Source organism: Oncorhynchus gorbuscha, linkage group LG16 (assembly GCF_021184085.1).
Source record: "Oncorhynchus gorbuscha isolate QuinsamMale2020 ecotype Even-year linkage group LG16, OgorEven_v1.0, whole genome shotgun sequence".
In the NCBI taxonomy this organism is placed as follows: domain Eukaryota; kingdom Metazoa; phylum Chordata; class Actinopteri; order Salmoniformes; family Salmonidae; genus Oncorhynchus; species Oncorhynchus gorbuscha.
The window spans coordinates 82,672,177-82,744,265 of record NC_060188.1 but is presented as its reverse complement, the minus strand read 5'-3'; the positions used below and the strand labels follow the sequence as shown (position 1 = coordinate 82,744,265).

General features: G+C 42.9%; 3 protein-coding genes across 3 annotated transcripts; 1 reads left to right on the top strand and 2 right to left on the bottom strand.

Moving 5' to 3' along the window:
• The first annotated feature begins 11,706 nt into the window (after positions 1–11,706).
• On the top strand, positions 11,707–15,573 carry LOC123999588 (procathepsin L-like). Its single transcript, XM_046305499.1, is given in 9 exon segments — positions 11,707–11,725; positions 12,573–12,711; positions 12,919–13,041; positions 13,480–13,632; positions 13,863–13,899; positions 13,902–14,086; positions 14,408–14,576; positions 14,805–14,922; positions 15,157–15,573. Coding segments are annotated over 8 exon segments (1,014 nt in total). The 5' UTR covers positions 11,707–11,725; positions 12,573–12,582; the 3' UTR covers positions 15,257–15,573.
• A 12,560-nt stretch (positions 15,574–28,133) lies between these two features.
• Positions 28,134–44,634, bottom strand: LOC124000479 (fructose-1,6-bisphosphatase 1-like). Its single transcript, XM_046306854.1, has 7 exons — positions 44,289–44,634; positions 42,578–42,740; positions 42,407–42,499; positions 30,064–30,204; positions 29,518–29,655; positions 29,225–29,344; positions 28,134–29,016 (listed from the first exon to the last, which is right to left on the bottom strand). Exons 1-7 carry the CDS (start codon positions 44,456–44,458, stop codon positions 28,828–28,830), a joined length of 1,014 nt encoding a protein of 337 aa, XP_046162810.1. The 5' UTR covers positions 44,459–44,634; the 3' UTR covers positions 28,134–28,827.
• Positions 44,635–46,486: 1,852 nt separating this feature from the next.
• On the bottom strand, positions 46,487–70,600 carry LOC124000210 (thrombospondin-4-B-like). Its single transcript, XM_046306419.1, has 22 exons — positions 70,313–70,600; positions 62,345–62,542; positions 61,624–61,871; positions 61,008–61,107; positions 60,629–60,711; positions 60,474–60,525; positions 60,083–60,234; positions 59,822–59,959; positions 54,006–54,083; positions 53,041–53,193; positions 52,756–52,860; positions 52,499–52,606; positions 51,848–52,007; positions 50,559–50,677; positions 50,350–50,402; positions 49,810–50,003; positions 49,084–49,262; positions 48,933–48,981; positions 48,623–48,819; positions 47,790–47,962; positions 47,538–47,677; positions 46,487–47,341 (listed from the first exon to the last, which is right to left on the bottom strand). The coding sequence occupies exons 1-22, from the start codon at positions 70,389–70,391 to the stop codon at positions 47,280–47,282; spliced, it is 2,820 nt and encodes a 939-aa protein (XP_046162375.1). The 5' UTR covers positions 70,392–70,600; the 3' UTR covers positions 46,487–47,279.
• Positions 70,601–72,089: the final 1,489 nt, after the last annotated feature.

Here is a 72,089-nt window from a genome sequence, read left to right as displayed (position 1 = left end):
AAACTTGCAAATATCTAGGAGCTGAGGACTGTAACTGATAGACCCATGTCCCCAGAAGAATAATTTCTTCAGTTCGCTGTCATTAGTTTGCTGTCAGGCTCTGGGTCAGCAGAAGGCATTGAAGGCCACTGATCTTCTGAGTGTTGGAGGAACTCGAGGCCTTGGTGCCATCAATGTGGTTGGGCCAGCTCTTTCAGGGACTTGCCCGAGTGATGTCATCCTCTGTTTTTTTTTTGCAGTGTCCACATGCCACCAGTTGGTTACATCTGTAAGGTTCTAAATCTTTGCAACACAATTTCCTACGAAGACCTTGTATCTATAAAATTGACTTGAGCCAATGAAGGACTCTGGTGGAATCGGAACAGAGGGTGACTTGTCCGATGGGCAGCGTGAGTTCTGCTTGGAGGACACTGACCAGCTGAGCCCCCGTGAGTACAGCACTCAGCTTCAAGCGAAGCATCGTCAGCTGCTGCTTTGGTGCAACGCGAGACCTGGCCAGAACGAAGGATATGTGCACCTGCTTCTGGTCGTCCGCATGTAGACAACAGAGCCATATGCTCTCTCTGATGCATCACAGAATATTTGGAGGTCTCTGGTTAATTTTGGATTGTCAGTATATGGTGGTGCGTAAGTTCTGGGGAGTTCCATCTGGGCAAGGTCAGGAATCTCTAGTTTCCAGCCAAGCCATTTGTCCAGCAGGCTCTGAGGCTGATGGGGTTGTCCCAACCTAACTCTTCTTTCCACAGGTCCTGGATGAGTACCTTCGCTCGGGTTGTGAAAGGCGTGATGTAGCCTATTGATGAGCGAGCATGCTGTAGATATTCCTCATTGTAGGTTTGGAGCGCTCCACAGTGCAGTGCTTGTATCGTAAGGAGTCTGAGGCAGTTCCAATGTAGCCCCAGGGTTGGCTCCTGAGATCCATGGTACTTTGGGAAACACACAGTTCGCTGCTTTCCGATCTGGCCTCGGGTGGTAGGTGATTGATGACAGCTGGTACATTGCTAGCCCACTGGCATATTTCAAAGCCTCCAGCATGGAGGTCCATTAACAAAGTTTCTAGCTTCCTCGGCAGAGGGGATGCTTCATAGGCAGTAGTCCACGTAGAATGACTCCTTCACAAGCTCTTGGTTGACTCCTACATTGTCCTGAACGTGTCGCTGCAGATCGTAGATGGCACAAGAGGGACGACAAGTCATGCCGAATGGCAAGACCTGCCACTCATAGGTGCTCGGTTTTTCAGTTCTACGCATGTTCTGTCAAATGAAGCATAGCACCGGTTTGTCAGCTGGTAAGAGGCAAATCCGATAAACATGCCTTTGATGTCACCACTTACAGTTACGGCATGTTGACGGAATCTGAGAAGGACACCGAGCAGGGATGGTCCCAAGGTTGGTCCAGGAAGGAGAAGGTCATTGAGCAACTGTCCTTTATGCTGGAATGAACAGTTAAACACAATCCTATCCTTTCCCTTGTGATGCACAATATGGTTGGGTATAAACTCAGTAGATTGTTCAGCTACCTCGGGTGGCACCAGTGACACTTAACCTGCCATCTGCAGATTCTTGATATCCTGGCAGTAAACATCTGCGTGTTTTGAATCTGGCGAGTCTTCACTCCATGGAGGCTTGGCAGTACAGCTTCCTTTGGAGCATGGAGAGTTGCATCGACTCGACAAAGCAGGGATGTAGCGTAGGGCTGAACGCCATCAACTTCTATCCTAGAGGTGGACGTTATGGCTTGCTGGTCTTGTTTCGACCGAGTCACCAGCTTCTCACTCATGTAGGAAAGGTTATCGATCTGCCAAAGACGCTCAACATTTTTAAGAGCGGTAGTGGTGAGCAGGCACTATTGTTCAGCGGGTGATGTGTGGACAAAGCTAGTAGAGCCTTGCAGGCACCAGCCATGTTCAGTGTGGATGGTAATGGGTCCACCAGGCAGGCCTGTACACTCTGGCTGTATGGGTATCAGGAAGTGAGGCATGTCTGAACCAATCAGCTTGGTCCACTGGTGGCATGCAGCTTACGGAGGTGGTCGTATTGCCTTTGGAGAGCTGCTACTGGTCAGGAGTGTTCGGAAAGGCCTAGGTTGTCTGCGGTGAATGCCTGACGTATCTGATGTTTCTTGAAAGGTTTGAGCAGGGGCGACACCTCAAAGGAAACCGAGGCACCTTGAAGTTGCACAACGCCTTGTCGAACTGTCCTAAAGGTGAGGGTCTCAGGCTCAGAATTGGGGTTAAGTTGTTGAACAGCCTGTGGCATGACAATGCTACGTTCAGGGCCATCATCGAGCACGGCGTGTGTCTCCAGGGCTCGGTCTCCATTGTAAAGTAAGACCTTCACAACCTACAGCATTACTTTCGCCGATTGGTTGGGTCTGTCCGTGTACACCTTGGTCGTAGGGACACGCATCATGAGCACGCTTTTGTGGTTTTCCTGTATGGCATCATAAAATATCGTTAGGAGCTGCTCTTTACATGTCTTGCAAGGTCGTTGGAGGGTGCAAGCATCAGCTTTGTGGGATCGTCTGCACTTCCAGCACCTTTTCCAATCCTTTATCCACTTGACCATCTGTCCTGTGATCAGCTTCTTGAACTCTTCACGAGAAGAGAAAGTGTTCTTTATTGTCACAGTGGGGACAGTATACCTCTGGGTTGGATTTCTCCTTGGATTGAGCAGGCTCCTTTGGGTTTGGGTCTTCCTTGCGTTGAAAAGGATTGAAGCAGATTTCTCCTTCTGTCTTGTTAAGGCACGGTGGTCTTGAATGGCTTAGGCATGTCACATTGACAGAGGGCTGCAGCTCTGTTTGACCTGGGTGTACGTCTGGTCCGTGCCAGACCTGAGGGTGCAGTGATTGAAGCAGTACTCAACTAATTTATCCCGGTAGCTCTGTGGCATGTTGCTCAAGAGCTGGTCGACGTGCGATCCACATCTGAGCTCATAGCCGTTCTGCCCCTCAAGGGTCCAGAGCATGCCTACCAGTGAGTGGATAGACAGGGCAAAGGTGTCGAAAGCTTCTGCATCTCGGGACCAGAAGGCGGGAGAGTTTAGGATGGTGGCTAGCTCACACTGGACAAGTTGGCTGACCGTACTTGTCCTGCAGGGCTTGTAAGGCAGCAGTGTAAAGTCTCGGGTCGTGCATGTAGGCCTTAGCGAGCTGTACTGCACTCTGTAGTTTCAGGTGGGCTAGGAGCACTTGATACTTATACTGCTCATTTAGGTGTCTGTGACTGCTCATCAGGTCATCTAGGAACATCTTGAGGAGGGCAAAATCCCTCTCTCTACCGCTCTCAAAGTAGGGCAACGACGGCTTCAGCATGCTGTCTGATGAGGCAATCAGCTGTATGATGAGGCAATCAACTGATCCATGCCAGATGGCGGAGCAGGCTCCAGGTAGGGTGCCATCTGTCCCGGGGCAGGATGTAGTGCTGCTGGATTGGGATAGGGCATGCCTAAACCTGGATGGAAGCCCGGTGCTGATGGGACTGGATAAGGCATGTTTTGTTCCGCATGTAAGTAGGGTTCACCTGGAAAAGGGTATGGTGTAAAACCTGGTGCAGGATGTGGAGCTGCGGATGCTGGTCCAGGGTATGGAGCCACAGGTGCTGATCTGGGTTATTGCGCCACAGGTGCAGAACCACGGGAGCTAAAGCTGGGTGTGGAACCACGGGAGCTGGGTGCGGAACCACAGGAGTTGGGGCTGGGTAAGGAACCACGGGATCTGGGTACGGAACCACGGGAGCTGGGTGTGGAACCACAGGAGTTGGAGCAGGGTGCGGAACCAAGAGAGCTGCTGTTGAGTGCCTCAGGTAGGCAGGGAGAAGATGATGTGAGTCTTCATAGGCTCCACCTTGTTCTCATAGGTTGGCGTGGTTGTTTCAGTGATATAGTCGCAACGCTGTCACATGATTCATCAGACGGTGCTGGTGAGGGGCACCTCTGCTCTGGCTGAGTCATCTGGGTTCTGGCTGCATCAACACCTTCATCTTTTACTTTAAGACAGCATGTGACAAGCTTGGCTAGCTCTAGATCATTAGCTACCTTCTGTAGATGCCGCTGCCTGTTCAGTTGTGTAGACTAAGTGAGGCGCAGAGTACTACATAGAGCCATGGCTACTTATTCAAGCAGTAGAATCCAATTTTTTTTTCAACAGATTAAAAAATAAACCCTATGGAAAAGCAGGGACTGAAGAGACACACACACAGACACACATGATAAGACATGCACTCTACACATACACATGGATGATGTATTGTAAATATGTGATAGGAGTAGTGGTTTGAAGGAACACACTAAATGTATTGGGTAAAATGTTATGAAATATAATGTCATGTAATATTTGAAATCGTATATAACTGCCTTAATGTTGCTGGACCCTAGGAAGAGTAGCTACTGCCAAGGATCCTTAATGAATACAAATACTTCCATACCTCGTTCAAAGCACTTAAATATTTTGTCTTGCCCATTCACCCTCTGAATGGCACACATACGCAATCCATGTCTCAAGGCTCAATTGTCTCTTTAACCTGTCTCCTCCCCTTCATCTACACTGATTGAAGTGGATTTAACAGGTGACATCAATAAGGGATCATAGCTTTCACCTGGATTCACCTGGTGGGTCTATGTCATTGAAAGAGCAGGGGTCCTTAATGTTTTGTACACTCAGTGTAGGTGGATCAAATAATGAAATGCTAAGATGATTGGACAATGAACAACTAAAATGTTAATGTTGCTTTCAGACCCTATTGTTATTAGGTCCTGTTTAGAGGAGCAAACACAAGTCAATGATAGGCAATATTTCCATTCTAAGGTCATGACTGTTACATTGACTTCAGTACTCTTGATGGCTGGCAGGTAGCGTAAGTGCATCTGTTTACGTCAGACTGTAATCAGTGTCAGCAAAATTTTGAAGTTGCATGGATGAGGTACTCCATTGTTATCAAATAATTTATTTTGGTAAGATGAATCCATTTTAATCATTTTCAATCAACACCACTTTCTCGACTACCTCATTATACTGCAAATGATAATTGTGATAATGCTTCACTGATTGTATTAAGAGAGAGAAACTCCTCAGGAATGGGAATGTGATTTCCCTCTGTTTCTGTACACACCATTACCAATCAAGTAGTCCTATTAACCTCCACATATCTACCGGGTGTCCGTCCTCTTAGTAACCACATATCTACCGTGTGTCCGTTCTCTCAGTAACCACATATCTACCGTGTGTCCGTCCTCTTAGTAACCACATATCTACCGTGTGTCCGTCCTCTCAGTAACCACATATCTACCGTGTGTGTCCGTCCTCTCAGTAACCACATATCTACCATGTGTCCGTCCTCTCAGTAACCACATATCTACCATATGTCCGTCCTCTCAGTAACCACATATCTACCGTGTGTCCGTCCTCTTAGTAACCATATATCTACCGTGTGTCCGTCCTCTCAGTAACCACATATCTACCGTGTGTCCGTCCTCTCAGTAACCACATATCTACCGTGTGTATCCGTCCTCTCAGTAACCACATATCTACCGTGTGTCCGTCCTCTTAGTAACCACATATCTACCGCGTGTGTCCGTCCTCTTAGTAACCACATATCTACCGTGTGTGTCCGTCCTCTCAGTAACCACATATCTACCGTGTGTCCATCCTCTTAGTAACCACATATCTACCGTGTGTGTCCGTCCTCTTAGTAACCACATATCTACCGTGTGTGTCCGTCCTCTCAGCAACCACATATCTACCGTGTGTCCGTCCTCTTAGTAACCACATATCTACCATGTGTGTCCGTCCTCTTAGTAACCACATATCTACCATGTGTCCGTCCTCTCAGTAACCACATATCTACCGTGTGTGTCCGTCCTCTTAGTAACCACATATCTACCGTGTGTCCGTCCTCTCAGTAACCACATATCTACCGTGTGTCCGTCCTCTCAGTAACCACATATCTACCGTGTGTGTCCGTCCTCTTAGTAACCACATATCTACCGTGTGTCCGTCCTCTCAGTAACCACATTCAGTGGGGAGAACAAATATTTGATACACTGCTGATTTTGCAGGTTTTCCTACTTACAAAGCATGTAGAGGTCTGTCATTTTTTATCATAGGTACACTTCAACTGTGAAAGACGGAATCTAAAAAAAAAATCCAGAAAATCACATTGTATGATTTTTAAGTAATTAATTAGCATTTTATTGGATGACATAAGTATTTGATCACCTACCAACCAGTAAAAATTCCGTCTCTCACAGACCTGTTAGTTTTTCTTTAAGAATCCCTCCTGTTCTCCACTCATTACCTGTATTAACCGCACCTGTTTCAACTCGTTACCTGTATAAAGGACTACTGTCCACACACTCAATCAAACAGACGCCAACCTCTCCACAAAGGCCAAGACCAGAGAGCTGTGTAAGGACATCAGGGTAAAATTGTCGACCTGCACAAGGCTGGGATGGGCTACAGGACAATAGGCAAGCAGCTTGGTGAGAGGGCAACAACTGTTGGCGCAATTATTAGAAAATGGAAGAAGTTCAAGATGACGGTCATCAATCACCCTCGGTCTGGGGCTCCATGCATAATCTCACCTCGTGGGGCATCAATGATCACGAGGAAGGTGAGGGATCAGCTCAGAACTATACGGCAGGACCTGAAGAGAGCTGGGACCACAGTCTCAAAGAAAACCATTAGTAACACACTATGTCATCATGGATTAAAATCCTGCAGCGCATGCAAGGTCCCCCTGCTCAAGCCAGTGCATGTCCAGGCCCGTCTGAAGTTTGCCAATGACCATCTGGATGATCCAGAGGAGGAATGGGAGAAGGTCATGTGGTCTGATGAGACAAAAATAGAGCTTTTTGGTCTAAACTCCACTCGCCGTGTTTGGAGGAAGAAGAAGGATGAGTACAACCCCAAAGAACACCATCCCAACCGTGAAGCATGGAGGTGGAAACATCATTCTTTGGGAATGCTTTTCTGCACAGAGGACAGGACGACTGCACCATATTGAGGGGAGGATGGATGGGGCCATGTATCGCGAAATCTTGGCCAACAACCTCCTTCCCTCAGTAAGAGTATTGAAGATGGGTCGTGGCTGGGTCTTCCAGCATGACAAAGACCTGAAACACACAGCCAGGGCAACTAAGGAGTGGCTCCGTAAGAAGCAACTCAAGCTCCTGGAGTGGCCTATTCAGTCTCCAGACCTGAACCCAATAGAAAATCTTTGGAGGGAGCTGAAAGTCCATATTGCCCAGCGACAGCCCTGAAACCTGAAGGATCTGGAGAAGGTCTGTATGGAGGAGTGGGCCAAAATCCCTGCTGCAGTGTGTGCAAACCTGGTCAAGAACTACAGGAAACGTATGATCTCTGTAATTGCAAACAAAGGTTTCTGTACCAAATATTAAGTTCTGCCTTTCTGATGTATGAAATACTTATGTCATGCAATAAAATGCAAAGTGTATCAAATACTTATTCTCCCCATTGTAAGTGCTCATCAATCTTCATTTTTTTCACACAAGAAAATACATAATAGGGAAAATAAAGAGCATGGAAAGGGAAAGGTAGAAAAAAGGTAGAAAAACCAAGAGAGGCTTGTAAAGACATCCGCCTTTCAATTGAAATTGGAATGATTATTTCCACAAATAAATGATTTATGAGCCCATAAGAACTTTCTTGACACAGCAAGCTATCTGAAGTATGCAGACAATTAAAGGGGGGGCTATCTGCATTTGCTATGTCCAGTTTGGACTCTTTCATGATGCAACCTTTCCAATACTGCAAAATGTTTGAAGTTGCATGGATGAGGTTATCGTCAGTACTGCATTGTAATCAAAACATCTATTCAGAAAGAGAAACTCCTCAGAAGTGTGTGTGCTTTCCCTGTGTTTCTGTAGACAGAACATTAGCAATGAAGTAGTCCTGTTAACCACTACATATCTACAGAGTGGTGTGTCCTATCATTAACCAGCTATCTACAGATATCAGCAGCTGCCAAATAAGAATATCAATCCGTTTCATTCTTCCTGTGTCTTCCTAGTCGGCTCAGAGACCAGTGTGTCCTATCCAATGTCAGAGACAAACAATCCTTAAGAATCAGTCAATTCAGATCAAATGTGCTTCTGCTTCGACTGTAACTGTTGGAGGGTTTTGGTAACAATTCTCTCTTTCACTTCGTTTCTCTTTCATGAGGTAACCGTTCCAATACTGGTCATTTACTGTAATTATCCCTTCGCACTAAATCCTTCTGAAATTGTCAAACAATTGGGGAATTAACATAGCGGGTTAGGATAATGAGGTTAAGGTCAGGAAAAGGGGGAGCTACAAATCTATAGTTGTCCGACTACTCCATCTAGCCACAACGGTAGAAACGTAAAACCATCTGTGGTGACAAATCGTCAGTATCATGACACAGGAAAGGTAGAAAACCCCTGAAAGACTTGTAAGACACCTCCCCCTTTCAAATGAAATATGAATTATTAGTAACACAAATCAATTTATAATCCCATCAGAACTTTCTCGACACAGCAGGCTATCACACAATAATTCATCCGTATATTATGAATGCAGACACTAATTTCTTATCATTTCTAGTTATCTATGTGGTTCTCTCAATTTTAGGCAACTATCTATCAATAAAAGGTTAAATAAACATATACAGTTGAAGTCGGAAGTTCACATACACTTAGGTTGGTCATTAAAACTCGTTTTTCAACAACTCACAAATTTCTTGTTAACAAACTATAGTTTTGGCCAGTCGGTCAGGACATCTACTTTGTGCATGACACAAGTAATTTGTTCAACAATTGTTTACAGACAGATTATTTCACTGTATCACAATTCAAGTGGGTCAGAAGTTTACATACACTAAGTTGACTGCGTTTAAACAGCTTGGAAAATTCCAGAAAATGATGTCATAGCTTTAGAAGCGTCTGATAGGCTAATTGACATCATTTGAGTCAATTGGAGGTGTACCTGTGGATGTATTTCAAGGCCTACCTTCAAACCCAGTGCCTCTTTGCTTGACATCATGGGAAAATCAAAAGAAATCAGCCAAGACCTCAGAAAATAAATTGGAACCTCCACAAGTCTGGTTCATCCTTGGGAGCAATTTCCAAATGCCCTAGGGTACCACGTTTATCTGTACAAACAATAGTACGCAAGTATAAATACCATAGCAGCCATCATACTGCTCAGGAAGGAGACACGTTCTGTCTCCGAGAGATGAGCATACTTTGGTGCAAAAAGTGCTAATCAATCCCAGAACAACAGCAAAGGACCTTGTGAAGATGCTGGAGAAAACAGGTATAAAAGTATCTATATCCACAGTAAAACGAGTCCTATATCGACATAACCTGAAAGACTGCTCCTCAAGGAAGAAACTACTGCTCCATAACTGCCATAAAAAAATCCAGACTACGGTTTGCAACTGCACACGGGGACAAAGATCGTACTTTTTGGAGAAATGTCCTCTGGTCTGATGAAACAAAAATAGAACTGTTTGGATATAATGACCATCGTTATGTTTGTAGGAAAAAGGGGGATGCTTGCAATCCGAAGAACACCATCCCAACCGTGAAGCACGGGGGTGGCAGCCTCATGTTGTGGGGGTGTTTTGCTGCAGGAGGGACTGGTGCACTTCACAAAATAGATGGCATCATGAGGGGGGAAAATTATGTGGATATATTGAAGAAACATCTCAAGACATCTGTCAGGAAGTTAAAGCTTGGTTGCAAATGGGTCTTCCAAATGGACAATGACCCCAAGCATACTTCCAAAGTTGTGGCAAAATGGCTTAAGGACAACAAAGTCAAGGTATTGGAGTGGCCATCACAAAGCCCTGACCTCAATCCTATAGAACATTTGTGGGCAGAACTGAAAATGCGTGTGCGAGCAAGGAGGCCTACTAACCTGACTCGGTTACACCAGCTGTGTCGGGAGGAATGGGCCAAAATTCACCCAACTTATTGTGGGAAGCTTGTGGAAGGATACCTGAAACGTTTGACCCAAGTTAAACAATTTAAATGCAATGCTACCAAATACTAATTGAGTGTATGTAAACTTCTGACCCACTGGGAATGTGATGAAAGAAATAAAAGGTGAAATATATAATTCTCTACTATTATTCCGACATTTCACATTCTTAAAATAAAGTGGTGATCCTAACTGACCTAAGACAGGGAATTTTTACTTGGATTAAATGTCAGGAATTGTGAATAACTGAGTTTAAATGTATTTGGCAAATGTGTATGTAAACTTCTGACTTCAACTATACATTTTTTAAATCATATCAGCCCACAGTTGATCAAACACTGAATCTACTTCACAGAGAAGAAAAATATCATTTTCACCATGTGTGAGCTTTGTCTGAAAAAAAAGTAGAAGACTGGCTTTGACGTCCAATTAGCGGTGTGGTGTTTGTTGCTGCCCACTAAGTTTTAGGTAGTAGGCCTAGTCTCGGCCAATTGCGCATAGGCAGAAGTGTCTGGTGAACGAGATTGCGGTACAAATATTTTCAAGCCTACCTGTTTTTTTGCAGTGGTGTAACATACTTAAGTAAAAAATACTTTAAAGTACTACTTAAGTTGTTTTTGGGGGGTTATCTGTACTTTACTAGTCATATTTTTGCCAACTTTTACTTCATTACATTCCTAAAGAAAATAATATACATTTACTCCATACATTTTCTCTGACACACAAAAGTACTCCTCACATTTTGACAGGAAAATTATCCAATTCATATAATTATCAAGAGTAAGTCGCTCTGGATAAGAGCGTCTGCTAAATGACTTAAATGTAAATGTAAGAGAACATCCCTGGTCATCACTACTGCCTCTGATCAAGCGGACTCACTTAACACAAATACTTTGTTTGTAAATTATGTCTGAGTGTTGGAGTGTGCCCCTGCTATTCGTCAATAAAAAAAGACATTTGAAATGATTTAAACTTTTACTTTTGATACTTAAGTACATTTTAGCAATTCCATTTACTTTTGATACATAAGTATATTTAAATCCAAATACTTTTAGACTTTTACTCAAGTAGTATTTTACTGGTTGGCTCACTTTTTACTAGTCTTTTTCTATTAAGGTATCTTTACTTTTACTCAGGTATGACAATTGAGTACTTTTTCCACACAAAAAAAATGTTACAAAACATTTGTCTAGGGCCCAAGACTAACATTAAGGTGTGTCTCACGTGAGTGCGGTGTTATTGATCACATGACTACCATTTTCCTTAATGCATGTCCTCCTTGTGCTGTGAACATGGCTTTACTTTTTTTCTGACAATTTCTTTGTAATTTCTGTATCCATGGGAACTGTTACAAAGTAGCCTATCTGAAAAGTAAAGAAAGGTGAGGGAAAACGACTAACTGTTACTTTGTAACATGCCAGCAGTTCCGCAACCGGATAAGACGGTCACGTGGGCAGGAATCACATGCTGGGATATTTACTCGGGGCGGGACCTGCGCGTTATAAAGTCCAATTTCAGGCAATCATATACCCTCCTGTGTGACACAAGGTCCCCATTCAACCAATCACAGGCCCCTCCTACTGTACAAAAAAAACTGTCTGTATAAAGTGGTGTGTCTACACTATTTATTTATTGATCGACACGCAACAGCAGGGACCTTCACACTTTTACTGCAAATTGACAATACATTAAGTAGGTATTTCTCTAGGGCTTGCTTTGTTTGTACAATATTACTCCTGTCTATTTACGCCTGCTACGTTAGGTAAGTCTACTTGGGTTATGGCCTTTACCCCGGGCATTTGCTCTGGTTTCTTATGTTTTTGATACTTGCTGTTACCTAACATTCCCTCGACTAGTTTCGTGGATATCAACATTACAGCACTTGAGATAATTTGAAAAGGTATAGCAGTAAACCGGTCCTTTTTATAAAACGTTATTTTTTTCTCCCCTGCATGAGTCGAGTGCTTTTGGGTAGCGCTAGAGGGCTTTGTTTTGTTCTAACAAAGGGAACATAGTGTTCAAATGTATGTCGCGAACGTTATCGTTTATAGGTTGCTATATATTATAGCGAACCGTTACATGTTTGGAAATGGTGATGTGGGAGATTCGATTTATTTTTCTATTTTCCTTGGGCTTTGTCCATGTTCAGAGAATGATTCAGCGGCTTTGGATCCGCCCGCATCTTGTGATCAGGATTCAAGCCAAACTAGGAAAAACAGGAATGATGCAACCAACCAAGTCCCACTTTGCGCAGACTCCCTTTGTGTTTGCATACCCAGCATTCTAACCAGAACGTCGGCTCAGACGGCTGCAGTCTGCCATTTGCATAGACTTCAATTAAGGAAATTAGCTAGTTGGTTTATTATGAGTTCTGATTCAGGCATTATGCTCCAATGTCTTCCTCACAGAGCAGAATCTATAGCCCTTGATATTCATGTTCTGTTGGTTCTAGATAAACGTAACACACACACTTAATATGCCACTTAACATGTCAGTCAACCAAACTGCCTGTGGAAATATTCTGAAGGCAATAACAATCTATATATACATGTAGCTTCTTCACACTGAAATACAAGGCTGACTGATGGCTCTTCTCGCTCCCTTCACAGCTGTTTGGCCATGACAGCACTGCACTTGGCAGTGTTGGTGCTCTGTGTGAGTGCTGTGTGTGCGGCTCCAAGGTTTGACTCTCAGTTGGAGGACCATTGGCACCTGTGGAAAAACTGGCACAGCAAGAACTACCATGCGGTGGGTGTTATTGAAATACAAGTAGGGCACCATATCGCCTCGGTCTTAGTGAGTCTCTAATTATTTGGTGCCTTGACAAGTGTACATTCCATGTAGGCCTGTATTATTGCAAAATGTAGTGACTTATTTTTCCTTGGATTTTGTTTGTAGTTCTGGGACTGTATGATTTGTATGTCCATTCTCTGACCAAGTACACTAATTTCTCAGAGCGAGGAGGGCTGGAGGAGGATGGTTTGGGAGAAAAACCTGAAGAAGATTGAGATTCACAACCTCGAACACACCATGGGAAAACACTCCCACCGTCTGGGCATGAACCACTTTGGTGACATGGTAAGAACAAGCTCCTTGCTGAGACATTTTACTGTGGGGCAGGAGATGCATGTCAGCAGCCTTGTCCCATAGTGTTTGCTGTAACTGAATCATTTTGTGGTCTATGACACATTACGGAATGAGGAAATATTTCACAGGCACTATGAAAACATAGCCACAGGTGTCCACAGGTGTCAGCGTTGAATACATTCCTGCTTTCATTGCCAGACTCGCAGGTTGGGTTTCTTCCACTAGCACGTACTGAAGAAACAGGAACAGAATAGTGATCCTGAGAAGGGAACTGAAACTTACTCATCTTTATGCATACGTTTAAAAAATAAATAGACCTTAGACATTGGAAACCCCTCAATGTTCAATTCAGATAGGAACTTTAAAAAGCACACCTGGCCAGGAATGACATGCATTTCAACATGCCCTTACTGATTCCTTCCTCCCTAGACCAATGAAGAGTTCAGGCAGACAATGAACGGCTACAAGCAGACGACTGAGAGGAAGTTCAAGGGCTCTCTGTTCATGGAACCCAACTACCTGCAGGCACCTAAAGCTGTTGACTGGAGGGAGAAGGGCTACGTCACTCCCGTTAAGGACCAGGTGAGACCTCAGTCACTCATGAGCCATGACTCATTCTTAACCATAAACGGCTGTGTCACTGAATTAAACATGACTGAGGTTTGCAGTTAACCCATTCCAAGTTGCCACAAGTTGTGTACACAGGATATTTATAGTTGCAGTAAATGCATTGCTTACACTCCTACTTCGCAATTATTGTTACTTTATTTGTTATACACATGCTAGCTATTCACAATTTCTGCCTCCTTCAGGGATCATGTGGGTCTTGCTGGGCGTTTAGCACCACCGGGCCATGGAGGGCCAGCAGTTTAGGAAGACTGGCAAGCTGGTGTCTCTGAGTGAACAGAACCTGGTGGACTGCTCCAGACCGGAGGGCAACGAGGGCTGTAACGGTGGGCTCATGGACCAGGCCTTCCAGTACATCCAGGACAACGCCGGCCTGGACACAGAGGAGTCCTACCCCTACGTCGGCACTGTAAGACCCATTTCTGTTATTTTAGCCTGGTCTCAGATCTGTTCAAGCTGTACAACAAACTCCTATGGTTGTAGTCATGTTTGGCATGACAATAGAAATCTGTTTAGAAATCTGGATTTGTTGTGTGAGGTGCTGACAGAATTCCGTAAAATAAATGAATGTTTCTGGTCTTTATTGCACTGAGATTTAGGCCATTTCAACCAGAATGGCTTGATTCATTGGATAAATATTCACAAGTTATTTTAACATTTGTTTTTATATATATATATATATTTTTTTTTTTTTAAATTATTTTTACTATTGATCCTCTTATTCGCCCAGGATGAGGACCCTTGCCACTACAAGCCAGAGTTCAGTGCTGCCAACGAGACTGGCTTTGTGGACATCCCCAGTGGCAAGGAGCATGCTATGATGAAGGCTGTGGCTGCAGTCGGTCCGGTCTCTGTTGCCATCGATGCCGGCCACGAGTCCTTTCAGTTCTATGAGTCTGGTGAGTAGCAAGAAGGCAATGCAACATATGTTACATCAACTTCAACTTTATTTGAGCTTCACTGGTCCACTGTCCTGTTCACACTAGCTAATAATGGTTCTCTTTCAAAGCTATTAAGTAAAGTGTTGTCACTTTGCCCGCTAGCAGCTTTAGCATATATCAGATGGTTGTACAGCTGAGGTAAACCCTTTTTTGCCCAACTAATGTAACTATATGCCCTCCCTCTAGGGATCTACTATGAGAAGGAGTGCAGCAGTGAGGAGTTGGACCATGGTGTTCTAGTGGTGGGATATGGTTTTGAAGGAGAGGATGTGGATGGCAAGAAATACTGGATTGTCAAGAACAGGTACAGAGGTTCTTCCTGGGATCTTTTTGTTTGACCGTTTCCACCACAGGAATGGTTCACTTATTTGTCAGGGAATATACCTCTACAATACCATTGCCTTCATTTGAATATGGTGTTGGTCTGGTACTATGGTTTAATTAATGAATTTCTCTAAAGTGGCAGTAATTCACATTTTGTATAATTTCCCAACTAACTCCTCCAGAGAAGCTAACAGATTGTTTGTATTTTCCTCAGCTGGAGTGAGAAATGGGGAGACAAAGGCTATATCTACATGGCCAAAGACAGGAAGAACCACTGTGGTATCGCCACGGCATCCAGCTACCCACTGGTCTAGTGTTTTAGAACCTGGATGTGTTCTAGACTTTTTTTGATTTTTGGAAAAATGTTCATAAAGGGCAACGATGACTACAGTGCTGCCTTATTAAGTCTGTGAAAGGCACTAATGAATCCTGCTGCATGGGTTTTAAAGACCGTTTTAGGGAATCTATGAAATTTTACCTAGTTTGTTTTTATCCTTCATTTGATATATATAGTTGAGTCAAGTAAATGTTACAGGTGTGACCTCTGTGTACATTCCTAGTTTACTGCTTTTACACCTGTTCTGTAAAAATGTTGTACATATGAGCGAAATAAACCTCTTTCTAAAATGGATTTGGTTACATCTTATCCAAACTGTGTAAAACTTTTGCCAAGTGTTTTTGTGCCCTTTGGTCAATGCTGTCACTGTTTGCGTTAGTCATTTAACTTGGCTTACTGCACACAGCTGTTCCGTATTGCCAGTATTAGAAGCCATATTGCCCCCACCCTTTGGGTACACCCACAAAACAGTTTGTTCCAGATAGATCAGGGAAAAACCCTGACTCACACAAACTGCTGTATTGTAGGTATCTCAGAGCAGATAAGATGGGGCGCAAGGTCCTCATGGCTCATAAAACTCATTTTAGCCTGGTGGGTTCCAAAACAACTGCTTAAGTCTGGCCACAGATCCAGTAACTTTTATAGAAAAAGAACACTGGGGCTTGACTGGTAGTTTGTGACATTTGTGTGTACTGTATTGGGTATGTGTAGCTGCTCCCAATGAAAGGGAATGCAGTTATTTCCCAGCTAAAATGGTCCTAACAAAAATATAATTTGTACTAACCCCATGTCATCTGACAATCTGAGGCTGTACTCTTTGCTTAGTGTGAGGAGCAATATTGCACTTAGATTTGGCTATAAGCAAACAAAATGCAGGAAAACGAATCAGTTTTACCTAATTTCTACGAGCATGTCACCTGTGCAAATCACTTTCTCTCACAGAAGCAACTCTGACCATAACTATTTTCCTGCTTACTAGCAAAAACTCAAACAGGAAGTACCAGTGAAGCAGATGCTAAACTACAGGACTTGTTACGCTAGCACAGGAATATGTTCCAGGATTCATCCGATAGGATTGAGATCACCAGCATCAATAAGCACATCGACAACGTCGTCCCCACAGTGACCGTACGTACATATTCCAACCAGAAGCCATGAATTACAGGCAACAGCCACACTGAACTTAAGGCTTGAGCTGACGCTTTCAAGGAATGGGACACTAATCAATCCTGCTACGCCCTCCAACAAACCATCAAATAGGTAAAGAATCGATACAGGACTAAGATCGATTCCTACTACACCGGCTCTGACGCTTGACAGATGTGGCAGGGCTTGCAAACTATCACAAAGGGAAACGCAGCCGCGAGCTGTCCAGTAACACAAGCCTACCAGAGAAGTTAAATGCCTTCTATGCTCGCTTTGAGGCAAGCACCACTGAACCATGCATGAGAGCAACAACTGTTCCGACGACTGTGTGATCACGCTCTCCGTAGCCGATGTAAGATCTTTAAATAGGTCAACATTCATAAGACAAATGACCAGAACGCGTACACAGAGCATGTGCTGACCAGCTGGCAAGTGCCTTCTTTGACATTTTCAACCTCTCCCTGACCCAGTCTGTAATATCTACAGGTTTCAAGCAGACCACCATAGCTCTTTGCCCAAGAACGCCAAGCAGCTGCAGTATAGAACCATCACTAGACCAGCAGTTAGAAGGCACATTCCTCACTCATTAGATGCACAATTAAAGGGCCAGATGCGCAATTAAAAGGGAATTACACTCAAAAATCTAAATGTGTTAGTTTTCTTCCAGTCCTAAAACAAATGTGATTTAAGCATTGACATGGCCTCAGAACATCCAATTTCCTTGTTTCTCTTTGCATGAAAGAAAATTCTCTGGACTGATGAAACCAAGATTGACCTCTTCGGCCTGAATGCCAAGTGTCACGTCTGGAGGAAACCTGGCACCATTCCTACGGTGATGCATGGTGGTGGCACCATAATGCTGTGGGGATGTTTTTCAGCGGCTGGGACTGGGAGACTAGTCAGGGTTGAGGAAAAGGTGAACGGAGCAAAGTACAAAGAGATCCTTGATGAAAACCTGCTCCAAAGTGCTCAGGACCTCAGACTTGGGTGAAGGTTCACCTTCCAACAGGACAACGACCCTAAGCACACAGCCAAGACAACGCAGGAGTGTCTTCAGGACAAGTCTCTAAATGTCCTTGAGTGGACCAGTCAGAGCCCGGACTTTAACCCGATTGAACATATCTGGAGAGACCTGAAAATAGCTGTGCCATCCAACCTGACAGAGCTGGAGAAGATCTGCAGAGAAGAATGGGATAAATTCCCCAAACACAGGTTTGCCAAGCTTGTAGCGTCATACCCAAGAAGACTCGAGGCTGTAATCACTGCCAAAGGTGCTCAACAAAGTACTGAGTAAAGGGTCTGAATACTTTTGTAAATGTTATGTTTCAGTTATTTGTTAATAAATGTGCAAAAATTTCAAACAATGTTTTTTTCTTTGTCATTATGGGGTGTTGTGTGTAGATTGATGAGAAAACACTATTTTCTCAGTACATACAATGCATATGCTCTTAACTGAGGTCCATATCAGGATCTTGATGTGCTAAATAAGGTCAATTTCTGATGCTTATTTGAGTTTTGAGGACATGCTCAATAATTTGACAAATATTAAATTTAGGAATCACATATTTTCTGTTGTGGAGTTCCAACTGTCATTTCTGAATTTGGGCACCATAAATGTGTGTGTGGTGGAACTGACAAATGGAGAAACAATGAATTGAGAAGCTGTTCAGCAAATACCTCAAAAAAGTTTACTCCAAAGCAAGTAGCTAATTTGAGATGTTTTATTTATCTTATTAACTAGATTCAAGAATGTCTGCTAATTTGACTTGCAGCATGTAGGGCTTGCTAGCTAGATAGGCTTGATGTTGGGGTATAAGCTAACTTGTAGACTTCGCTAGTTAACAAATAACAAAATTGCCTTCAGGTTTTCTTTTGTACCCCCTATCAAGCCTCAAGGTGACAGTTAACGTTGGGTCTGGACTGCGAGGAACCGCTGCTGACAACCAGATCTGCATCCATCGTCCATAACAAACAGGGCAGGCAACTGGTAACTGATAGGATATTGTAACTCTGTATAGCTAAAGATACTCTCTGATATAGCTGTTGCTACATGGGATAAATGAGGTATAAACCAGTGCTTTAAGAAGTTTGAGAATATATTCTAATTCATTTTGATAGGTTTGCTATTGTCAGGTTTGCTATTGTCAGCTGTCGCATTGTTTCAAGTAATGTCAATAGTATTTCCCTAACTGCTTACAAATTACGTTTGCAATCTATATTGAACAAAAATTTAAACCAAACATATCAAGTGTTGGTCCCATGTTTCATGAGATGAAATAAAATATCCCAGAAATGTTCCAAACACACGAAAAGCGTATTTCTCATTTGCCAAGATAATCCATCCACCTGACAGGTGTGGCATATCAAGAAGCTGATTAAACAGCATGATCATTACACAGGTCCACCATGTGCTGGGGACAATAAAAGGCTACTTTAAAATGTGCAGTTTTGTCACACAACAAAATGCGACAAATGTCTCAAGTTTTGGGTGAGCGTGCAATTGGCATGCCGACTGCAGGAATGTCCACCAGAGCTGTTGCCAGAGAGTTGAATGTTAATTTCTCTACCATAAGCCGCCTCCAGCGTCGTTTTAGAGAATTTGGCAGTACGTCCAACCGGCCTCACAACCACACACCACATGTAACCACGCCAGCCCAGGACCTCCACATCCGGCTTCTTCACCTGCGGGATTGTCTGAGACCAGCCACCCAGACAGCTGATGAAACTGTGGGTTTGCACAATCAAAGAATTTCTGCACAAACGGTCAGAAACCGTCTTAGGGAAACTCATCTGCGTGCTTCTCGTCCTGACCAGGGTCTTGACATGACTGCAGTTTGGCGTCATTACCTACTTCAGTGGGGAAATGCTCACCTTTGATGGCCACTGGCACACTGGAGAAGTATGCTCTTCACAGATGAATCCCGGTTTCAACTGTAAAGGACAGATGGCAGACAGTGTGTATGGCCTTGTGTGGGTGAGTGGTTTTCTGATGTCAACATTGTGAACAGAGTGCCCCATGGTGGCAGTGGGGTTATGGTATAGGCAGGTAAAAGCTATGGAAAACAAACACAATTGCATTTTATTGATGGCAATTTGAACGCACAGAGATACCGTGATGAGATCCTGAGGCGCATTGTCATGCCATCAACTCGTGTTTCAGCATGATAATGCACAACCCCATGTCGCAAGGATCTGTACACAATTCCTGTAAGCTGAAAATGTCCCAGTTCTTCCATCGCCTGTATACTCACCAGACATGTCACCCATTGAGCATGTTTGGGATGCTCTGTATCAATGTGGGTCTCGACCCCCGCCCTGTGCAACTGGGTACTGGACTTCCTGACGGGCCGCCCCCAGGTGGTGAGGGTAGGTAACAACATCTCCACCCCAATGATCCTCAACACTGTGGCCCCACAAGGGTGTGTTTTGAGCCCTCTCCTGTACTCCATGTTCACCCACGACTGCATGGCCATGCACGCCTCCAACTCAATCATCAAGTTTGCAGACGACACTACATTGGTAGGCTTGATTACCAACAACGACGAGACGGCCTACAGGGAGGAGGACTTCCTCGGCGTACACATCACAGACAAACTGAATTGGTCCACCCACACAGACAGCGTGGTGAAGAAGGTGCAGCAGGACCTTATGACATATATACAAATAAACAGTTGATTTGTATATGGTGTCTGTTTTGCCAACATTCCACTCCTTGAACTCTGTGTCATTGCAAAACAAAATTGAAACATGACACAGAGTACAAGTAGTGGAACGTTAGCTAAACAGACTGGTACCCAGCTAGGTGTATGATTGTTTTGGTAGGAAACGTATCTCTCCGTGCCCCCTTGGCTGTTGCTGATACTTTAGCATTGGCTCAGTTGTTCTCTTCTGGTGTTACTAGCAGAGATGGAAAAGGAAGTGACACATACAAATGTTTTCTGTGTCAATGGAGGTCAAATGAGCTAAGTAGACCAGCCCCAGCTGCTATCGCATTGGTGTCTATGGGAGAGCCACCACCTTAAGTAGACCAAAACTGACCACTGACAGCTTATAGCTGTAGCAGGAGAATGCTGCTGCACTGTATTTTGACCAGAGTGTATACCAGAGGCTGAGGAGAGGTAGCCACCAACACAAACACGCTCAGCAGCCCCCCCCACACACACATTGGTGATGACGAAGGGACAAAACATGACCATGATCAGGAAGAAGACCATGACCAGAAGCTGGGAGGCCTTCTGCCCTGCCAACCCCTCCTGTGTCACGGCTTAGTGAACGCCTGAAGAAGAGCAGGAGAGTGAGAACCCGAAGGAAGAAGCCCAGGGTCAGGGTGGCACTTCACTTAGGCCGGAACAACAGCCGGTCCAGGCAGATGGTAGCATCAGTCTGCAGGGCACTGATGGTGAGTAAGTAGCTTACCACCATTATGGTGAGGGGGATGAAGAAGGCCAAGAAGGAGCCCACCAGGACAAAACTGTCATCTGTCAGCAGGCATCTGCCATCTTTGAACACCTTGGTGTGGTCACACAGGTCTAGGACGAGGATGGGCATGAGAGACAGAGAAGAGAGAGATTCGTTTAGTGTGAGGTTTATGAGTATGTATTTGTGTGTATATGTGTGCATCACGTCTAAATTAATAATCTTGGTCATAAACAGATGTTTAAAGATAGAACAATTAGTCAGTGCATTGGAAACTTACATACGCCATCTCTTCCGGTGACTATGGTGCAAGAACCTATTGAGCCCAGAGTCTTCACTTTCACCCTAGATTGCTGAAGGAGGACACAAATCCAGCGATGGCTTCCTACTTGTCAGGTCTCTCGTACTGGGAACACAGGGGTTCTGGGATGGCGAACTCACACACCTCCTCCACATACAGATAGGGGGTGACCGCATTGAAGATTAAATCCAGCAGTCTATCTAGCCTGTAATGTTTGTGAAAAGGAATATTGTAGATTAAGTGGTAGTGAATTGTATTTGCTTTACTGTTCTGAGTTATGATGCTAAAGTATTCTATAGTGTCTTTTCTGGAGATGTGTAGTCTACAGGAAATATGCATATAAAAATGGCAAATGGCACTCCTTGTGATCAACTTGGGTGCATCCTGAGTTTGGGAAATGTATGTAACCCACAATACATATTTTGGGGGGAAGATAAACTATAAATTGCTTTTACAGATGAAGACACAGTAAAGATGAGCAATTCTCTTGCTTACCGATATGTAGTCTTGCATCAGGTCAGATACCCATGGTTCACTACAGATGAGCCACAAAAGAATCAGCAGGCGGGTGGAATGAAAACATTCTTTCAACCCGTGGGTCGGCTTGTGGTTCAGAACAATTACATTGCTGGTCAGAAACATTTTTAATAAAGATACACTTTTTAAAAAGCCTAGGGGCTTGTTGTGTTGCATTGTGTTGTGTATTCCATTCTGTGAGCGGTGAGGCAGACATAAAGCTACCAGCCACGCACGCATCGAGTCCATTATTTGTGTAATGTCGTGTGTGTAGGTGGCAGGGAAGTCAGGCGCAGGAGAATCAAACTTGGGATAAATGGAGTTGTTTAATATACTTGACAAAACTCAATAGTCAAAAATACAAGATAAACTAAAAGTGGGTACATGAACCCGTCGCGCACAAATACATAATACACGAATATACAAACAATCTCTGCCAAGGACATGAGGGGAAACAGAGGGTTAAATACACAACATGTAATGAATAGGATTGGAACCAGGTGTGACGGAAGACAAGACAACCAATGGAAAATGACAAATGGATCAATGATGGCTAGAAGGACGGTGACGTTGACCGCCGAGCAACCCCCGAACAAGGTGAGGTATGCCTTATTGGAATTGATTTATTGATAATATCTGTTGGGAAAAAGTTTGGATGTTGCCACACACATACCTACTTGTTAACAAAATTAAGGAAGTTTCCTTTAAAATTATTCATAAATATTATCCTGCCAACCACTATATGACGAAGTTTAAGGAAAACATCAACTCAAATTGCTCCTTTTGTAATGACCACCCAGAAACAGTTGTGCATCTTTTTTGGCATTGTATGCATGTAAGAAAACTGTGGCAAGATATCAGTAGGTTTATAATTGAACACATTTATGAAGATTTTACACTATTGTGGAGAGATGTACTGTTTGGACACTTTACATACAATAGAAATAAGCGCAATCATTTTTACGTAATTAATTTCATTATTCTTTTGGCCAAATTTCATATACACAAATGTAAATTTACAAACAGGAAACCACATTTTCGTACCCTACAAAAAGAAATTGAACTGTATTTTAAGAAGGTTAAATGCTCTACTAACAAAAAAGCTGTTAGAATTGTAAGTATATGCATGTCCCTTAAGGTCCTTGTGTAATTGTAATGTGATATTGTACCCCCTAGCTCGATTGTCTATTGTTTGTAATCTATGTATGTTTGTGTTCCCTCATGTGCTTTATGTATTGATTTGATATTAATAAAAATTTAAAAAAAGGAGAGGTATCGACCTCGGCAGAAGTCGTGACAATTTGTGTGGTGCTAAAACGTTCTATTTGTCTATGCGCAGAGTTTATGTTCCCTCTCCCCAAATAAGAATACGACACATTGCCGAGTTTATTTTCCCTGCCACGTGAGAATATGACACACTTTCACTGGATAGCCAAGCTCAAAAGAAAATTGCTAAAGTAGGCCTAACCGGAGAAACTATACGGATGTATCCCAACCAAAAACCATAGATTTCAGGCAATATCCGTGCTGACACACATCAACACCATCATCCCAGAGACCCTGGACCCACTCCAATTTAATACCACCGCAATAGATCCACAGAAGACGCAATCTCAATTGCACTTCAGACTGTCATCTCCTACCTGGACAACAGGGAAAATAACTACATGAGAATGCTAGACTATAGCTCAGCATTCATCACCATAGTGCACCCCAAGCTCATCACTAAGCTAAGGTCCCTGGGACTGAACACTTCCCTCTGCAACTGGATCCTGGGCTTCCTGACTGGCTAGCCCCAGGTGGTGAGGGTAGGCAAGGACACCTATGCCACGCTGACCCTCAACACGGGGGCCCCACAGGGGTGTGTGCTTAGTCCCCTCTTGTACTCCCTGTTGACCCACGACTGAGCAGACACGCACGACTCCAACACATCATAAAGTTTGCTTATGACACGACGGTGGTAGGCCTGATCACCAACGGCGATAAGACAGCCTTCAGGGAGGAGGTCAGAGACTTGGGAGTGTTGTGGGACAACAACCTCTCCCTCAATATCGGTAAGACGAAGGAACTGATTTTGGAAAAAGAAGGGAGAGCATGCCACATCTACATTGACAGGGCTGTAGTGGAGCTATATTGTACACTACACTGACACTCACACAAAAAACCCACACACATAAGGCACATGCATACCGACACAGCGCGTGCACACACACACACACACACACACACACACACACACACACACACACACACACACACACACACACACACACACACACACACACACACACACACACACACACACACACACACACACACACACACACACACACACACACACACACACACCATATGCTGCTGCTACTCTGTTCTTTATTTTAACTCTTATTATTATCTGTCTTGTTGCCTAGCCACTTTACCCTGCCTTTATGTACATATCTACCTGAAATACCTCGTATCCCTGCACATTCATCTGGTGCTGATACTCCCTGTATATACTTTTAATGCTTGTGCATTTTATTCCTTGTGTTATTATTTGTGTTTTGTATTATGTTTTAACTATCCATCGTTGGGAAGAGCTCATGAGCAAGCATTTTACGGTAAAGTCTACAGCTATTGTATTTGGCAAAATTAAAAAAAAAATGATATGATAAGGGTATAGGTTACAGTATCATCGTGGAAATGTGCTGTGCGAGTGAAATCCCCAGTTTGTAACAACAACCATGCTGTAAATGGTTACACAGCCTGCACAAAGTGCAAGCAAACAAAGTGCAAGCAGGTAGGCCTATTTATTTTAGATCATTCTTATCAGTAAATTATTTCCTTAATTCAGGAATTCGTTCATTAGACCATATGCAGGCCATGTAAACTGGTGTGGCTTGTAAAAGTTTGAGTAGCATACTAAATAAATGTGGCCTATTTTTGCAGCCAATATTATATTCTGGGAATGGTTTATTTAAGTTTTAATTAGGCCTAAACTATTTGATTATCTAAATAATATTGAATGTAAAGGTATTGTTTTGTTATGGAAACTATACAGGCTTTCATTAGGTAAGAAGGCTAATTAGAAGGCTCTGTTTCTCAAAGCAATTTGAGTGACAGATCGCCGTCCCCTCTGACTTCAAAATGGCCCGAGTTGCTCCCCTCTTCAAGAAACCAACACTCGACTCATCTGACGTCAAAAACTACAGACCTGTGTATCCCTTCTTTGTTTTTATTTCCAAAACACTTGAGCGTGCTGTCTCTGATCAACTTGTTTGTTATCTCTCTCAGAACGATCTTCTTGACCCTAACCAGTCAGGCTTCAAGACAGGTCACTCAACCGAGACTACTATTTTCTGTGTCACAGAGGCTCTCCGCACTGCCAAAGCTGTCTCTCTCTCTCCTCTGTTCTCATCCTCCTAGATCTATCGCTGCCTTTGACACCAGATCCTCTTCTCCACCCTCTCAGGGCTGGGCGTCTAAGGCGCTGCACACTCTTGGATTGCATCCTACCCGACAGGCCGCTCCTACCAGGTGACATGGAGAGGATCTGTGTCTGCACCACGTACTCTCACTACCGGTGTCCCCCAGGGCTCGGTTCTAGGCCCTATCCTCTTCTCTCTAAACACCAAGTCCCTCGGCTCTGTCATATCCTCACGTCTCTCCTATCATTGCCATGCGGATGATACTCAACTACTTTTCTCCTTCCCCCCTTCTGACACCCAGGTGGCGACATGCATCTCTGTGTGCCTGGCAGATATCTCAGCTTGGGTGTCAGCCCACCACCTCAAGCTCAACCTCGACCTGATGGAACTACTCTTCCTCCCGGGAAAGGCCTGCCAGCTCAAAGCCCTCTACATCACAGTTGACAACTCCACACTGTCACCCTCCCAAAGTGCAAAGAACCTTGGCGTGACCCAGGACAACACCCTGTTGTTCTCTGCAAACATCAAAGCAGTGACCCGCTACTGCAGGTTGCTCTACAACATCCATAGAGTACAAGCCTACCTCACACAGGAAGTGGCGCAGGTCCTAATACATAAAAAAAACATTTAAAAGGACTATGTGGGTTACGTGCCCCTGTGCCCCCTATGGCCATGAAGCCTCTCTTACTCACTACATGAGCTTGTGTGACTTTGCTAACACAATCAACAGTATTTTAATTAAGAGACCTTCCTTGTCCATCAGTGTCCAGTTTATTTGAAGCATTACTTAATGAGGTCAAGATCAACAAGACTACATTCTCTGTCACATAGGAAGTCAGTTTGTGCTTACGGTTTGTTTGTTTACAACACTGTTATAGACACATGATACCCATGAGGTACAGTCTATTTTTAAATGGAGCCTTATGTGTGAAGCTGAGACCAACAGCCACTGAGAGGGATAAGACATTGAGGAAGACTAGAGCTCTGAAATGTCTGAGTTTGTATGTGAAAAGCAGCGAAAACATGAGTTGGAGAGAAAGGGTTTCCTCTGTACTATTCTTTATCTGCAGCTAGTGTTTGTTGAGTAAAGGTGCTGTACGGTCATGCAGGGACAAGGGCCTTCCAATCTAGAGACTGTTATGCCTCATGGTCGTGGGAGGATTTGTAGGACATTCTGTTCTGCGACACATTCTCTCTCTCTTGTTTAACTAATCTTGTGGGGGGACACAATTCATTCCCATTCCAAATCCTAAATTCCCTAACCCCTAACTCTAAATCGAACCCTAAACCTAACCTTTAACCCCTAATTCTTACCTTAACCACAAACCCCCTAGAAATAGCCTTTTTCCATGTGGGGACTAACAAAATGTCCCCAGTTGGACAAATGTGTGTTTGTTTACTAGTCTTATAGTTAAAGTATAGTTAAACACGTCCATACACACAGACACACACACATTTATAATGTTGAGAAAGTCACAAATGTGTAGCAAGGATAATTGAGCACTTTAAAAACATTTTTGGCTCCAGTACATTATGGATCTAGGAAAGGCATTACAGCTAAGAGCCAGAGCAACAGCCTTTGATTAATAACCTGTTTTCTATGCAGGACACGGATACTTATGCGGCCTCTTTGTTCTTAAATGTATTCAGTTCAAATACAGTAGAGCATAATCTCTCATTCATATGAATGGAGTGTTGTCCCCATGGAGCTCCAGAATACATTGAATGGGAAACATTGTGGGTGCTTCATGAATGGTGAGCTGTTTGGGTAACAAAGTTGACCATGGGGGAGTGGCTGCTGCTTACTTTGTGAGTAAGGAGTGAGAGAAACGTAAGACTAATTAAATCTATACGGTTTGTTTGGATGTATTTGTGATAGCAAAAACAGAACTGGTATTGTGTTTTTTGTGATGTTGTGCGATTGACTGACAACGTCTTGTCTAGGGGAAATGAGTAAGGGGAAAAGGTTATGCTACTCTAGGTGTTTTTCCTCTTCTTACCCAATACCAATACACTCTCCCATCCTCACCATTTACAAACCTTCTTATGCCAGTCTTGCTTGCCAGCGAATGGCACTTGATAAATACTAGCCTTACCTTTGCAACACAAAGAACAAACATGCATTGTAATGTTGTACAAGAAAGCACCTGAGAGTAGATAGGATTAGATCTTATCGTCAAGTAGGGTACTAAGTAACTCAAACCTATTGTATAGCAAGATCAACAACACCTTGGTAACAGGACCCCTATTTGAATACTTTTCCCCTATCATCACACATTCATAGGCTGATGATGACTACGATAGGCATTGTCCAGTCAGGCCTACTTTCTGCAGGTCTGGCTTTTCAGCAGCGCTGTGATGATTGCTTGTCACAGGGTATTGTTTCTGCTTGTTCAGCTACATGACTAATCACGCTAAAAAGAACACAAGAGAGCACACGCTGTCTTCCTGCTCTTCTACCGTGTCATAGTTCCTCTTACTTGATTAGAAAAGGATTTCCTCTTTTACCTTCCCAAACGCGGTTCTGTATGACCACAACCCCCATCACCTAGGCCCCAGGATGACGCGGCTTGGCTTCGGTCAGCTGATGGAGCATGTAGCAGAGTGATGTGTCATTGTTTAATCTACAATCACATGCCAAGCATTGTAGAGACAAGAAACATCCACTTTTAGTCACCAGTTTCACTTCTTTAAAAATATATATTTTTAGTTTGTTTAACTTTCCTGAACAAATTTGCTGTAAATGTACAACATAAAACAATTAAACAAATGTACACGATTGACAACATACACAGCTGTGGTATAATTGTTATTACATGAGTAGGCCTACTCTACATTTTTTTGTTCTTTATAACCTGCCGTTTCCTTTTGCACCCACCACAAATTAGTATCGTCTGAGATTGTTTTTTGATTGACAACTGAAGCAAAGAATTACCACTACACCACCTGGTGCTGATAATATTAGAAACCAGCTTCTCATGGTTTGACACACTGTAATATGCTGTATGCCTATGAAGGAGTACTACGTCCCCCTGCTAGTGGGTCAGCAACACAACATGGACAACAAGTGGAGGGATTTTAACATTGGGTTTTATTCAAAACATATTTTAGGTCCACCAGTGGAAATGACACAACAACCCTACAATATACTACATCATAAGGCTGAGGTAGGCCTAATATTTGTCCATGAGGGGTCTCTCAGTTCAGGGATCCAAACAGTAAGACGCTGAAGGGTTGCATTCCAATCATCTAAATTGGACTCCTCTCCCCTATCCTGTCTTGCTAGATCAGCACAGTTCCAGAAGGAGAAACGAATAGGGAAAGAAACTTTAAACTATTAAGACATCGGCCCAGGTCATTGAAAGTCTACTCCCTACTTTCTCCCCCTGAAGTATCTCTGGTCCCAGATCTGGTTGGTCAGATGGTGGAGGTAAAATACTCCGCTTGTTCAAAAGGATCAGCCAGAGTAAAGCACTGCCCTACATACATACATACATACATACATACATACATACATACATACATACATACATACATACATACATACATACATACATACATACATACATACATACATACATACATACATACATACATACATACATACATACATACATACATACATACATACATACATACATACATACATACATACATACATACATACATACATATGATACAAAGATTACTAGCTCAGGTCAAAGGTCGACCCTTGAGGACAAGCAGGTCATGGTGGATCCAGAGAAGGCTCCCAGCGCAGCCTCACATGCGTGTCTTCTTGTAGATGGCGACATACTCCTGGACGTCTTCAGGGGAGCCCAGGACCACAGGAACTCGCTGGTGGATGTTCTCTGGCTTGATGTCCAGGACGTTCATCTCCCCCGTGGTGGCCATGCCTCCAGCCTGCTCGATGATGAAAGACATGGGGTTGCACTCATACAGTAGCCTCAGCTACACCGGATGGAGTGAAAGAGAGACGATGGTTAGTCACTTCAATATATATATCGAGAAATGGGTCTAGTTCATTCTACCTTCTATCATTGATTGTTTGAGCACAGCCAGCACTCTACTTCTAGTTACTTGTATGTAACATATATCTACTTTGAAGAAAAACATATATATAACCTTTATATGACCTGAAGAGCTCTGTCTCACTCACCTTGCCCCTGGGGCTCTTGACATTGGCAGGGTATAAGAAGATTCCTCCGTACACCAAGGTCCTGTGCACATCAGCCACCATGGAGCCAACATAACGCCCACCATAGGGGGCACTCCCATCCTGGAAACAAAAAGCAATGTATCCAGTGCGACTTACAATAGGTGCATTTACAAGTAAGACAACCACGAGGCATATTTCATTAACTGCATTGGTCACTTCATAGTACCTAAAGAGTGAGTTAGTGGTGCAGAATTATAGTTTAAGCCATTTCAGGTGTATAGTTAGTAAATTACCTCTGGATATTTCTTCTTCTTCAGGTATTCTGTGATGTCTGGGTAGAAGTGCTGAGCATAGCCTTCGTTCAGACTGTAGATCTTCCCCCTCTTCTTGATCTTCACGTCCTTATCTGTCAGGATAAACTCCCCGATAGACTAAAAACATACAGAACAGGGACCTGACTTCCTTGACTTTTTTCCACTACATGTGACTGTCTTTACTTCTGGAAGTTTCTTTGCACAAAGGCTTTGTTTACCATCCAGCATTAACTTATTTTTTGTTTTATAGTAATTAATCGGAAGATCAACGAGCACCTCATGGATGAACTATAAATCAATGAAGGGCACCTCTCATGTGTCTCTTCATCGACTATTTGATTTAGACGTGTTTACATGTTCCTTTACTGGTGTTTCTTATTTGTTATATATTCCATTTGATATAGTTTTACTGTAGTGTGTTGCTATTTCAAAAATGCACTTTTACATTTTTTAAGTTCAATTTGGATTTTACAGGGTTGAGCATGAAGCAGTTCACCTCTAGGTTTGATTTGATTTGAAACTTACAGGGTCGAGCATGAAGCAGTTGACCCCTTGACCTGTGGAGAGCACCATCATGGTGGCGCTGCCGTAGAGGGCATAACCGGCAGCAACAATGTGACGTCCAGACTGCAGCGCGTCCTTCTCATTGGGCTCATCATCTGTTGTCTGGGAGACAAACACGTGGATAGTTGTTACCAAACATAACAGAAGAACAGTCAAACAGTAACTAACTACAGTAGAAACTGGCACACTAATCTGACATACTGAAACAAAGTGTCTAAGAACGAAACAAATGTGGAACTGTTACGGAATGTCCGAGACAAAATATAGAATGCCTTCTAAAAGTATTCAGACCCCTTTACTTTTTCCACATTTTGTAACGTTGCAGCCTTATTCTGAATGGATAAATTTGTAAAAAAATCCTCAGCAATCTACAAAGAATACCCCATAATGACAAAGTGAAAACAGGTTTTTAGACATTTTTGCAAACTTTGATTCCACCTGTGGAAAATTCAATTGTTTGGACATGATTTGGAAAGGTACACACGTCTTTATAAAAGGTCCCACGGTTGACAGTGCATGTCAGAGCAAAAACCAAGCCATGAGGTCGAAGGAATTGTCCGTAAAGCTCAGAGACAGGATTGTGTGGAGGTACAGATCTGCTGAAGGGTACCGAAAACATTCTGCAGCATTGAAGGTCCCCAAGAACTCAGTGGCCTCCATCATTCTTTCACGGACGAAGTTTGGAACCACCAAGACTCTTCCTAGAGCTGGCCGCCCGGCCAAATTGAGGAATCGGGGGAGAAGGGCCTTGGTCAGGGAGGTCACCAAGAACCCGATGGTCACTCTGACAGGGCTCTAGAGTTCCTCTGTGGAGATGGACAACCATCTCTGCAGCACTCCACCAACCATGCCTTTATGGTAGGAGTGGCCAGACAGAAGCTGTTCCTCAGTAAAAAGACACATGACAGCCTGCTTGGAGTTTGCCAAAAGGCACCTAAAGAATCTCAGACCATGACAAACAAGATTCTCTGGTCTGATGAAATCAAGATTGAGCTCTTTGGCCTGAATGCCAAGGGTCACATCTGGATGAAACCATGCACCATCCCTACGGTGAAGTATGGTTGTGGCAGCATCATGCTGTGAGGATGTTTTTCAGTGGCAGGGACTGGGAGACTAGTCAGGATCGAGGAAAAGATGAATGGAGCAAAGTACGAAGGTTCACCTTCCAACACAACAACGTCCCTAAGCACACAGCCAAGACAATGCAGGAGTGGCTTCAGGACAAGTTTCTGAATGTCCTTGAGTGGTCCAGCCAGAGCCGGATCTAACATCTCTGGAGAGACCTGAAAATAGCTGTGCAGCAAAGCTCCCCATCCAACCTGACAGAGCTTGAGATGATCTGCAGAGAAGAATGGGAGACACTCTCCAAACACAGGTGTGCCAAGCTTGTAGCATCATACCTAAGAAGACTCAAAGCTTTAATCACTGCCAATGTGCTTCAACAAAGTACTGAATACATATTAAATGTAATATTTCAGTTGTTTTTTGTATAAATTGGCAAACATTTCTAAAAACCTGTCTTTGCTTTGTCATTATGGGGTAGTGTGTGTAGATTTCCGAGGGAAAATAAACAATTTAAATCAATTTTAGGAAGCCCTGAAGCCCAAGGCAATCTTTTTTTTTAAAAAAAAAATGTGCCTCTTGGAATTCTTGTTTGAACACAAGTCGTTCAAAGGAGAGTAATTGTTATTTTGTCTAATTAGGCCTCATTTGTTCTACAGATCATCAGACCGTGTAATGGTTGCTGCAGCCATTCATTCACCGATTACATCCATTGATAGGATTGTTCATTGACAGTTCTTTGATAGAAACAGCCCTATTTTAGGCTGTTTCTGAGTGCCATAGCATGTAAAGTGGGGCTTTATAAAAAATACATTATCGAAGCATTCATACAAAATGTTGTCAGTATTGCAAACATAAACACGACAGAGACAGGCAGTCTATCGATTTCATGTTCTTCTTAGCTGTTGAGTTATATGCAGCTATTTCCTCTCGCCACAATATCAGCATATATGTATCAGGCAATGCAAAATTAACTTGCCTATTGTCAGACTCCTTTTACCGGCCTATTGTCAGACTCCTTTTACCGGCCTATTGTCAGACTCCTTTTACCGGCCTATTGTCAGACTCCTTTTACCGGCCTATTGTCAGACTCCTTTTACCGGCCTATTGTCAGACTCCTTTTACCGGCCTATTGTCAGACTCCTTTTACCGGCCTATTGTCAGACTCCTTTTACCGGCCTATTGTCAGACTCCTTTTACCGGCCTATTGTCAGACTCCTTTTACCGGCCTATTGTCAGACTCCTTTTACCGGCCTATTGTCAGACTCCTTTTACCGGCCTATTGTCAGACTCCTTTTACCGGCCTATTGTCAGACTCCTTTTACCGGCCTATTGTCAGACTCCTTTTACCGGTCTATTGTCAGACTCCTTTTACCGGTCTATTGTCAGACTCCTTTTACCGGTCTATTGTCAGACTCCTTTTACCGGCCTATTGTCAGACTCCTTTTACCGGCCTATTGTCAGACTCCTTTTACCGGCCTATTGTCAGACTCCTTTTACCGGTCTGGATACATGAACATTCGGCTGCCCAGAGGTGGAATGCAGCAAGACACAGACATGCAGTCCAATTAGTGATTGAATGTTATTTTTTCATCTTAATTACAAACATTGGCTAAGCTGCACAAAAGACAGACAGGCAGTCAAGTAGTGTTATTTTACCAGGCAGTCAAGTAGTGTTATTTTACCAGGCAGTCAAGTAGTGTTATTTTACCAGGCAGTCAAGTAGTGTTATTTTACCAGGCAGTCAAGTAGTGTTATTTTACCAGGAACTAAGATATGGCAGCAACGACAAAGACTGGCCTACATCATCACACAAAATATTCTTATGTGATAGCATGAGGTTGTAAGAAACATAACAAAATCTGAAAGGTGAGTCTCCCAGTGTCTGTTACAAAGCAGAACCAGGTTTTCCTCTAGGATTTTGCATTGAGCTTATTCCACAGTTCTTTTATTATTATTAAAATTTACAAAATGTACACAATAAACCCCCCGATGACAAATCCTTCAGATGCAGCCACCACCATGCTTGAAAATATGAAGAGTGGTACTCAGTGATAATGTCATGTTTGCCCCAAACCTAATGCTTTGTATTCTGGATAAAATTAATTTCTTAGCCACATTTTTTAACAATAATTTATCTAGCTGCACTGTCCATTTTACAGTAGCTAATACAGTGAAATAACTTCACCACGCTCAAAGAGATATTTAATGTTTGCTTTGTCTCCATTTATTTTTTCTCATCTACCAATAGGTGCCCTTGTTTGTGAGGCATTGGAAAACCTCTGGTCTTTGTTGTTGAATCTGTGTTTGAAATTCACTTCTCGACTGAGGGACCTTATAGGTAATTGTATGTGTGGGGTACAGTGATGTGGTAGCATTCAAAAATCATTTTATCACTATTATTGCACACAGAGTGAGTCCATGCAACTTAGTATGTTACTTGCTAAGCACATTTTTACTCCTGAACTTAGAGACTTACCTTAACAAAAGAAATTAAATACTTATTGACAAGACATTTCAGCTTTTAGGGTAGCCTAGTGGTTAGAGCGTTGGCCTAGTAACCGGAAGGTTGCAAGTTCAAACCCCCGAGCTGACAAGGTACACATCTGTCGTTCTGCCCTTGAACAGGCAGTTAACCCACTGCTCCTAGGCAGTCATTGAAAATAAGAATTTATTCATAACTGACTTGCCTAGTTAAATAAAAAGGTAGAAATAAAATAAAAACATTTCAGCTTTTCAATTTTAAGCTGATAAAACAGCACCATCATTACACAGGTGCACCTTGTGCTGGGGACAATAAAAGGCCACTAAAATGTGCAGTTGTATCACACAACACCACAGATGTCTCAAGTTGAGGGAGCGTGCAATTGGCATCCTGACTGCAGGAATGTCCACCAGAGCTGTTGCCAGAGAATTTAACATTAATTTCTCTACCATAAGCCACCTCCAGTGTCATTTTAGAATATTTGGCAGTATGTCCAACCGGCCTCACAACCGCAGACCATGTGTATGGCATTGTGTGGGCGAACAGTTTGCTGATGTCAACATTGTGAACAGAGTGCCCCATGGTGGGTTTATGGTATGGGCAGGCATAAGCAACAGACAACTAACACAATTGTATTTTATCAATGTCAATTTGAATGCACAGAGATACCGTGATGCGATCCTGAGGTCCATTGTCGTGCCATTCATCTGCCACCATCACCATGTCTCAGCATGATAATGCACTGCCCCATGTCACAAGGATCTGTACACAATTCCTGGAAGCTGAAACATGACCCAGTTCTTCCATGGCCTGCATACGAATCAAGCAGTGGCTGTCACCCATTGAGCACGCTTGGGATGCTCTGCATCAACAGTATGTTCCAGTTCCCACCAATGTCGCACAGCCATTGAAGAGGAGTGGGACAGCATGGCACAATCAACAACCTGATTAACTCTATGCAAAGGAGATCTGTTGCGCTGCATGAGGCAAATGGTGGTCACACCAGAGACGGACTGGTTTTCGGATCTGTGACCAGATGCATATCTGTTTTTCCAGTCATGTAAAAATCAATAGATCAGGGCCGAATGAATTTATTTCAATTGACTGTTTTTCTTATATGAACTGTAACTTAGTAAAATCGTTGAAATTGTTGCGTTTATATTCTACTTTCTAACATCAGGAGAAGTCACTTTTTTTGAAGGACTTCAAATTTATTAACAGATGTTTTTGGTAAGCAATATATAGACTACTGTAAAATGTATTTTAATAGAAACAAATTGAATTATGGACTAAATAATAATAAAAAGGCTAGTATCAGCTTCTTTTCATAAATAAAAGGGAATAATCTCAAACTGCAGCGGTCAAGTGATTTGTTCACAGAAGCAGGTACCAACAAGTTTCACATGTGTATTGTGCATTTCCCACGTTCTCCAGAAATTCACTATACTGTTTACAGAAATATATAACTAATACATGAGCAAATCAGAATGACTATCAAGTCACCAAAAGTACAAACATGTTGTATGCATGGAAAGGGTACACCCTGGTGGTGGTCGTAATGTAATCCATTTAACATGACATTACCTTGAACGCATCCATTAATGTAACTAACTTTCACTCCTTTCCAATGGGCACAATATTGATGTTTACCTCACCTGTATGCTTGTTATTTCCGCAATTTTCGCAGTGAAGTACTACCCAAACCAGACAAACCAGACAGACGTATCTGGTTTCAAGTGGCCAAGTCACGTCATGTGATCTAGTGGACGAACTCGAAATCAGACAAGATCATATTACATCCGTGAAAAGGTTACGACTTCAGCTTTCTCCTCATATGTATGTATATCATTCCTGTAAGACAAAAAATGTAGTCATGGAACGTTGCACAAGCCCTGCGCTTTTAAAATGGCTGTGTTCCTATGGGATTTTAACCATGTTTAGAGCGCCACCATTACGTAAAAGATATGCCCCCCAAAATTCCCTACAACAAAAAAAAACATTATTTTTGGAATGGCAATTGGTGACATGAGTTATTCCAAGAAGGAAAGAAAGGAAGGCTCCCAACCACTTGTGTATCACAGTTATTTTCTCATTTTGTTCTTTTGTAGCTTTGGCAACTATGTGTTTTGTATCCCTGCAGGCTTTTACAGACGCTCCTCTCCCTGCAGGCTTTTACAGACGCTCCTCTCCCTGCAGGCTTTTACAGACGCTCCTCTCCCTGCAGGCTTTTACAGACGCTCCTCTCCCTGCAGGCTTTTACAGACGCTCCTCTCCCTGCAGGCTTTTACAGACGCTCCTCTCCCTGCAGGCTTTACAGACGCTCCCCACCCCTTGGCTGCAACCCCTTCTAATTTAGTGAACCCTGCCTGCACAACCCATGTCGAATTATTGTTCTTCAGCAGCGTTTGGAACTGCTGGTCTGTGGTCAAGAACCCAGAGTTCATCTCAGCCTATACTGCCCTTAAGTCCCTCGACTTTTTGGCTCTGACGTTGACATGGATCACCCCAAAGAACACTGCTACTCCAGCTGCTCTCTTCACCGGACTGTTCTCTCTCATAGTCTGAGAGCATCGGTTCATTGCCGTGGTGGCACAGTGCTGCTGATTTCTCCTAAATGGAGATTCTCTTGACTCCCTCACCTGTCCTTCTCCTTATTTGAATTCCATGCGGTTACTGTCACTTGACAACAATGTTATGCTTGAGTGGACATCTATTGCCCACCAGGTTCCCTTGGAGAGTTCAATAAGCTTCACACCTTGATAAGCTACTTTCCTGACGTTGGCTCAGCGCCCTTTGTACTGTGCAACTTCAACCTCCCGACGTCTGCTTTCGATTAATTTCTTTCCCTCCTTGCCCTCCTTTTGACCTCATCCTTTCCACTCACAAGGCAGGCAATACGCTTGACCTCATCTTTACTTGAGGTTGTTCGCCTACTAATCTCATCCGCCATCACAATCTTCTCTTATCATCTCTCCGTTTTGCTAAATCCCTCCCTTCTGGTTCTACCTCGTCAAGCCTACCATCCTCCCTTTCCACAGCCTATAACTCGCACTTCCCCCTTTCCTCCGTGCAACCTTAAAAGAACAGGGCTGCAGTCAGCTGAGGAAAACTAAACTAAACTTCCAGGAGACCTATCTGCTGCTAAAGCCACTTTCTAAATTTCAAACTTCTGCCTCTAACCCTAGGAAACTCTTCACCTTCGCCTCCCTCCTTAATCCTACACCCCCCCCCGCCAACATCAACCTTCTTTTCATCCGCTCTTTATTCACTCAGCCTACTGAAATCAACTGGTCCCACTCATACATAACTACCCCACGCCTTGACCTTTTTCTCCTCCCATCTCACGCCAGAAGAAATCTTACGACTAGTGAGGTCCGGTTGCCCGACAACCTGCACGCTCGACCCCAACCCCTCCTTCAGACCATCTCTGGAGACCTTCCATTCCGCACGTCACTCATCAACTCATCCCTGACCACTGGCTGCATTCCCTGTGACTTCAAAATGGCCTGAGTCACTCCCCTCCTCAAGAAACAAACACTCAACCCCTCCGATGTCAAACCCCCACACAAAAAAATAATTGTGAACTAACACTTGACTCTTTTCCCTCTTTCTAGCTCTGACTTCGCAGAGTTCCTTCATTGAGATGAATGCACTAAGTAACTCTGGATAAGAGCGTCTGATAAATGACTCCAATGTAAATGCATTTCTGATATTTTAGCTTAATTACATTTATATTATGGTGATTCTATTCCAAGGAAAACCCAAAAACATTTGGCAGTAGCCTATGTAGTGCCTACCTAAAACATTTGTTTATATATTTTAAGTCCTTCCAAATAGAAACTACATATCCTAATGTTATAAAGTAGAGTATACCGTGTCTTTAGGCCTCGACTTTTTCCAGATTTAAAATTCCAGCCTTATTGGAAAATAATAAAATGTATTAACTCTGCAATCTACCTCATAATGACAAAGCAACATTTTTTTTATAAAAACTGAAATACCTTTATTTATATAAATATTCAGACCCTTTGCTATGAGACAAAAAGAAAGCTCAGGTACATCCTGTTTACATTGATCATCCTTGAGATGTTTCTACAACTTGGAGTCCACCTGTGGTAAATTCAATTGATTGGACATGATTTGAAAAAGGCACACACACACACACATCTATATAAAAAAGGTCCCACAGTTGACAGTGCATGTAAGAGCAAAAACCAAGCCATGAGGTCAAAGGAATTGTCCGTCATTCTTAAATGGAAGAGGTTTGGAACCACCAAGACTCTTCCTAGAGCTTGAGCAATCGGGGGAGAAGGGCCTTGGTCAGAGAGGTGACCAAGAACCCGCTGGTCACTAACAGAGCTCTAGAGTTCCTCTGTGGAGATGGGGGAACCTTCCAGAAGGACAACCATCTGAGGCACTCCACCAATCAGGCCTTTATGGTAGAGTGGCCAGACGGAAGCCACTCCGTAAAAAAAAAAAAAAAAAAAAAGAAAAAAAAAAAAGTACATGACAGCCCGCTTGGAGTTTGCCAAAAGGCACCTAAAAGACTATCAGACAATTAGAAACAAGATTCTCTGGTCTGATGAAACCGAAATTGAACGCGACTGAATGCCAAGCATCACATCTGGAGGAAACCTGGCACCATCCCTAAGGTGAAGCATGGTGGTGGCAGAATCAAGCTGTGGGGTTGTTTTTCAGCGGCAGGGACTGGGTGAATAGTCAGGATCGAGGCAAAGATGAACGGAGCAAAGTACAGAGAGATCCTTGATGAAAACTTGCTCCAGAGTGCTCAGGATCTCAGACTGGGCCGAAGGTTCACCTTCCAACAGGATAACGACCCTAAGCACACCGCCAAGACAACAAGCTTAAGAGGATCTGCAGAGAAGAATGGGAGAAGCTCCCCAAATACATGTGTACCAAGCTTGTAGCGTCATACCCAAGACACATTGCTGTAATGGCTGCCAAAGGTGCTTCAAAGTACGGAGTAAAGGGTCTGACTACTTAAGTTTTATTTTTTGTAAATTAGCAAACATTTCTAAAAACCTGTTTTGCTTTGTCATTGTGTAGATTGAGGAAAATAAATGCAAGACATTTTAGAATAAGGCCGTAAAGTAACAAAATGTGGAAAAGGTTAAGGGGTCTGAGTTACCTTCTGAAGGCACTGTAAACCAGTGGTGGAAAAAGTACCCAATTGTCATACTTGAGTAAAAGAAACGATACATTAATAGAAAATGACTCAAGTAGAAGTGAAAGTCACCCAGCAAAATTCTACTTGAGTAAAAGTCTAAGCATTTGGTTTTAAATATACTTAAGTATCGAAAGTAAAAGTATAAATTTCAAATTCCTTATATTAAGCAAACCAGACAGCAATAATTTTCTTGTATTTATTTATGGATAGCCAGGGGCATGCTCCAACACACCATTTACAAACGAAGCATGTCTTTAGTGAGTTCGCCAGATCAGATGCAGTAGGGATGTTCCCTTGATAAGTGTGTGAATTAGACAATTTTGCCGTCCTGCTAAGCATTCAAGATGTAACGAGTAAATATAAATAGGAAAGTAAAGTACAGATACCCCCAAAAACAACTTTAAAGTATTTTTTTACTTAAGTACTTTACACCACTGCTGTAAACTAGATATAGGCTACTTTGGATAGGGTCCCAGTAAGAGGTGATAAAGAAGAGTGATAAAGGAATCAAAAAAAGCTCGGCAGAACACACCCAGACCTTGTGGCTGAGCAGTACCAGAGCAAAATTGAAGCAGGAGAGGGATCTGCTCGAATTACGCTCTGCTCCTCACTTAAAAGTTATGGCTATCAGAAGCAGCCCTGCTTTAGGTTATCAAAGAACAGTCAATGAATAATCATGGAATCAGTGATGCGTTGTGAAATCTGTTGAGAATGTATTATGTGTTTAAAGTTGTATAAATACAAATGAACGGTCTGACAAGCTGCGTAACAAGTTATGCTTAGAGAAAAGACCAAATAAATCAAATCAAAAGTTTGTATTCTGCGCACGTGACAACAAACTTACAGTGAAATGCTTACTTACAGGCTCTAACCAACAGTTCAAAAAAGGTATTATGTGAACAATAGGTAAGTAAAGAAATAACAGTTAAAAAGACAGTGAAAAATAAACAATAGCGAGGCTATAACAGTAGCGAGGCTGCATACAGACACCGGTAAGTCGGGCTGATTGAGGTAGTACGTACATGTAGATATGTAGTGCCTTGCGTTTGGAGGCCGAGCAATTGCCGTTCCAGGCAGTGATGCAACCAGTCAGGATGCTTTCGATGTTTCAGCTGTACAATCTTTTGAAGATTTGAGGACCCATTCCAAAATCTTTTCATTTCCCTGAGGGGGAATAGGCTTTGTCGTGCCCTCTTCACGACTGTCTTGGTGTGTTTGGACCATTCTAGTTTGTTGGTGATGTGGACACCAAGGAACTTGAAGTTCTAAACCTGCTCCACTATTCCCCCTCTGGTTACACATTAACCTCACTAGTGTACGCTAGCGTCCCACCTGGCCAACATCCAGTGAAATTGCAGAGCGCCAAATTCAAAAACAGAAATGCTCATGATAAAAATTCATAAATCATACAAGTGTTATACATCGGTTTAAAGATTAACTTCTTGTTAATCCAACCATGGTGTCATATTTCAAAAAGGCTTTATAATGCGAGTCAAATGCAGACCTAACAATTTCACAACTACTACCTTATACAACAACAAGTGTAAAGTGATGAAGAATATGTACATAAGGATATATGAATGAGTGATGGTACAGAACGGCATAGGCGAGAAGCAGTAGATGGTATAGAGTACAGTATATACATATGAGATGAGTAATGTAGGGTATATAAACATAAAGTGGCATAGTTTAAAGTGGCTAGTGATACATGTATTACATCAATTTCAATTATTAAAGTGGCAGATAAAACTCAATGTTAGTGGTGGCTGTTTAACCTCTTGCTCCTACCTGGCACGCAGGCGTCTCATCTAGAGCTTTCAAATGCAAAATGCTAATATTATTACATTTACATTTTACATTTAAGTCATTTAGCAGACTATTAGTTAAAACTCAAAACGGTCATTAAAATACACATGCAGGGTATTGAATTAAAGCTACACTCATTGTGAATCCAGGCAACAAGTCAGATTTTTAAAATGCTTTTCGCGAAAGCATGAGAAACTATTATCTGATAGCATGTAACACCCCAAAAGACCCGCAAATTAGCATGTCCAACACAAACCGCACAAATAAAATATAAAACATTCATTTATCTTCTTTGTTGGCAAAGATGTCCCATAATCACTTATTGGGTCTTTTTTCGATTAAATCGGTCCATATATAGTCTAGATCATGACTGTGTGATAAACGGAAAAAAAATAGTGTTTCATAACGAACGTCATTTTTTAAAATTCAAAAAGTTAAACCACAAAACACTTTGAAATACTTTTGTAATGCAACTTTAGGTATTAGTACATGTTAATAAGCGATAAAATTAATCAGGAGGCAATGTAAATTCTATAGCTGTCCGTCTCGAAAAGATGTCTGAAGAGAGCTCGACCAAAACATTCAATCAAATGACAAGACTCTAGATGTAGGCACTGAAACCTCGGTCTCATGTAATTCGGTTCACTGAACAATTCCTGGAAGATGGATATTTATTTCCATTTTCAGTGAAAACTTTTCGATGAAACACACGTTCTGTTATAGTCACAGCAGACAAATCATTACAAACAGTTACCAGCCACGTAGAGGACATGTCAGAAATAGCGATAAAATGTATCACTTACCTTTGATGATCTTCATATGATTGCACTCACACGACTCCCATTTACTCAATAAATGTTTGTTTTGTTCAATAAAGTCCCTGTTTATATCCCAAAACCTCTTTTGTTAGAGCGTTTTGTTCAGTAATCCACAGGCTCAAACAGTCACAACAGGCAGACAAAATCCAAATAGTATCCGTAAAGTTCGTAGAAACATGTCCAACGATGTTTATAATCAATCCTCAGGTTGTTTTTAGCTTAATCGATAATATTTCAACCGGACAATAACGTTGTCAATATAAAAAGGTAAACAAGAAAGGCGCACTCTGTCGCGCGCATTAAAAACCTCTGGGACACTGTAGGGTCCACTCATTCAGAATACAAGCCTGAAACAATTCTTAAAGAATGTTGACATCTAGTTGAAGCAATAGGAAGTGCAATTTGAGTCCTAAGTCAATGGATATTGTAATGGCATTCAATAGAATAACTACAAACATTTAAAAAATCCCACTTCCTGGATAGATTCTTCCCAGGTTTTCACCAAATCAGTTCTGTTATACTGACAGACATTATGTTAACAGTTTTGGAAACTATAGACTAACTTCTATCCAAATCTACCATTTATATGCATATCCTAGCTTCTGGGCCTGAGTAGCAGGTAGTTTACTTTGGGCAAGCTTTTCATCCAGAGGTGAAAATAGTGCCCCTAGCCTAGTAAAGTTAAACATGTTGATGGAAATTAGGTAGAACTGATTTTAAGTTTCCCTGCATTAAAGTCTCTGGCCACTAGGAGCGCCACCTCTGGGTGAGTGGTTTCCTGTTTGCTTATTTCCTTATACAGCTGAGTCATTCAAACGAGATCACCTGTTCAAACAACTTAGTAACTTGTTTGAACAACAATATTTAATTTGAACAACTTAGTACATTTTTTTTGCCTTGGGCCTAAGGGCTTCGTAGAGGAATAATAACAAAAGAGTCACCAACCTTTCTGTAGATGGCAAAAATGGTTCCAATTGATACAAGACAGTCAATGTTTGACGAGCCATCCAGTGGGTCGAAGCACACAATATATTTTCCCTGTGAAACAAGAGGATGTTGTCACATTGATGTTGCAAGACATATCTCAACTTCAATCTGGACCACACACAACCCTACCCGTTTCTCTGGCTCCACAATGAGGGCCCTCTCATTCTCCTCTGACACCAGGACACAGGAGGTGAAAGACGACTTGATCATGTTGATGACCAAGTCATTGGACAGAACATCCAGCTTCTTCACCTGGTCACCGGTCACATTGGTGCTCCCAGCAATGCCATAGCTGGAGGGGAGGGAGAGAAGAGGAGAGAGAAAGGAGGAAGGAATAGAGAGATGGGAAGGGGGCAGACATGTGAGTAGTAATATAACCATAGTAGGCCTATTTCTGTCACAATTGGAAGGAGGAAGGGACAAGGGTAAAGTGTTTCTAGGATGGCTCTGTGATAGTGGGCATGCAGTGTCTGGTTCAACTCACAGGGCACAGAGAGTGATACCATCTTTTGGCCTTCATTGACTGTCAGTCATCAAGGAAATTCCTGACAATGGAGGACTATAAAGAAATTCCTAATAAATAGGTAATAGGCCTATACTTCCTCCTAATGAAGACAATAGACATGTCTCAAGAGGAAATGAATGAGTTGGGAGTAGCCTATTGCATTACAATAGCTCTGGCTTGCATTTATGAAAACAACATTGAGTCCAAAGAAAGAATCAGATGGACATTGACCCGAGTCGAAGTTGACAACAGTATTACCCGATTAGCTGGACTGTCAGACTCATGCATAATATCCGACTAGGTAAATATTTGATTTAGTCTCCCTACCCGGCATATGGTTGGTTGGACGGTCCCTGCTATTGATATAATCATTCACTTATTGCCAGTGCTTTGTGATTACCATACAGCAGAGGGGATAAGAATCCACAACTCACATTTTCTGCAGCATCATAATGCGCCAAAAATTATCACTAGCTTGTGACAGATTTTTATGAGAATATTCAAAAATCTCAGATGTTATTTCCATTCAAACAAACTGTTTAAAATGCTGTGCGTGATGACGTAATGCACAAATAACTTTGCCTTTAAATTCCCATGTACCAAAAATAAAAATATAAGTTAAATGAGTGTCCATCACATTTTAAACTCTACTGATGGTTGTCACAAAAACGGTTTAATTAAATAGAAAATGTGTCCAACAGCTCGCTGATACAGTGCAGGTAGGCTACCTACATTATGAGATTATTATAGAGAAGAGCAATATTATTTTTATTTGTAAAACGGCAGCCAAGCACTCACCATCATGCCACCAGAATAAGACCCTCTATTTATTGGAAAGGAGCATCAAGCTCATCCCCTTTTCCATTCACCACCCTGTGAAGTTAAATCAACTGCATGCTTTCCCGAGTTGTCGTGGGAGGACCACAACATATCACGTGACTCCATATTTATTTAGATAGGATGGTTTTATATCAATATCAATATTTGCACATTAAGGAGTTTAGCACTATTTTTGGGTAGCGTACGTGGCAATTCAACCGCAATATGTATTTTATGTACACAACGTCATCACGGACAGCCTTTTATCCGCAACAAGTCAATTTGATGGAAACATCTCTGATGGAAAAAAAAAAAATCCATGTGGCTTTTTAAATATTCTCATGTTAATCGGTCGCCATTTTACATTGTAGTTAAATGACATACACTTTTCTACTTCACCCTGTGAGGACCGAACCAACAACCCTGGGGTTACACGCGCCATGCGCTACCAACTGAGCAACACAGGACCAATTGAATGGACACCCAAGACTTTCACATGCATACACATAAACTTACAGGTTGGCAATCCCAGCTTTTCTGACAGCGGTGGAGATAGCTTTAACGGCTGTGCAGATAGAGTTGAGGAGGGTGGTCAGTTCTCCTGTTCCCTTCGCCTTCCTTCCCTCCTCCTGCACGAATCTCGTGAGGGTAACGACATTAGTATCGAACGCACATCGTTCGGACATGGTGACGAACTGGTTCTTTGAGCTTGTTTGCCGCGCAACCTATTCCTGCTGATTGGGGGACCGGGACAGATGAGTTCCTCAAAGCCTCACCCTAAAGTTAAAATAGAACTAAAGAGTTGAGAGGATGTGCAGGTGTTTGAACTAAACGGTGTGCAGGTGTTTGAACCAATCACAGTTGGCCTTTCTCCGGGAGGGGCGTGGTTGAGCACTGGCTGAGAGGTATAAACAGGTTAGCAAAAATGTTGACCTGGTTCCAAACTGTCCATTTACTCCACCCATTCTCTCCCTAACCCGTTTGGGGGGATTTCACATCTGAAAGGACTGGTAAGCAATATGTTGATGGCTGCACCTGGCCAATGGCCATTCAATATGGTTGCTTTCACCTATCCACATCTGTCATTTGGCATTTGGTTTTCAGATTAGTGAACAATTAAGTAGTAAAGGGATGATGCTGGCTGAAATGGAACGAGACTTGTCAGCACGCTATATAGGCCATCCATTGGATAGGCCTACATGATCCATAAATAGATAAAATGGAGAATGCGGATAGTGTGCAGTTAGATCCATTTTGAATGAGAGAACTAGTTTTAGTGCAAGCCACAAATTACATTTACGTGGGATTATGTACTGTAGGCCTAGCCTACAATACAATGACAGGCTATGAATCCAATACTTGTACAAGTGTTATGAGAGAAACCATTCTGTAGCTGGTTTCAGATGTTCAGTGTCTCTGGTGTCTGGTGGGGTCTTATACCTCATTTAGTGTTGGGAAACCAGTCTGACAAGTGATGAAAGGTACCAGAAATACTCCACAGAAACCAGGTGCAAAATCTGTCATGATGAAATTACATAGAGGTCAGCACATTGGTATAATAGCCTAGATTATCATAAATCATTTATTATTGAAAATATGAATCAATCATTTTCCATACAACTATTTTATGAGCTGCTGGCTATCAGCCCTGTAAGGTAAGCATGCATTCTGTGCATGTTCCTGAGAAAAGCTGAGTCTAAAGTACAGGTCATAGGTCAATCCAATGTGTTCTTTTTGTCACTGCTCCACTTTTTAAAGATGTTTATCCTTGTGTGTCTGAAATGGTACCCTAATTCCTACATAGTGCTTTACTTTTGAGCTGTATGGGCCATGATCAAAAGTAGTGTACTATATAGGGAATAGGTTGCCATTTCAATTCAGACACAAACCCTGTGTGTGAAAAGCAATGATGAAAGCTAATGACTAACACAGTCAGGTAAGATCAGTTTATTCGGGTAGGGTTACATGGTTTTATTACGCAAGTTTGGAAAAAATGTCTGAGAGGGTCTTTCGCAACAAGAATTGGCTCTCAGCAGGTGACGGCTGAGAGCCAATAGCGTGCAAGGATCAAAGACCAGATTCTAGTGGAGTATCTGAACTGTTTTCAAACCTCCTTTGTGTTGATTTTTCTGTTGTTGACAAAGCCTTTCAGAAAAAATATATTCTTGTGTAGTTTTGAGTTTCATGAAAAGGGTTGAACAGCAAGAGCAAGAATGTACGAGCAGGAATGCTGGGGTGAAACTTTTTTTCAATGATAGAAAGTCAATCTATTAAATAAACCTTAAAAATACAATCTTAAAGCCATCTTAAGTGACACATTTGGTGAAGGCCTATCAATATACATTCCCACATTAGGCCACATAATGTCCCTCAGGACTTTGTTATCACTGAAGTTCTATAGCCAAATAACTTGTCATCCATCCCAAACCACCACCTCGCCCCTACCAACTCGCTCGGAGGCATGACCAAAATATGAGGGTGACTATGGAATGAGATTAGATTTGTTTTTAAAATATATTAGCATACCTTATGGATGCCTGTGCCACATGGTCACCGGCAATAATAATACTACTAGGTTAACAGGTCAATATTCTTGTTTCCTCACTGCTCTTTATTCTTTCAGCCACATGAACTGAGAGACTGGCCGATGAAAATCTGGAGAAACACATTCAATAAGGCTGATGAATAAGACCAAAAAAACACAATACAATATCTCTTATCACATTTTTTTATTTGAAATTCCTTTGTTGATAGCATTATACTTATAAAAGAATCAACATTTCAAACTTACAAACACCTAAGTCTAAGGCTTAAACCAGGCAGAAGAGTGGAGTTTATTTGGGAATCATTTTCAAATCGCTTTCTATTTGCCTCTAGAGAGTTGTTTTAAGGAGCCGGGATATTCACTGATAACAAAACTCTTGGTCAAGACTAGGCCTCTGGGGAGGATTGAGGTCACAGGGCCAAGACAATTGGCCTGGTCCCAGATCGGTTTGTGCTGTCTTTCCAACAGGACAAGACAGCACAAACAGATCTGGTACCAGGGTATAAGACAATGGCATATGCTCGGGCATGACCAAGTCCCCATGGTCTGATTCATCTCCTGTGTTTGCTCTCATTTCTATATTGTGTGATGACATTGTGTGGGGCTGGTACACACTGAGAATCAACGCTCTGAGAGAGGGAGAGAAAGGAAGCTTATATCAATGGCTGATGTTTCTGTTTGTGGATGTTATTGCAAAATGAGCTCAAATAATAAAATCTTAAGTTTGAAGTGTGAAATGTGAATTTTATTTTACTCTAGTAGTCCTAATTTAAACCACTGAGGACACTGATTATAACACTCATGAAGACAAGTTGATTAGATTTTTGTTGGGGAAGTGGGTAGACATGGAAACAGACCACATACATACAGTATTTCCACTGTGTACAAACGCACACACCACATACAGTACATTCCAAACACATCTGGAGAAACGGTCTCTCTTTCAGTTTTTCTCTGTATGCTTAGAGACCGTCAACGACGCCATGCTGCATGCTGAACTCCTGGAAGTCCCCAGGGATGGTATCTGTGTAGGTTAGAGGTCAGAGGTTAAGGATCAAAGTCAAGTTCTACCAAGAGTCAGTTAAATTAAGGTTGCCACTTTGGTTGATGAATTTGACTAATTTGAGTTCAAAACAATTGTTAATTTTGTTTGTTTTTATCCAGCACTGAGATGCAGTGCCTAAGACCGCTGGAACACTCGAATAAAGCATGCTGCTTACCATTGCAACGGTACTTTAGGTTGGACCAGATTATGTTTTCCTGAGAGAAACAGAACACGCCCAGTCGGCCTCCTCTCATGGTGGTGTCGATGGTCACACCAGAGTCAGCCACCAGCTCTGTCCCCTCATAGAAACGGGCCCTGTCCAAACACCCAACAGACATTAGCCATTGTTGTACACCATTGTGTATTAGATGTAGCCATGACATCACACACACACTCTCTATCTCTATTTTTCTCTCAGCTGTCTCACCTGATGTATCCGACCTGGGGTCGGTGCTGCAGGTACCAACGGTAGGAAACCTTGTCCTTCCAGCCCACGTTCCTGGGGTCCTTCCACAGCAGACGCACCTGGTCGTTGGTGTCCCCTGTGTGCCACAGGGAGTTCCTCAGGTGCTCCCCTGGACCTGACTTAGACTTCACAGCCTGGGGAGGGAGAGAGCAATGGAGAGAGGAGATGGCGAGGGAGAGAAGGTAATTAAGAAGTAAGTACAAAGAAACAAAGACAGATTTGGCTTAGGGTGGCTCTCTATCAGTGGAGGCTGCTGAGGGGAGGACGGCTCATAATAATGTCAGGAATGGAGCAAATGGAATGGTATCAACCACATGGATGTCATGATATCATTCCACCCATTCCGCTCCAGCCATTAGCACAGGCCCGTCCTCCCCAATTAAGGTGCCACCAACCTCCTGTGCTGTCCACAGCACACGTGTGTGTGTTAAATTGTACAGAGCCACCCTAAATATAATCTATCTTTATTTTTCGTACTTACTTCAAAAACACAATCTTACATACAATCATACAAACACACCTTGAGCTGGATGCCAGGCTCAGCCACTGCTCTGAAGGGTGTGGCCAGCTAGTAGGTCTGCTCAAGACAGATTGTGTTTTGGGTGGCTCTCCATAGTACACATGTGTGACACACACACACACACACACACACACACACACACACACACACACACACACACACACACACACACACACACACACACACACACACACACACACACACACACACACACACACACACACACACACACACACACACACACACACACACACACACACACACACACACACACCTTGAGCTGGATGCCAGGCTCGGCCACTGCTCTAAAGGGTGTCGCCTGCCAGTAGGTCTGCTCAGTCTGTTTCCACATGACCACATAGAAGGAGGAGGAGTCCTGGTAGCCAAAGATGAAGCCTGCGTAGTCATCGTCAGTCACCGTGTTAACATGGAATGTCCCCTCAAAGTCCACTCCACTGAACGCAGTGTAACCTAGGGAGCAATACACAACAAAAATGTCTCGATAAAATAGGATACGACTTGATACAATACCATATGAGATAACATGGTTCGATACCTGATAACGATTTGGAAGTCTTTCTTACCCACAGCAAGTCCAGGGTCACTGTTCATGGTCTGAACAATTTCCATTCCCTGTTTGAGAGATTAAATGTCAGTCATGTTGACAAAGTCAAAGCATTTCTGCCATGTAGAACTTATTGTGTTGTAAGTCCATCCAGTAAATTACCATCTGACCTGATTAAGTACCACCCAGTTGGGGTCAATCTGGGCATCGCCCTCCGGGTCCAGCACCACCGTCTGATAGGCTCTGAAGTCTGTCAGAGTGACCTCAGCGTTCTCTGGACAGTTGTCTATCCTGTCTATCACCTTGTCCTGGTCAAAGTCTGACTCACACACATCTCCAACACCATCATCTGGAAGGAGAGAATACACAAAGGAAATTATGCCCAGTAAGGTTCTAAGCATAGACAATACACTGGTAGAGTGAAGAGTTACATTTGAGTCATTTAGCAGACACTCTTATCCAGAGCAACATACAGGAGCTATAGGGTTTAACCACTAGGCTACCTGCCACAAATTGGCAGATGTCATTGTGAAATAAGCATTTCACTGTTATTTACACCTGTTTTACGAAGCACGTGACGAATAAAATGTAATTTGATAGAGAACCTTGTTAATGCATAGGAGCTCACATTCTTGTGTTTTACTTTCACTTAAAATGTAGTCTGATCCCATACTGTTGGTGTAGTCAACTCTTCTACAGTTGTCACACAATTTACTGTCTGTTTGGCAGGACACAAACTAACACAGAGAGGTGTTGGCCAAAGCACAAACAGACTGGATCACCAGGCGATAGGTTTTAGGTGATGACTCAAGAATTCACATTCAGATTGTCCCGTTGCTCTGCAATTTGTTTGAAGCAGTAAAGTAAATTATTTGAAAGAAATATTAAAGACTGACTGTTCTCATCCAGCTGGTCGGGGTTGGGCACCAGTCTGCAGTTGTCGGGTCCTGGTAGCAGGAAGTCAGGGATGCTGTCGTTGTCGTCGTCATCGTCACACTCATCCCCCAGGCCGTCTTTGTCTGTGTCCAGCTGGGAGCTGTTGATCACGTTGGGACAGTTGTCCTTGGTGTCCTGGTGACCATCGCCATCACTACAGACCAGGGGATGACACACAGGGAGGAGGGACAGAAAAGATAGGTTCAGGTCATCACATGAATGGATTTAGTGTTGCTTACTGCAATGGAGTTGACATCATAAACAGATCTGGGACTCAGGCTAGTAGGGAATGGCTGGCAGTTAAGTAACATTGGACTGGCAACCTACTTTATGCACTGTATACTAAAATATACAGTAAAATATGAATATTTGTCAAAATAAAGGGATATATTGACTACTGCAATTATGAATTGACTAAAATAAATTAAATCATGAAGTGGATATTTTAAGAGCATATGTTTTCTCAAGTCAGATACTTTTAAAATATGTTTTTCTTGTACCTGTCTTGATTTGTGTCACAAGAATCCCCAACCAGGTCATGGTCAATGTCAGACTAAAATTAGAGCACAGATTTGTTAAAACACTTTTTGAACACTCAGTATAATATTTATTACAGGGTAGGACAGTTCAGTTGCTCCATATCCCATTTTATATCTGTAAACTGAACAGGTCTCAGAACCCTAAAGGAGGCCTGTGGAAGCAGTCTGACCTGGTTAGGATTAGGGATATCAGGGCAGCTGTCACAGGCATCTCCCACTCCGTCTCCATCCCGGTCCAACTGGTCCAGGTTCACCACCTGCTGGCAGTTGTCAAGGAAGTTCTTCAAGCCTGGAGACAAATTCAATTACAAAGTTTGAGTTTGTAAAGTTATCTGACCAATAGTATCCCACCACTCTGCAGAAGTGTTGGTGAAATGCATGAGTGCTTCAGCTTCAAGTGGACTCCTTTAGGAGCACTGCTTTGTGACGTATGAACACCAGCGATGGCTGTTCTAGATGTTTCACATTTAGAACATGTGTGAATCTCGGTTGGATACATGCAAAAAGTGAACTTTAAGTGTGGCCCATGAGAAAGTCATAAAACATGATTTGTATGATTTGAAGGCTTAACCAATGACGTTGAATCAATGCATTGGGATTTAAAAGCAAACTGCATGTGGTTGATTCTATTTCCATTGATATGCTGTTTCTAATAGTTCAATAGTGGTGCCACAAGGAGGCACTGTTGCATTTGTCATCTGAGTGAACTGTTGAAATATGGAAGGCCATGTGTCTGTCATTTCTCATTTATCTCTGGAAAGCAACAGTACTGTGGTTGTAGCGTAAAGGTCAAGCCATCTGTAGACAGGGTCTATAAAAAGAAACCCAGACAGTCATCTACATTATTAAAGAGTGAGGATGATAAAGGCATACTGTATGTTTCTGTTAACTTGAGAGGTAATTTTAGTAGTGGGGTTATGGCAATTATGTATATAAACCCTGGATTGCTGATGCTACTCTATGTACTGGCTAGTGAGAGGCTTTGAAGCCACAGATTGAGCATATTGACACCCCCCAGAAGAAGCAGTCCTCCATAGGAATGAATGGAACGCTACAGTATTTCAATTAAATGTGTCAAGGACAAAATTACATGTATTTAACATTTTAAAAAATTAGTGGGGACAGTAACAATTTTTTTATAGATATTTTTCATGTTTAGCTCACATTCTATAATTTAAAAGTATGCATTAAGGTGTCTGTATAATTAACATAGAAATTAGTTAATGAATTTCTATAGCTTCCAAAACCTTTTTTTACGCTCGTGGGGGAATGCCAAGATGGAGGTGCGGTGGCTTCAAAACAGCACCCCCTGTCAATCATCTAGTATATAAATCATTGGGTCAGGGTAGGGATAGTGCTTGGGGGTACTGTATGTTCAAGGATTCTAGACAAGCGGCTGTTGGAACATACTACTGTGACGGACTGTAGCTATGTGGTAGTGATGTGTCGCTGTACGTACCGTCTCCATCCATGTCATCATCGCAGGCGTCTCCTTTCCCATCACTGTCAGTGTCCCTCTGATCAGGGTTCTCCACCGTGCGACAGTTGTCACAGGCGTCACCATGGCTGTCCTTGTCACTGTTCCTCTGGTCCACGTTAGGCTTCAGCCAGCAGTTATCCTGCACGGGAGAGGGGCACAGAGGGAATAGGAAAAGTCTGTCTTATCTGGTGAAATCTCCTGTCTTAACCGGTGTCCTGTGTGAACTTAAGTATGCTCCTTCAAATTCTCAGCACAGCACAGCCAGAAGAGGACTGGCCATCCCTCAGAGCCTGGTTCCTCTCTAGGTTTCTTACTAGGTTCCTGCCTTTCTAGGGAGTTTTTCCGAGCCACCGTGGTTCTACATCTGCATTGCTTGCTGTTTGTAGTTTTAGGCAGGGTTTCTAAATAAGCATTTTGTGACATCTGCTGATGTAAAAAGGTCTTTATAAATCCATTTAATTGAATGTGTGTGTGTGTGTGTGTGTGTGTGTGTGTGTGTGTGTGTGTGTGTGTGTGTGTGTGTGTGTGTGTGTGTGTGTGTGTGTGTGTGTGTGTGTGTGTGTGTGTGTGTGTGTGTGTGTGTGTGTGTGTGTGTGTGTGTGTGTGTGTGTGTGTAGGTATAAGGTCTACCTGTTCATTCAGAATACCGTCACCATCAGCGTCGGTGTCACAAGCGTCTCCTTGTCCGTCCTTGTCAGCATCCTCTTGGCCAGAGTTAGGAACGCGCATGCAGTTATCCTGAAAACAGACAGATTTATTTATTGACCGATTTATGGTTATCACTTTAACAGACACACCATAAAAAGAAGATGGAGGGAAGGGAAAAGGGAGAGGAGGGGGGGTTGTTTATCCCAGGATAGTTGTATTTCTTGTGTTGTCATGGTTACCTTTTTACAGAGCATATCCTTGCACTTAAGTTTCTCATCAGGGTATCCATCAATGTCTGTATCCTTTCCACATAGGTAGCCATTACCAGCCCAGCCAATCCCACACTGACAGGAGAAAGAAGAGAGAACACTTAAGAGGCAGTGCGTGTTTGTATGTTTTTGCGTGTGTGTGTTTGCGTGTGTATGTTTGTGTGCGTGTGTGTATGTGCGTATGTGTGCGTGTGTTTGTGTGTGTGAGGGAGAGTTCTGTCAATGGAGACCAGTTTGTGATCCTTAGGACCCCACCTGACAGGTGATGGAGCCGTCTCTTTCTTGGAAACACTGGGCGTTGACATCACAGGGGTTGGTCAAACTGTTACCACAGCTCCTCTCTGGCTTACAGCCCTTCACCTGGTCCCCTGTGTAGCCTGTCTTACAGCCCCCACAGACATATGAACCCTACAGGGATAATGTAGGGTAATAGGCAATGAGAGACATAGGAATAAATGTAGTACTTGTAGCAGGCAGTCAGAGATTTGGAATCCAGTTAACATTGTTCCCTCCTTGCATTATTGTTTAAATTGAGCAATATTCCGTTTTTTATTCCAGGCTATCAGATACTAGCCTGGTGCCAGATCTGTTTGCGCTTCAAGCAATTTCTGTTGAAGGAAACGAAGGTCAGGAGTTGGCTGAAGCAACAAACCGATCTCGTCGACCACCAGGCTATCAGACAGACAGACACTCAGGCCTTACCACAGATTTATGACAGAGTAACACACTCAGGCCTTACCACAGATTTATGACAGAGTAACACACTCAGGCCTTACCGCAGATTTATGACAGAGTAACACACTCAGGCCTTACCACAGATTTATGACAGAGTAACACACTCAGGCCTTACCGCAGATTTATGACAGAGTAACACACTCAGGCCTTACCACAGATTGATGACAGAGTAACACACTCAGGCCTTACCACAGATTTATGACAGAGTAACACACTCAGGCCTTACCGCAGATTTATGACAGAGTAACACACTCAGGCCTTACCGCAGATTTATGACAGAGTAACACACTCAGGCCTTACCATAGATTTATGACAGAGTAACACACTCAGGCCTTACCACAGATTTATGACAGAGTAACACACTCAGGCCTTACCACAGATTTATGACAGAGTAACACACTCAGGCCTTACCACAGATTTATGACAGAGTAACACACTCAGGCCTTACCACAGATTTATGACAGAGTAACACACTCAGGCCTTACCGCAGAGTTGTGACAGAGAGAGTTGGCGGTGCACTGTCCATTGTTGGGTTCTTTGCACTCGTCAATGTCATCACAGACCTAAGAGACCGTATAAAGTACAAAACTGGAGATGATTATTATGATACATATCTTGAAAAGGTGTTCCATGATTAGTTATCCTAGTAACAATGTCACCAGGTGGGTATAAATTAATCTTCTTGAATTGTCCATTGACTGAATTTAAACCATCCTGTCGAAACGTTGGTGAATAAATTATTACAACAGACCTACTAGAGTGTGCAGCTTTTTCTTTTACCCAATTAAAATGGAGACCTTGACTGTATTTGGTGATGTTGACTGACCTGGAGGCCTTGACTGTATTTGGTGTTGTTGACTGACCTGGAGACCTTGACTGTATTTGGTGATGCTGACTGACCTGGTGACCTTGACTGTATTTGGTGATGTTGTCATGTTTTGTCATTGATTATCATGTCTTGTCCCTGTGCTTCCCCTTCTATTCGTTTCCCTCTGCTGGTCTTATTAGGTTCTTTCCCTCTTTCTATCCCTCTCTCTCCCCCTTCCTCTCTCACTCTCCCGCTCTCTCTTCTCTCTATCGTTCCGTTCCTGCTCCCAGCTGTTCCTATTTCCCCTAATCAATCATTTAGTCTTCCCACACCTGTTCCCGATCCTTTTCCCTGATTAGAGTCCCTATTTCTCTCCTTGTTTTCCGTTCCTGCCCTGTCGGATCCTTGTCTAGAATTCACCGTGCTGTGTTTGTGTATCGCCCTGTCGTGTCGTGTTTCCCTCAGATGCTGCGTGGTGAGCAGGTGTCTGAGTCTGCTAGGTTCAAGTGCCTTCCCGAGGCAACCTGCTGTTCAAGATCGAGTCTCCAGTCGGTTCTCGTCATTTCGAGTGAAAGTTGTGTTTTTTGATTGTATTTTACTTTACTGGATTAAAGACTCTGTTTTCGCCAAGTCGCTTTTGGGTCCTCATTCACCTGCATGACAGAAGGATCCGACCAAGGAATGGACCCAGCGACTACAGACGCTCGTAACACTGCCGTCGAGATCCAAGGAGCCATGCTCGGCAGACACGAGCAGGAATTGTCTGCTGCTCGCCATGCCGTGGAGAACCTGGCCGCTCAGGTTTCCGACCTCTCTGGACAGTTCCAGAGTCTTCGTCTCGTGCCACCTGTTACTTCCTGGCCTGCCGAGCCTCCAGAACCTAGGGTTAATAACCCACCTTGCTACTCCGGGCAGCCCACTGAGTGCCGCTCCTTTCTCACCCAGTGTGAGATTGTGTTCTCTCTCCAACCCAACACATACTCTAGAGAGAGAGCTCGGGTTGCTTACGTCATTTCACTCCTTACTGGCCGGGCTCGAGAGTGGGGCACAGCTATCTGGGAGGCAAGGGCTGATTGCTCTAACAAATACCAGAACTTTAGAGAGGAGATGATTCGGGTTTTTGACCGTTCAGTTTTTGGTAGGGAGGCTTCTAGGGCCCTGGCTTCCCTATGCCAAGGTGATCGATCCATAACGGATTACTCTATTGAGTTTCGCACTCTTGCTGCCTCTAGTGAGTGGAACGAGCCGGCGCTGCTCGCTCGTTTTCTGGAGGGACTCCACGCAGTGGTTAAGGATGAGATTCTCTCCCGGGAGGTTCCTTCAGATGTGGACTCTTTGATTGCTCTCGCCATCCGCATAGAACGACGGGTAGATCTTCGTCACCAGGCTCGTGGAAGAGAGCTCGCATCAACGGTGTTTCCCTGCTCCGCATTGCAACCATCTCCCTCCTCTGGCTCAGAGACTGAGCCCATGCAGCTGGGAGGGATTCGCATCTCGACTAAGGAGAGGGAACGGAGGATCACCAACCGCCTGTGCCTCTATTGCGGAGTTGCTGGACATTTTGTTAATTCATGTCCAGTAAAAGCCAGAGCTCATCTGTAAGCGGAGGGCTACAGGTGAGCGCAACTACTCAGGTCTCTCCATCAAAATCCTGTACTACTTTGTCGGTCCATCTACGCTGGACCGGTTCGGGTGCTACATGCAGTGCCTTGATAGACTCTGGGGCTGAGGGTTGTTTCATGGACGAAGCATGGGTTCGGAAACATGACATTCCTTTCAGAGAGTTAGAGAAGCCTACGCCCATGTTCGCCTTAGATGGTAGTCATCTTCCCAGTATCAGATTTGAGACACTACCTTTAACCCTCACAGTATCTGGTAACCACAGTGAGACTATTTCTTTTTTGATTTTTCGTTCACCTTTTACACCTGTTGTTTTGGGTCATCCCTGGCTAGTATGTCATAATCCTTCTATTAATTGGTCTAGTAATTCTATCCTATCCTGGAACGTTTCTTGTCATGTGAAGTGTTTAATGTCTGCCATCCCTCCCGTTTCTTCTGTCCCTACTTCTCAGGAGGAACCTGGCGATTTGACAGGAGTGCCGGAGGAATATCATGATCTGCGCACGGTCTTCAGTCGGTCCCGAGCCAACTCCCTTCCTCCTCACCGGTCGTATGATTGTAGTATTGATCTCCTTCCGGGGACCACTCCTCCTCGGGGTAGACTATACTCTCTGTCGGCTCCCGAACGTAAGGCTCTCGAGGATTATTTATCTGTGTCTCTTGACGCTGGTACCATAGTGCCTTCTTCCTCTCCGGCCGGGGCGGGGTTCTTTTTTGTTAAGAAGAAGGACGGTACTCTGCGCCCCTGCGTGGATTATCGAGGGCTGAATGACATAACGGTTAAGAATCGTTATCCGCTTCCCCTTATGTCATCAGCCTTCGAGATTCTGCAGGAGCCAGGTGCTTTACTAAGTTGGACCTTCGTAACGCTTACCATCTCGTGCGCATCAGAGAGGGGGACGAGTGGAAAACGGCGTTTAACACTCCGTTAGGGCATTTTGAGTACCGGGTTCTGCCGTTTGGTCTCGCCAATGCGCCAGCTGTTTTTCAGGCATTAGTTAATGATGTTCTGAGAGACATGCTGAACATCTTTGTTTTTGTCTATCTTGACGATATCCTGATTTTTTCACCGTCACTCGAGATTCATGTTCAGCACGTTCGACGTGTTCTACAGCGCCTTTTAGAGAATTGTCTCTACGTAAAGGCTGAGAAGTGCTCTTTTCATGTCTCCTCCGTTACTTTTCTCGGTTCCGTTATTTCCGCTGAAGGCATTCAGATGGATTCCGCTAAGGTCCAAGCTGTCAGTGATTGGCCCGTTCCAAGGTCACGTGTCGAGTTGCAGCGCTTTTAGGTTTCGCTAATTTCTATCGGCGTTTCATTCGTAATTTCGGTCAAGTTGCTGCCCCTCTCACAGCTCTTACTTCTGTCAAGACGTGTTTTAAGTGGTCCGGTTCCGCCCAGGAGCTTTTGATCTTCTAAAAGAACGTTTTACGTCCGCTCCTATCCTCGTTACTCCTGACGTCACTAGACAATTCATTGTCGAGGTTGACGCCTTCAGAGGTAGGCGTGGGAGCCATTCTATCCCAGCGCTTCCAGTCTGACGATAAGGTTCATCCTTGCACTTATTTTTCTCATCGCCTGTCGCCATCTGAGCGCAACTATGATGTGGGTAACCGTGAACTGCTCGCCATCCGCTTAGCCCTAGGCGAATGGCGACAGTGGTTGGAGGGGGCGACCGTTCCTTTTGTCGTTTGGACAGACCATAAGAACCTTGAGTACATCCGTTCTGCCAAACGACTTAATGCCCGTCAAGCCTGTTGGGCGTTGTTTTTCGCTCGTTTCGAGTTTGTGATTTCTTACCGTCCGGGTAGCAAGAACACCAAGCCTGATGCCTTATCCCGTCTGTTTAGTTCTTCTGTGGCTTCTACTGATCCCGAGGGGATTCTTCCTTATGGGCGTGTTGTCGGGTTGACAGTCTGGGGAATTGAAAGACAGGTTAAGCAAGCACTCACGCACACTGCGTCGCCGCGCTTGTCCTAGTAACCTCCTTTTCGTTCCTGTTTCCACTCGTCTGGCTGTTCTTCAGTGGGCTCACTCTGCCAAGTTAGCTGGTCATCCCGGTGTTCGAGGCACTCTTGCGTCTATTCGCCAGCGCTTTTGGTGGCCGACTCAGGAGCGTGACACGCGCCGTTTCGTGGCTGCTTGTTCGGACTGCGCGCAGACTAAGTCGGGTAACTCTCCTCCTGCCGGTCGTCTCAGACCGCTCCCCATTCCTTCTCGACCATGGTCTCACATCGCCCTAGACTTCATTACCGGTCTGCCTTTGTCTGCGGGGAAGACTGTGATTCTTACGGTTGTCGATAGGTTCTCTAAGGCGGCACATTTCATTCCCCTCGCTAAACTTCCTTCCGCTAAGGAGACGGCACAAATCATTATCGAGAATGTGTTCAGAATTCATGGCCTCCCGTTAGACGCCGTTTCAGACAGAGGCCCGCAATTCACGTCACAGTTTTGGAGGGAGTTCTGTCGTTTGATTGGTGCGTCCGTCAGTCTCTCTTCCGGGTTTCATCCCCAGTCTAACGGTCAAGCAGAGAGGGCCAATCAGACGATTGGTCGCATACTACGCAGCCTTTCTTTCAGAAACCCTGCGTCTTGGGCAGAACAGCTCCCCTGGGCAGAATACGCTCACAACTCGCTTCCTTCGTCTGCTACCGGGTTATCTCCGTTTCAGAGTAGTCTGGGTTACCAGCCTCCTCTGTTCTCATCCCAGCTTGCCGAGTCCAGCGTTCCCTCCGCTCAAGCGTTTGTCCAACGTTGTGAGCGCACCTGGAGGAGGGTGAGGTCTGCACTTTGCCGTTACAGGGCACAGACTGTGAGAGCCGCCAATAAACGCAGGATTAAGAGTCCAAGGTATTGTTGCGGCCAGAGAGTGTGGCTTTCCACTCGCAACCTTCCTCTTACGACAGCTTCTCGTAAGTTGACTCCGCGGTTCATTGGTCCGTTCCGTGTCTCCCAGGTCGTCAATCCTGTCGCTGTGCGACTGCTTCTTCCGCGACATCTTCGTCGCGTCCATCCTGTCTTCCATGTCTCCTGTGTCAAGCCCTTTCTTCGCACCCCCGTTCGTCTTCCCTCCCCCTCCCGTCCTTGTCGAGAGCGCACCTATTTACAAGGTACATAAGATCATGGACATGCGTTCTCGGGGACGGGGTCACCAATACTTAGTGGATTGGGAGGGTTACGGTCCTGAGGAGAGGAGTTGGGTTCCGTCTCGGGACGTGCTGGACCGTTCACTCATTGATGATTTCCTCCGTTGCCGCCAGGATTCCTCCTCGAGTGCGCCAGGAGGCGCTCGGTGAGTGGGGGGGTACTGTCATGTTTTGTCATTGATTATCATGTCTTGTCCCTGTGCTTCCCCTTCTATTCGTTTCCCTCTGCTGGTCTTATTAGGTTCTTTCCCTCTTTCTATCCCTCTCTCTCCCCCTTCCTCTCTCACTCTCCCGCTCTCTCTTCTCTCTATCGTTCCGTTCCTGCTCCCAGCTGTTCCTATTTCCCCTAATCAATCATTTAGTCTTCCCACACCTGTTCCCGATCCTTTTCCCTGATTAGAGTCCCTATTTCTCTCCTTGTTTTCCGTTCCTGCCCTGTCGGATCCTTGTCTAGAATTCACCGTGCTGTGTTTGTGTATCGCCCTGTCGTGTCGTGTTTCCCTCAGATGCTGCGTGGTGAGCAGGTGTCTGAGTCTGCTAGGTTCAAGTGCCTTCCCGAGGCAACCTGCTGTTCAAGATCGAGTCTCCAGTCGGTTCTCGTCATTTCGAGTGAAAGTTGTGTTTTTTTGATTGTATTTTACTTTACTGGATTAAAGACTCTGTTTTCGCCAAGTCGCTTTTGGGTCCTCATTCACCTGCATGACAGATGTTGGTTATGTTGACTGACCTGTTTGTTTGTCTGTGCGTAGACCACTCCCACCCCTTCCACAGCCGGACCAGAGTAGCCCAGAGGACAGGCGTCACAGCGGAACCCTGGAGCCGTGTTCACACATTTCACCCCGGGGAAGCATGGGTTAAATTGACACTGGAGAGAGAGAGATGAAAGAAGACGCTTGGTTAGTGTTTCAGAATTATTACAACCATTCTAAATACATACAGTAAACACACATGCACCTGAATATAACATACACACACAAACACACCCTACCTCATCCACATCATCACAGCTGAAGCCGTCCCCTGTATATCCGTCAGGGCAGGGTCCACACTCAACCCCGTCCTCTGTCTCAATACACATGTCACCGCGGAAACAAACGCCAGGGGCACACTTCTGCTTCATGACTTCGCTTCCACCCAGGCCTTCAAAGACACCCAGAGGAAACAGATTTTTATGACACTCGTTTCCACAATACCAGTGGTTTCTCATGTATTAGTAATGAATGTGTTATAAGCGAACATACTTCAAACTAGTTTTATTACTAGGACCCAGTGATTTTCCTCATGGTCAGGAAAAAGCGATTTGCCCAATCTATAAACAACATATAATAAAAACTTTGATACATCATTTGTAATATAATGGTAATGGTGGATGTTCTTACCACAAGCCTGGCACTCAGAGATGGTGTTTCTTAGAAAAGATGTCTCTTTGACCTTTAGAAAGCAACATATACATGTTTTGAGTTTTTATGGACTCAGTGGGTCAGGAGGTACAGTTTATTAATAGCTCCCAGATGAGCTTGAGCACTATAGTTACCTGCTGAATGAGGACATCTTTCAGCTCATTTATCACCTTCGTGAGATCAAGCATTTGATTGGACAGCTGCTTTGTGTTGACCCCTGCACAGGAGAGCAGCATTGGAAAAGAACGTTAGTCATACCAACAGACTCGAGGGGGGGAGGGGTTCTTGTTTAACATCAATCTACAGTAACTGTTGTTTTTGTGTGAATTCGAAAGTAGAGACACACATATATATATATATATCACCATTTATTTGCTTCTTGAAAAACAGTTGGGCGACGTTCAAGAAAAATACTTTCCTCAAAATGTTTTTGTCTGTGTAAACTAAACAGTACTAGGGAACACACAGGAATAGAAGTTGGTTTATTTTAGTTTTTTTGTCATAAACTCTTACCCAGGGTCTGCACTGAGTCTCCTTGTTGGTGGCAGTTTTGAAGAGAAGCTACGTTCTCAAACGTGTCTCCCACCACTAGTTTCAGCTCCTCCAGCTCTTCCTGTTTATGAAGAAGTCCAACAACAGGGACACATTAGTTGGAATTAGTGCTGAATGCTGATGGATGGGTTTGATTAGATTTGGACAAGGTGGTTACCAAATTTGTTTCCCGATTTTTACCTGCTCTAGCCAACTCTAATTTCCAATGGACAAGCATTTGGCCAAAGCAGAAACAGACTATCTGGCACCCAGGCTAGGGGGTTAGGGTCATTTGAATTTGGAAGGAGGATCTAGGAGTAAATAAGTGACATCACTCATAGTTTCCCTGAGTACAAAGTCAACAAAAGCAATGGTTTGGGGAGTGTCTGGGTAGCTCTGGTCAAATGGCTTAAATGGAAACAGACTGACAACCAATCCTCGGTTGAAGGTTCTGTGATTTTGTCTGGATCTGTGAGTAAATAATAACTCTATTCCATATGATGCACTACATTTGAACTGCACCCAATTTGACAATGGTCTAAATAAGTGCTCTATAAAAGCAATAGGTTGCCATTTGAAACATATCTAATAACATCACCTCTGCTTTGCCCTGCATGCTCTTCAGCTCCACCACACCGTAGCCTGCAGGCAGACCCTGAAACACGGAGGGGAGATCCCGGACCGTCTCCACCAGCCTGCAGTCCAGGTGTAGCTCCACCCCCCCAGGTCCCTGCTGCATGCCCTTCAGGTGGAAAAGGAGGCGGTGGCGCTGACCGTCTGCCAGCGGGATGTTGTTGAAGGTCACAGAGCTCATCCTCCGATCACTCCTCAAGTAACGCAGCACGGCTGGGAGAGAGGAAGGGAAAGAATTAGAGGGTCAGAGATGAGAAGAGCTTGATAGTTAAAGGAAAAGGACGTGATGAAAAGGGAATCACAGCAAATGCGTCAATGAAATTAATACATTAATAATGTAGAAGCAGAGAGCAAAAATAATGATTTTAAAATAAAAATTAAATTAAAAGAGAGAGAGAACTAAGACTCTTTTCACTGTTAGTCTACACCTGTTGTTTACGAAGCATGTGACAATTAAAATGTTATTTAATTTGACATAGTACAGAAAAGTGCATTCAGCAAGACCAATGTATTATGCATCCCTCTCCCCGTTGTGAACCTCATTTCTTTGAGGGTGGCCAGAAATCGATATCTTTGAATTAATAATGAGTAAAATAAACAATATCTTCTATATTTTCAAAGTATAAGTAGATAAACCATCGGTTTCAATGGGCATGACGCCCCTGCCTCTCCTTCCTACCCATTACCTCTGTTGAGTTTCCCCAGCACGGTGAACTCAAAGTACTTGCTGTTGTCCCGTGGGTTGTACAGGCCAAACACTGTGGTGCCAGTCTTGGGCTGCAGCTTGAAGGTGGTGAGGATGAAAGCCTCATTAACGCCCTGCTCCACTAAGCCACCCTGCAGCAGGTCTGGCAGACAGTCCGGGGAATTGAGGAGATCATACACTACAGAGGAAAAAATAAAGTAAAATAACTGTAAAGGGAAATGTAAAGTAAAATAATTGTAAAGGGTAAAATAAATGTAAAGGGTAATGTAAAGTAAAATCAATGTAAAGGAAAATGTAAAGTAAAATAACTGTAAAGGGTAATGTAAAGTAAAATCAATGTAAAGGAAAATGTAAAGTAAAATAACTGTAAAGGGAAATGTAAAGTAAAATCATTGTAAAGGAAAATGTAAAGTAAAAATAACTGTAAAGGGAAATGTAAAGTAAAATAACTGTAAAGGGAAATGTAAAGTAAAATCGATGTAAAGGGTAATGTAAAGTAAAAATAAATGTAAAGGGAAATTTAAAGTAAACTAACTGTAAAGGGTAATGTAAAGTAAAATCAATGTAAAGGGTAATGTAAAGTACAATCAATGTAAAGGGAAATGGAAAGTAAAATAACTGTAAAGGGAAATGGAAAGTAAAATAAATGTAAAGGGTAATGTAATGTAAAATAAATGTAAAGAGTAATGTAAAGTAAAATCAATGTAAAGGAAAATGTAAAGTAAAATAACTGTAAAGGGAAATGTAAAGTCAAATAACTGTAAAGGGTAATGTAAAGTAAAATCAATGTAAAGGAAAATGTAAAGTAAAATAACTGTAAAGGGAAATGTAAAGTAAAATAACTGTAAAGGGTAATGTAAAGTAAAATCAATGTAAAGGGTAATGTAAAGTAAAAATAAATGTAAAGGGAAATTTAAAGTAAAATTACTGTAATGGGTAATGTAAAGTAAAATCAATGTAAAGGGTAATGTAAAGTACAATCAATGTAAAGGGAAATGTAAAGTAAAATAACTGTAAAGGGTAATGTAAAGTAAAATAAATGTAAAGGGAAACAAAGGAAAAATAAATGTAAAGGGAAACAAAGTATAGTAAAATTACTGTAAAAGGAAACATAAAGTAAAGTGAAATACCTGTGAAGGGAAACATAAAATAGAGTAAAATAACTGTAAAATGAAACATAAACTAAAGTAAAATAAAGTTATCTTTGAGGGGAAGTAAAGTAACAAAGTAAAGTTCTGCTGCTCGGTACAGTGAGAATAAAGACACGTGTAGATGAATAGGATGGTTATTGAGCAAGGTGTTGTCATGACGTTGCCCTCTTTGGGTACAGCAAGCCCCATCCCCCTCTCCATGCCTCCTACAACTAGGCTGCTGTGGTCGGAGAGGTCGTAAATTCCAGGAAGATCCTGCCTCATGGCCACACAGTATAGCGACAGAGTGAAGTTTCATAGAGAACAAGGGAATTTATGTTCCCGGAGAAGGTATAAAAGATCGGTGAAGTATCCAGCTACGAACTGGTCCATTTGTTACATTTTAATTCAACAAGCCACCATGCCGGTTTAGCCAACTAGGGCACATTCCCCTATCATTTCTTGTAACCATATTTACTTTGTTTGTTTGTTTATGCACTTCTGTGAATTCCTTAGTTAGTAAATAAACAATTTAAGACAATTATATAATAATAATAATAATATATGCCATTTAGCAGACGCTTTTATCCAAAGCGACTTACAGTCATGTGTGCATACATTCTACGATAACAACATTAGACCATTAGACCATAACAACATTAGACCATAACAACATTAGACCATTAGACCATAACAGCATTAGACCATTAGATCATAACAACATTAGATCATAACAACATTAGATCATAACAACATTAGACCATTAGACCATAACAACATTAGACCATAACAACATTAGACCATTAGATCATAACAACATTAGACCATAACAACATTAGACCATTAGACCATAACAACATTAGACAATTAGATCATAACAACATTAGATCGTAACAACATTAGATCATAACAGCATTAGACCATTAGATCATAACAGCATTAGACCATTAGACCATAACAACATTAGACCATAACAACATTAGACCATAACAACATTAGACAATTGATGTATGGATGACTCATAGTGAAGACTGGGTTCGTGCAGATAACCAACACGTTTGGAATGAGACTAACGTGAGGTAAAGTAAATAATTCAATAATTCGAAGACAAATTGATCAAATATAAAATATCTGAAAAGTTATATTAGGAAATTATAACTTTGTAATCTGAATATTTTCCTTGGTGCCCCAACTTCCTAGTTAATTACAGTTACATGATTAATCAGTTTAATCGCATAATACTAATTACAGAGAATCTTTGATAAAAACTAAAAGTCTTCATTTCATGATAGTAAAGACACGACAGTGTTTTGTATGTATCGGGGGGAAAGGGTACGTCAATACTTTATAGATTAAACTGGGCTGGAACATCACAGTGAGTTTGGCTAGCTGGGGAGAAATGTTACATTGCCTGGCCTGTAGTGTCCACTTGATCACATCGACCTGAATGGTGAGGATTGCTGAGCTAGAGGTTTTAAAGTGCTGAGAAGATGCTGGTCGTCACGAGAGAGTGGGCTAGTTGTTGATGAGGCAGATGAGGCAGAGTATGAGTTTGGGGTAAAACATTTTCCCTTTTATCAGAATGTATGGTATTTTGATCAATCTTGAGCTAGTAGTTTTGATGTTCCGAGACAATACTTTACGTCAGTAGACTAGAATGGGCTGGAAGATCAAGATAAAAATGAGTTTTCTCAGTGCAAATAACGTAGTGGGTCTTTTGCTTGACCACTTTTACCACACAAATATGGATAGACTGTACTGAGTGCTCAGGGAGTGGAATGTAGAAGCCACTAAAGAGTTTTGGTATTTGGTATTTTATTAGGATCCCGATTAGCTGTTGCAAAAGCAGCAACCACTCTTCCCGGGGTCCACACAAAACATGAAACATGACATAATACAAAACATTAATAGGCAAGAATACCTCAAGGACAGAACTACATCAATATCTTTTTTTTTTAAGTCACAGGTTGCCTATATATCAATACCAATACATACACGCAAACTATCTAGGTCAAATAGTGAAGCAGCGGTCTAAGGCACTGCATCTCAGTGCAAGAGCCGTCACTACAGTCCCTGGTTAGAATCCAGGCTGTATCACATCTGGCCGTGAATGGTTGTCCCACAGGGCGGCACACAATTGGCCCAGCATCGTCCGGGTTTGGCCGGTGTAGGCCGTCATTGTAAATAAGAATTTGTTCATAACTGACTTGTCTAGTTAAATAAAGGTTAAATAAACATTTAAAGAAATAGGGGAGGCATTGTGCCGTGGGGTGTTGCTTTATCTGTTTTTTGAAACCAGGTTTGCTGTTCCTTTGAGCAAAATGAGATGGAATGGAGTTCCATGCAATAATGGCTCTATATAATACAGTACGCTTTTTTGAATTTGTCCTGGATTTGGGGACTGTGAAAAGACCCCTGGTGGCATGTCTGGTGTGTGTGTGTGTCAGAGCTGTGTGTAAGTTGACTATGCAAAAAATTGGGATTTTCAACACATTGTTTCTTATAAAAAAGAAGAAATGATGCAGTCAGTCTCTCCTCAACTCTTAGCCAAGAGAGACTGCCATGCATAGTATTGATATCAGCCCTCTGATTACAATGAAGAGCAAGACGTGCCACTCTGTTCTGGGCCAGCTGCAGCTTAACTAGGTCTTTCCTTGCAGCACTCAACCACACGACTGGACAATAATCAAGATAAGACAAAACTAGAGCCTGCAGGACTTGCTTTTTGGAATGTGATGTCACAAAAGCAGAGCATCTCTTTATTACTGACAGAGCTCTCCCCATCTTTACAACCATTGAATCTATATGTTTTGACCATGACAGATTACAATCTAAGGCAATGCCAAGTAATGTATTATCCTCAACTTATTCAACAGCAACACCATTCATTACCAGATTCAACTGAGGTCTACTATTTCTACCAAATACAATGCTCTTTGTTAAGGGTTTCAGTGATTTCATTAGCTGTGGTTGCTGATGCTTTTAAGGTTGAATAATCAGCATATATGGACACACATGCTTTGTTTAATGCCAGTGGACGGTCATTGGTAAAAAAAAATGTTTTAAAAAGGTTAGAGGGCCTAGATACCTGCCATGCGGTACACCACACTTGACATGTTTAACATTAAAGAAGCTTTGTGGTTGCTGATGCTTTTAAGGTTGAATAATCAGCATATATGGACACACATGCTTTGTTTAATGCCAGTGGACGGTCATTGGTAAAAAAAAATGTTTTAAAAAGGTTAGAGGGCCTAGATACCTGCCATGCGGTACACCACACTTGACATGTTTAACATTAAAGAAGCTTTGTTTCAGTGCAGTACATGTTGAGAAATAGCGTTGTATTTGGTCAAACACAATTCTTTCCAACAGTTTGCTAAGAGCTGGCAGCAAGCTTAAAGGTCTGCTGTGAGAACCAGTAAAGGCTGCTTTACCACTCTTGGGTAGCGGAATTACTTTGGCTTCCCTCCAGGCCGGACAACAAATACTTTCCTCTGGGCTCAGATTAAATATATGACAGATAGGAGTGGCTGTAGAGTCAGCTACCATCCTCAATAGCTTTCCATCTAAGTTGTCAATGCCAGAAGGTTTGTCATCGTTGATCGTTAACAATGATTTTTCCACCTCTCCCACACTAACTTTACAAAATTCAATCTTGCAATGCTTTTCTTTCATTATAATGTTTTTTATGCATGAATACGATGGCTCATCGTTTGTTGTTGGCATTTCCTTCCTAAATTTGCCCACTTTGCCAATGATGTAATCATTAAAATAATTTGCAACATCAAATGGTTTTGTGACGAATAAGCCATCTGATTCGATAAAATATGGAGTTAAATTTGTCTTTCTGCCAATAATTACATTTTTTTCCCATGATTCCTTATATCATGGATCTTGGCTTCACAATACAGTTTCTTATTTTTTGTTGTTGAGTTTAGTCTCATCATTTCTCAATTTGCAATAAGTCAGCCAGTCAGATGTGCAGCCAGACTTATTAGCCACTACTTTCGCCTCATCTCTTTCAACCATTCAGTTTTTAATTTCTTCATCAATCCATGGAGCCTCAACAGTTCTAACAGTCAGTTTCTTAACAGGTGCATGTTTGTCAATAATTGGAAGAAGCAATTTCATAAATTCATCAAGTGCCGTGTCTGGGTGCTTCTTATTAATCACATCAGACCAACAAATATTTTTAACATCATCCACATAAGAGTCACAGCAAAGTCTTTTGTATGATCTCTTATACACAATTTTAGACCCAGCTTTTGGAACTTTGGCTTTCCTGGATATAGCCACTATATTGTGATCACTGCATCCAATGGGTAGAGATACAACTTTAGAACAAAGTTCTACACTATTAGTTAAAATGTGATCGATACATGTGGATAATCTTGTCCCTGTAGTGTTTATAAACAACCTGGTAGGTTGATTAATGACCTGAACCAGATTACAGTCACTGGTTACAGTGAGAAGCTTTCTCTTGAGTGGACGGTTAAGCTCAAGGTTACAATTCTATTCCAATAAAGTCCCTCCGGGACACAGCAGGCCGCGGGAGGATGTGCCTTGAATCCCTCCTGCCAGTCTGAGACCGTACATGAATACACAAGTGTCCCAGCAGCCGTCTACAAGGCACAGTGTAATGAAGGCACGCACCAAATTGCTCCCAAATGCTTCTAGAAAATTGCTCTCATCTTCTCTCTTCTCAGTGTGTGTGCGTGTGTGTACGTGTGTGTACGTGTGTGTACGTGTGTGTGCGTGTGTGTGCGTGTGTGTGTGGGTGCGCACGCGTGCGTGGGCTTCCATCTGTGTCTGTCAGCTTCAGACATCTTTCTTATTTTCTCCTGCCTCTAGTCTGTCCTCCCGTTCCCCCTGCCTGGCCTCAATCTGCTCCAGCTCACCAGGGAGCAGCACGGGTGCTTTTAAAGGTGTGTGGTTAAACGTGACTGGAGCCTCCGTTTCCTGCACTCAATCTCACCTTTACAAACACACTGATGCCTTGTTTGTGAAAGGCCTCAGCATCACTATTGTCTCCGTCACTTGAGGAGGGAGGTTAGGCAAACACTAACAGATAGATCTATGTATGGTTCAACCTGACTTGGCCTGCAAACTGGGACTGGGGGGGTGCACCAATAAAACAGTCTAAACAATCCAACTCTTTTTCTATTCTCATCTGTCTGTTTAGACACACTATACACATTCTCTCTCTCTTCCATCTGTGTGTCAGGATCTCCTCCCAAAGTTCCATGAGAAAGGGTTAGATTTCATCCCCAGAGCCACCGCTTGTCCTATCATGATCTGTTAAGCTACACAAAACCAAATTCATCTCAAATTCACCTGAACAGCTCACATACAGTATGACACATGTGACATGATCTACCACATAAAGTCAATTGAAGTCATAAAGTGACAGTAAAATCACCTATATGCAGTAGATAATAAACAACTGCATTATTGTTGTCTGATATGTATAGTGTGCCTTAATAGGTAAATAATCCAGTTAAGTCCTGTATGGCTCAGCTGGTAGAGCGTGGTGCCAGGTTTGTGGGTTCGATACCATACATGACTGTAAGTTGCTTTGGATAAAAGTGTCTGCAAAATAGTATATGTTGTATTATTATAAGTAATAACAAAGTTGTACTGTAAACACAAGGCATATGATTGACAATGGAGAGACTGACTAAGTCCAAACTTTTGTTTGTTTATAGTGAAACCTCATGCAATAATTGCCAATAATTTATATTTGTATGAACTGCTAGTGAGTCAAATGTTTACTATTTATCAACGGCAACAACTGTGTGCAGTATAGCTGTGAATATATTTGGTAAAATAATGTGACAGTTATGGCCTGTACCTCAGTGTAGATGCCATTTAAAGGCCTGTGTTTTGTGGTGCATGTCTGTGTGTGTGTTTTCAGACTCCAAAATTGCATGCAGACCATTAGTGATTATTCCCATGTGTGTGCTATAGCTGGTACTTTAAATCATATCCAGACTCCAGACTCCAGACCCCCCCCCCCACTAAACAAACACACACACACACACACACACACACACACACGCACACACACACGCACGCACACGCACGCACGCACACACACACACACACACACACACACACACACACACACACACACACACATTAATACAGATGTCACATCTCAGTCATCACCTCTTACTCTTCCTCAGTCTAAAGTCAGTACACAACATTCTTATGAAGCATGTATTTTCAATATTCTTACCACACAGGACACAGAGGACTATTTATCAGAACATTTATTCTTACTCAACAGAGTATCAAATGTTCTGTCTAGCCCTCTGTGTATATTGGCTTGAGTGTGAATGAATATGATATTCTCGTATTACAAAGTAAAAAAGCAACTGTACAATGGTGATTTCAATCCAAATAAGAGCAATATAGATTTTTGTGTTGACTGATTTTGTTACCTTAAACTTTTGGGGAGAAATGTATGTGATATTCTCAATCACAGTGTCTGTTAGATCAATCATTACCTCAGAGCTTCATGGTTCTCGATTGGAATACTCTGAGGTAGAGTGCTGAGAGCTTTAGTAGACTGATAAAAGGCATCTGAAGATGACATCACAGTTGGTTTGTATGTCAAACTTAAACTGTATGTCTTTGGCTAAAATCAAATTGTTGAATTTGTACTTTTAGCGGTTGAGTCCTGTGATTACAAAGCAATACCTTAAAAGTACTTTGTGGTGCAATTGCATGGTTTAAATAGACTTCAATGACCACATCAAGATCATACTGGCATCACATTCAGTAATAATTTAAGAAAGTCATTGTCAGCTACTCACCTGAGCCCTGGGCTCCCACTTCCGAACACAGGTTCAAGATCAGTTGCGAAGCCACGATCAGTGTCGTCCACAACCCCATTCTGTCCTCTCACTGTTCCCAGACCTGTTTCTCTGGAGTGACTTATCCTTATCAGGCAGAGTAGTGCTCTTGGTCCTCCTGTACTGTTTGTTGCCTGGGATGTGTGTGGTGTGAATGGCTCACAGTAGAGACAGAGGTGAGGCTAGGCTGCTGTCTGTGTGTGTGTGTGGCTGAATGGGGAGGACAGGAGGCTGACTGAGGGAGGAGGAGCAGGGCCGGAGATGGTTTAAGCTTTCTTCAGACAGCCACATGCAGAGGAGTGACCAAAACATTCTCCACCGTATTGGCTCCCATTAATGTGTGTGTGTGGGTGTGTGTGTGTGTATATGCATGCAGGGGTTCTTCCATGGTTCACGACCTCATTGTGAGCAGTGAACATTCTGTACTTACAGTAAGCCAGACTAAACAATGTGTAACTTTTTGATCTGTGCCACTCTTCAGACTTTTTAGAAAAAAACGTGTGTTAATAGTACAGCAATAAAGTCAGTCTCCTGGCAGTCAGGAGGCATTTTATTGGCCCACACCTCCTCCTCCCAAACACTGTTAGGGATTCTTTCAGCTTTTCAGGGCTTCAGATGTAACACCTTTCCCCTGCATCCCGACTTCCTTTTAATCTACAGGCTTTTGACAGGAAATGAGCGATCTGAAACCCAAATCTGAAATCCGAAATTCATTTTATCAGGAAAAAGGCAGCCCCGCCACTTGGTTTTGCTATAAAGCTCAGGGATGGGACTGGAGAAATGTAATGAGCTGTGAAAAGTTTGGACACACCCACTCATTCTAGGGTTTTTCTTCATTTTTACTATTTTCTACATTGTACAGTGGAGGCCAACAGTTTTGAGAATGACACAAATATTAATTTTCACAAAGTCTGCTGCTTCAGTTTGTATGATGGCAATTTGCAAATACTCCAGAATGTTATGAAGAGTGATCAGATGAATTGCAAAGTCCCTCTTTGCCATGCAGATGAACTGAATCCCCCCAAAAACATTTCCACTGCATTTCAGCCCTGCCACAAAAGGACCAGCAGACATCATGTCAGTGATTCTCTCGTTAACACAGGTGTTAGTGTTGAGGAGGACAAGGCTGGAGGTCACTCTGTCATGCTGATTGAGTTTGAATAACAGACTGGAAGCTTCAGAAGGAGGGTAGTGCTTGGAATCATTGTTCTTCTTCTGTCAACCATAGTTACCTGCGAGGAAATACATGCCATCATCATTGCTTTGCACAAAAAGGTCTTCACAGGCAAGGATATTGCTGCCAGTAAGATTTCACCTAAATCAACCATTTATCGGATCATCAAGAACTTCAAGGAGAGTGGTTTAATTGTTGTGAAGAAGCTTCAGGGTGCCATAGAAAGTCCAGCAAGCGCCAGAACCGTCTCCTAAAGTTGATTCAGCTGCGGGATCAGGGCACCACCAGTACAGAGCTTGCTCAGGAATGGCAGCTGGCAGGTGTGAGTGCATCTGCACGCACAGTGAGGCGAAGACTTTTGGAGGATGGCCTGGGGTCAAGAAGGGCAGCAAAGAGCCACTTCTCTCCAGGAAAACCATCAGGGACAGACTGATATTCTGCAAAAGGTACAGGGATTGGACTACTGAGGACTGGAGTAAAGTCATTTTCTCTGATGAATGCCCTTTCCGATTGTTTGGGGCATCTGGAAAAAAGCTTGTCCTTAGAAGACAAGGTGAGCGCTAC

What these genes read in the sequence shown, in the direction of transcription:
- LOC124000479 (XM_046306854.1), bottom strand. Translation starts at nt 44,458, where the DNA reads ATGTCCGAACGATGTGCGTTCGATACTAATGTCGTTACCCTCACGAGA. An exon ending in TTGTGGAGCCAGAGAAACGG is followed by an intron (nt 42,500 to 42,577) that starts GTAGGGTTGTGT and finishes CTTGTTTCACAG; the next exon opens with GGAAAATATATTGTGTGCTT. An exon ending in TCAAGAGCCCCAGGGGCAAG is followed by an intron (nt 29,017 to 29,224) that starts GTGAGTGAGACA and finishes CATCCGGTGTAG; the next exon opens with CTGAGGCTACTGTATGAGTG.
- LOC124000210 (XM_046306419.1), bottom strand. Translation starts at nt 70,391, where the DNA reads ATGGGGTTGTGGACGACACTGATCGTGGCTTCGCAACTGATCTTGAAC. An exon ending in AGACTCAGTGCAGACCCTGG is followed by an intron (nt 60,712 to 61,007) that starts GTAAGAGTTTAT and finishes TCTCCTGTGCAG; the next exon opens with GGGTCAACACAAAGCAGCTG. An exon ending in ACGGCTCCATCACCTGTCAG is followed by an intron (nt 52,861 to 53,040) that starts GTGGGGTCCTAA and finishes TTCTCCTGTCAG; the next exon opens with TGTGGGATTGGCTGGGCTGG.